Here is a 72,089-nt window from a genome sequence, read left to right on the forward strand (position 1 = left end):
AAAGCATGTACCTCTAGTTTACTGGGTGCTCTGTTTGCTGTTGGGACCTCCTTAAAGTTGCCTTCCTTTGCTCCCTGTCCAGGGTCATTGTTGCTTGTGTGCTCCAAGATGCTGAAGTTGTGGCATGTTAGCTGGCTGGGGATCTTCACTCCACAGTTCTTCTTGTTCTCTGCTCTGTGTCAGGTTGTTCCATTAGGTGCTTAATCTAGTTCTTTATCCTTTAATTTGATACTTAGGGTTCCAGGATTAATGTTTGTATCCATTTTACCTTGCTTTCCAGGTCTTTGCTGCAGAGGGACAGCGTGGTTCTTCTGTCTATAGTGTCATGTTCTTATGATCATTGGAAAACTTATTCTTATTTGCATTTTATAGTGGTGAAACTTTGGTTCAAAGAAGTTAATTTGTGTAAAAGCGTATACTCGTCCTCTGGCAGAACTCAGGCCTGTTAAATGCAGGTTATCTCCATCCATGGAGTACCTGGGTGGTACAAATGGCTGTTTGACTAGTAGCCAAAAGATCAGCAGTTTGAACCCACTTAGAGATGACTCTGAAGACAGCCTTGATGATCTGCTTCTAAAAACCGTATCAAACAATACTACTATGCATACGTGGGGTTGCCATGAGTCAAAATTGACTCAGTGACAACTAACACCAGCAACAACAATGTCTCCATCCAGTCTACAGACTCAATCTCCCCTCTCTACTACCTCCTGAACATGGCACAGTACCTCCCACGGTGGTGGAGAAATCTGCAAAATGTAAGGATGCAGTGAAATTTGTGTTCTATATGATGCCAGTGTGGATGATGCGGGAGCCTGCAGGAGCCAGTGCTGACCATTTCTGTGTCATTCTTTGGTATAGGAATGGGCTGAACCCTGTGCTGTGAGTACTTCAGATGCTACAGTTGACCACAGACCCTCATGCTGGCCAGCTGGAGCCACAATCAAGAAGAGGGGAGTATAGAATATCACTGACCTCAGAGACAGCTTCTTCTGCTGCAACTTCTATGGCTTAGTCCCTTTGGCCCCTTCCCAGGATCTTCCCCAAGAGTGAGAAGGAACTTGAGCTATTAGCCTGTGTTTGTTCCTTGATTCACCAAGTGCTTGATGTTGATTCCCTGACCGTTCTCCCTGTTTGGTAAAGTTGTTTTCTCCTTGCCCACTGTGCTTTGGAGCAATCAGACTGGAATAGCAGCAAAATTCTTCCTGCCAAAAGATGTTCCTTGTATCTCTGTATCTGGATCCTTCTTGAGGATTAGGTAGCAACAAGGGAAGGTGGTGTCTGAGGTCACTGAAGACTCTAGAGGTCAGGGAATTCTGAATATCACATTCATCTGTGTGCATCTGCATATGTGAGAGTGTTTTATGTTATCTGTAAAATAGTTCGTGTATATTGTTGTGTGTTCTTGCCCATACATTTTTAAATATTATGTATATGTGAATTGCATACACATTGGTTTCACCCAAAATGGAAATAATTCGGTGGCGAATGGAAGTATTTGCTCAGTATTGAATATATGCCTGTGAGTACACGCATATCTGACTACACATGTGTGAGAATGGGTATATTTTTTTCTTTTTCTTTTTGGTGTATTTGTGTGTTCTGTGTATCAAACATGATTGTGACTTTTGGTTTTGTAAACACAGAGTGTGTGCTGTGAAGCTGACTCAGACCATGAATGCCTTCACCTAAAATGGCTGTCAATGAAGGGGGCCCAATAGTTACACAATTTCTATGTGTGTGTGTTTGTATTGTTTGTGTATGTTTTTGAGTAATATTTGACTAGTGTTTGTGAGTTGTGCACCACATGCTGACATCTTCCTCTCAGATGAGGACTAAGTGGGCTGACATCATGACTTAACACCATTTGCTTATAAGGGAAAGGAGAGTGGTTGTCACGCACCCCTCTATGTTGAAAAGGACATTATAAATTTTTTTGGAGACCAGACTGTATCATAAATCAACTCCATTACTTTTGTAACTTTATTTCTCTGTTTCCACATCTGTAAAATGAAGGAGATAATTCTTGCCTTCTCTATCTCACTGGTGCTCAATGAATTTTGATTTATTAAGTGGCACTCATGGAACTTTTGGCTATTGAATCTTCACCGAAGCCCTGGAATGATTATACGTAAATTCCTGGGTATTCTGCTAATTGTGAGTGCATTCAGTATAGTGGATACTTATAAAAAAAAAATATATTCATTATTCCTACCATAATAGACCTTGCTCCATTTGTCAGGGGTCCAATGTGGGGTTCCGCCAGTTACTGAGTATATCTATTCCAATTATGCATTCTGGAACTGGGGAAATCACTACAGGATGGGTTTGGGGACCCACTGAACATACTGTGAGAAGAACATAAGCTAAGACTCCATTAATAACCTGACCTCCCTATGCCCCCACTCTGACTGGTGGGCCACAGTGATGTTTTGAGTTTGCTTGAATTAGTGTCAATTCAGAGACAGTATCCCATAATCCCTGAAAAGTCTGTTTATTTCCTTTTCCCCAGTGAACAGTCATTCTAGTCAATGGCCGTAGATCCCTTTGGCTGGGAGAAAGATTAACACTATGTTTTTGGCAGTATCAGAGTCCTTCCTCAAGGGGACCCAGCCTCCCTTTCATTCAAGGGGTTGTGGGTCTGTAAACTAGCTCAAGCCTGGGACTTGATTAGTGGCCATGACTCTCCATTCTGATGATTCAAGTTAGACTGCTGTTCACTTGACCTAGAATTCTTCCCCGTGTACAGATTCAAGTAAATATCTGGCAGATTTCCTATCTACTTTACTCCTAGTGATGCCATGACTAAGTAGCCAGCGAGTCAGACTATTCTAATTATTGCTTTGACTTCACTGCCCATTATGGTAAACACACCCACTTTGTCTGTCAATTGAGTGCCACCACTTGGCCCCTACCACCATGGGGTCCAATCAGCCTCATTGTAGTTAGGTCTCTTAATTCAGTTAGGGCAGTTCACACTGTCAAATCTGACTTACATAAAATAGCAATCACAGCAGTCTCCAAGGATGCTGGAGCTCCCTTCACAAATTTGTTCTTCACCACTGTGGTAAGAGGTATGTCCTCTGGGCAGTCCGTGTGTAGATCTGTGGGTCTAACCTGATAAATCCACTATAACATGCCAATTTCCCTGACCCTTTGGATACCTTCTTTTATGGTATACCAAGGTAGGTCTGGTACTTCAACTTGACTTAGTGTAGGCTACTGCATAATCCATGCTTCAGCAACCTAACCAAATAAACTATTAAACCCTTTTCTAACCTCTCGAGCTGAAACACTAAATGAAGAATCTGTGCTTAGTGGGCCCATATCAATAAATTCAGACTGACCCATCTTTATGTTCCTTGCACCATTATCCTACACCCTTAATAGCCATTCCCACACATACTCCCAAGGGTTCTGTTCATACATATTGGAAATGTCAAGTAGTTATTTTGGAGTGTAGTGTACCTCCTCCTGGGCCACACTTTGTACTTCAACTTTTGCCACTCAGTGGGACTTAAGTCTAGTTATGTCTCCAAGCCAAAATGTGTGATGGGGATATGTTTTGAGAACATTAAGCGTTATCTTGTAAGGTATCTGCCTCAGGTGATGCCCCAGGCAATGACTTAGACAAAGGCTCTTTAGATGCAGCTGGATTAATCTCATCAGGTGGGGGTGGAGGAGCTAGTGATTTTACTGGGGAGGGTGGTTTAGCAGACAAAGATGGACTAATCTCTTCAGATGGGGGTGAGAGAGCTGGTTCTGTTGGCAGGAGTAATTCAGTAGAATTTAGGGGTTCAGTGTCCCCAGCTTCCTGATTATCTGCCCATATGTCCCCATTCCAAGTTTCAGGATCCCATTTTTCCCCAATTAGTGCCTTCACTTTAACTTCTGACACAACTCAAGTTTAGCAATTCATTTGTTGTCTTAGTCATCTAGTGCTGTTATAACAGAAATACCAAAAATGAATGGCTTTAACAAAGAGAAATTTATTTTCTCACAGTAAAGTAAGCTCAAAGTCCAAATTCAGGGCATCAGCTCCAGGGGAAGCCTTTCTCTCCGAAGATTCATTGTCCTCAAACTTCCCCTGGTCTAGGAGCTTCTTAGGCACAGGGACCCCAGGTCCAAAGGACATGCTCTACTCCCTGTGCTGCTTTCTTGGTGGCTTGAGGTTCCCCTGTCTTTCTGCTCACTTCTTTCTTTTATATCTCTAGAGATTGCCTCAAGACACTATCCAATCTTCTAGATTGAGTCCTGCCTCATTAACACAACTGCCACTCATCCTCCCTCATTAACATCATAAAGGCAGGATTTACAACATACAGGAAAATCCCACAATACCAGGAATCATGGCCCAGTCAAATTGACACACACATATTTTGGGGGACATAATTCAATCCATGACAGTTGGCATTGTAATTCAACTACTCTTATGATAAAACTCTGAGTTTGGTTTCTGGCAATATCAGTTCTGTTACTAGAAGAAATAGGACCTTCTTTCAGGGCACAAGTGGAAACTTTGAGGTTGTTTATGTGGTACTTGAGCTTTGACTCTGAAGTCTTGCACTCACCTCTTTCTTTTACCGGTTTGTCTGGGAACCAACAAACCAGCTTCCTTATACTTCTCATTATGACAAAATTTTAGAAAGGTATTAAACATGCTATCACCTGAGACTCGTCTTTCACCAATACCTGATCTATTGGTGTTGATATTTTGCATATTTCTATTGCCACCTCATGCCATGTATTAGCAATGCCCTGTTTCCTACTGGAAGCAGTGTCATCAACATCTTTAACACTAACCAGACTTGAGAACAAATTTAGAAAACTTATCCTTACAATTTTGTTTCTTTAGAACCACTGTTGGTAGCAAATGTCTTAGGCTGAGTTCTCCAGTAAAGTGTATAAATGTAGAGGCTAGAATGTCCCAAGACCATGGGTCAGGCTAGAGCTTCGCCTGATTCATGTAGCCACAGGGACTGGCAAACTCAAGATTTACAGGTCAGACAGCAGGGCTCTTGCTCACCCACTGTGAAGGCTGACAGATCCCAAGATTGGCAAGAAAGACAGCATGTAAACTGCTAGCTCAAGTCCCAAGAATCAGAGGTCAGAAAAACTACAGCCAGCTGAATTCAGAGTGAACAAAAGCCAGTGAGCCTTGCCAGAGTCCACTTATATTGGAGGTAGGCCACACCCCTAAGGAAATTCTCTTTTTAACTGATTGGCTACTCATAGCAGATCCTATCATGGAGCAGATCACATTATATCAAATCTCATTATGGAAGTGATCACATCATCATATGACTGTCAAACTACATCATAACTGCCAAGCCACTGAGAATCATAGTCCAGTCAGGTTGACACACAACCTTACTCATCACAGATAGCAACAAGGCAGATCTCCCTAGGGATCAGTTAGGAGCATGACAGCCCCTACCCAACCTGGTTATGATAGGCTGCAGGGGTGCTGAAAAATGCTATAGAAGGAGTCTTGCAGCTGGGTCTTCTCCCATAGGAAGCACTCTGCCTGTCTCCTTGTGCCTTTGTATTTCATGCCTCCAAAACCAACAGCACAGAATTCCCTGGGGGTCAATTCAGGTCAGTATTCCCCCACTTCTATTGGGCACTGAGGACTGCTGACTGAGGCTGCTGTGTGGTAGGAAACAGGTATGTTAGTGGAGGTGGCACTCACAGCCGACAATATATGGGGGGGGTAGGGTGGGGGCTCTGATAGCAACAAGGCAGAATTTTGTGGGGCTCCGATTGGAGCATGACACTCCCTATCACACCCATTGACTGTTGGTTGCCAGGCTGCTGCAAATTGCTACAGAAGGCCCCTGCTGTACTGTCTGCTTGCATAGGCAGCACTCTACCTGCCTCCCTGCACACTCCATAGCTCAGGCCCCCAAAACCAACAGAACAGATCTCCCTGGGGGTCATTTTGGGTCTGTCTGTTTCCTCTTCTGATCAGTTCTGAGGACTACTGACTGAGGCTGCCCTGTGCTAGGAAACAGATGTAATTAGTGATAAGAATAAAAAATGGATGGGGGAGGAATGGTATAGGTACAGAATTTCTTGTATGTTACTGAAGCTAAGTTGGTACAACACACTAGAATGTGATAAACACAAGTTGTTAAATGTAATATTCATTGTGGCCAGTAAGAAAATATCTAAAAAACACACAAAAGGAAAGGAGAAAACTACAAGTCAATATCCCTTATGAATATAGATGCAAAAATTCTACAATAAAATCAACAAAACACAAAGCAAGCATTAGTAAAGGACAAAGAAAAAGAATGCTTAAGAAACACTAAAAACAAATAACAAAATGGCAGAAGTAGGTCACTTCTTACTGATAATTATGGTGAATGTAAATGGACTAAATACCCCAACCAAAAGTAAAAGAGTGGCAGAATGGATAACAAAATAAGATTCAACTGTGTGCTGTTTAGAAGACACACCTTAGACCCAAGGACAAGTAGGTTGAAAGTGAAAGGATGGAAAAAAGTATTCCATTCAACAATAACCAAGAGAGCTGGAGTGTCTAACAGACAAAATCTGTTAGAAAAGAGAAAGATGAACATTATACAGTGATAAAAGAGTCAATTCATCAAGAAGACTTAATATTCATAAATATATATGCATCCAACATCAGAGCACCTAAATATATAAAGTGAACACTCATAGATTTGAAGAGAGAACTAGATAGTATTAAAATAATAGTTGGAGACTTCAATACACCACTTTCAATATTGATTTCTAGCTTCACTCCATTGCAATGAGGCTTCAATATGTCACTTTAAATATTGGACAGAGCATCTAGAAATAAGACCAACAAGGAAACAGAGGATCTGAATGCCACTATAAACCAAACAGACTTAACAGACATATAGAACACTTCACCCAAGAACAAAATATACATTCTACTCCACTGCACATGTATCATCCCAGGATAGATCACATGTTAGGTCATGAAGTAAGTTTTGATAAATTTAAGAAGACTGAAAGAGAAATCAATTAAAAAAAAAGCCCAAACCTGGAAAATGCAGAAACGCAGAAAAATTAAGCAACACACTATTCTTAGAAGCACACAGCCTATACCCAAATTGTCTCCAGAGGAATAGAAATCTCAACATACCCATAGCAAGTGACGAGATAGAATCAGTAATCAAAAACCTCCAACAACAACAAGTCCTGAACCAGATGGCTTAACTGAGGAATTCTACCAAACATTTAGAGAAGAATTTAAGCAAATCCTACTTAAACTCTTCGAAAAGACAGGAAAAGAAGGAATACCCCTTACTTCATTCTATGAATCAAACATAATCCTGATACCAAAACAAAACAAAGAAAGTGCAAGAAAAGAAAACTACAGGCCAAGATCCCTTATAAATCCTCAACAAAATAGTAGTGAGCAAAATCTAACACCGTAATAGTCATACACCATGGCCAAGTGGAATTTATTCTAGTAATGCAGGGATGGTCCAACATTAAAAATCAATCCATCTTATGCCCCATGTCAATAGAACAAAGGAAAAGAACTACATGATCATCTCTATGGATGCAGAAAAGGCATTTGATAAAATCCAATACCCTTTCTTGATGAAAACCTTCAAGAATATTGGAATAGAAGGGAAGTTCCTCAATATAATTCAGGGCATATAAGAAAAGCCAAAAGCCAACATTATACTTGATGGGAAAAGATTGAGAGGTTTTCCCTTGAAATTAGAAACAAGACAAGGATGCCCACCTTCACTGCTTCTATTCAATATTGTATTGGAAGTCCTAGCCAGAGCAATAAGACAAGAAAAGAAATAAAAGTTATCCAGATTGGAAAAGAAGAAGTAAAATTATCTCTATTCATGGATGACATGATCCTATATATAGAAAATTTCAAAGAGTTCACAAGAAAACTTCTAGAGATAATAGAGAAATTTAGCAAAGTTGCAGGGTACAAGGTCAACAAACAAAAATCAGTTGTGTTTCTTTGCACTAACAATGAGAAATATGAAAGGGCAATTAGTAAAACAATTTTATTTCAATACTATCTAGGAAAATAAAATATCCAGGAATAAATTTAATCAGGGATGCGAAAGACTTACACAATGAAAATTATAAATCACTGCTGAAAGAGATTATTGAAGACTTAAATAAATGGGAAGATGTTCTGTGTTCATGGATTGTAAGATTTAATGTTGTTAAGATGTCCATACTACTCAAAATGATCTCTAGATTCAATACAATCCTGTTCAAAATTTCACTAGCCGCCTTTACAGAAATGGAAAAACCAACCCTCAACTTTATATGGAATGGCAAGAGGTCCTGAAAAACTAAAGTAATATTGAAAGAGAACAAAGTAGGAGAACTCACATTTTCTCATTTTAAAATATAACTAGTATTTTAAAGCATACCAGTAATCTAAACAGCCTGGTACTGGTGTAACAATAAATGCATAGACCAATGGAATAGAATTGAGAGTCCAGAAATAAACCTAAACAACTACAGCCAGTTAATTTTTTACAAGGGTGCTAAGTCCATTCCAAGGGAAAAGGAGAGTCTCTTCAATATATGGTGTCACGAAAATTGTATTTCCACATGCAGAAGATGAAACGGGACATATGCCAAACCCCATACACATAAACAAATTCAAAATGGATTAAAGACCTATATGTGCAAACTAAAACCATAAAATTCTTAGAAGAAAATGCAAGGGTGACACAGTTAGGTCTAGCTTTTAAAAATGTGCTATCTAATATGATAACAAAAGCACAAGCAGCAAAAGACAAAACAAATTAACCTCATAAAAGCAAAAAAAATTTTTTTTATCAAAAGATTCTACCAAAAAAATGAAAAGACAAGCTGCCTTCTGGGAGAATATCTTCAGAAAGCATGTATCCAACACGAATCTAATACCCAAAACATATATAAAACCTCAACAATTTAACAATAGAAAGACAAGTAATCCACCATAAGACGAGCAAAGGACTTGAATAGATATTTCACCAAAGAAGATATATGAAGAAACGTCCATCATCATTAGCCATCAGAAAGATGCAAATCAAAACCACAGTGAGACACCATTTCACTCCCACTATCATGGTTATGCAAAGGCATTCAACTGTGTGGACCGTAAAAAATTACAGATAACATTTTGAAGAATGGGAATTCGCAAACACCTAATTGTGCTTACGTGGAACCTGTACATAGACAAAGAGGCAGTCATTCGGACAAGATGATGGGATACTGCATGGTTTAAAAGCAGGAAAAGTGTGCATTGGGGTTGTATACATTCACCTTGCTTATTCAATCTGAGCAAATGCATGCTGGGCAAATAATTGAAGAAGCTGCATTATATGAAGAAGAATGCAGAATCAGGATTGGAGGAAAGCCCATTAACAACTTACAATATGCAGATGACACAACGTTGCTTGCTGAAAGTAAAGAAAACTTAAAGTACTCACTGAGGAAGACCAAAGACTATAGCCTTCAGTATGGATTACACCTCGACATGAAGAAAACAAAAATCCACACAACTGGACCAATAAGCAACCAATAAGCAATCATGATAAATGGAGGAAATATTGAAGTTGTCAAGGATTTCATTTTACTTGGATCCACAATCAACACCATGGAAGCAGCAATCGAGAAATCAAACAATGTACTGCATTGGGCAAATCTGCTGCAAAAGACCTCTTTAAAGTGTTAAAAAAAAAAAACAAAGACGTTATTTTGAGGACTAAGGTGCACCTGACCCAAGCAATTCCACTCCTAGGTATGTAATCAAAGGACTTGAAGGCAGAGACTCAATCCAACACTGTATTTTTATGCAAATAACACACACTATTATATGCTTTAACATAGCACAATTTCAAAAATATCTTGGGGGGGAGGGTGCGATTGGCAAAAAATTTTAGAATGTGCACATTATTTGCATAAAACTACGGTACTTGTACACCAATGTTCATTACATATCTATTCACAATATCAAAAGTAGAAACAATCTAAATGCCCATCAAGAGAGGATGTATAAACAAAATGTGCTACATACATACAATAGGATACCACTCAGTCAGTAAGAGAAATGAAGTCTTGATACATTCTACAATATAGATGGAGACAGAAGACATTATGCTGAGTGAAATAAGTCAACCACAGAAGGACAAATGTTGTATGGCCTTAATTATATAAAAAGACAACAAAAGGCAAATATATCAAGACCAAAGTTTATTAGTAGTTGCCATGGGTGGGAGGGAGGGAAAGGGTGGCTTATTGCTTATGGAGTACTGAGTTTTGGTTTATGATGATAAGAAAATTGCATTGATTAAAGATAGGTCCACACAGCTGATTAATGTAATTGCTGTCAATAAGTTGTATACCTGTAAAAAGTTGAATTGGCAGAAGATGTGTGACAGATATATTTGCAACAATGACAAAAGACAAAAAAGGAGTAGCTTATGAGGCTGGTTTTGTACAACCGAACACCTCATGGAATTTGGTTCCATGGTTTGGAGATTTAGGGTCATGGTTTCATGGGACATTACAGTTGATTGGTCTAATAATGTGTTCAGTGCTACCGTTCTACCTCCTATTTTGTTGTCTAATGCCTTGAGTCTTAAAAACTTGCAAGCAGCTATTCATAGTACAACAATTGATCTGTATTCACGTGAACAATAAAGGAAGTAGGAGAGTCAGGAATAGAAGGAAGAAGTGGAATATGTGCCTGATTGCCTCCATGAAAAACTGCCCCTTTGCCATGAGACCAGAATAACTGGATGTTGCCCAGCTACCATTACTGGCTATTTTGATCAAAGATTCTATACAATAACCCTGATCAAAATGAGGAAATGCAGAATAGAATTTCATATTATCATGGAATCCATACTTTCTAGAGCCATAAAGGTTGGATGAGCCCCTGAAACTATTGCCCTGAGATGATCTTTAAACCTTAAACCAAAAATATCCCCTGAAGTCTTCTTAAAACTAAACAGTAAAAATAAATAAATAAATAAATAAATAATTCATCTTAATTAGTAAAGAATGTCTGCCTCAAGCATTGTGGTCTTTTAACATCTATCTATATGGGATCAAACTGATAACAGCAACTGAAAGATTAGATAGGAAACTTAGGGGATAGTCAGTTTATGTTAACGGGGAGGAACAACTCAGAAAAGGAGGCTGAGAAAGGTTGCACAACTTGAAGAATGTAATCAATGTCACTGAGCTGTACATGCAGAAACTGTTAAATTGCTGTGTATAGTCTCAACAACAGCAACAAAACTAAAATAAATTATTAAAAAGGAATATATAAATATCTTCTACAACATAATAATAAGACACAACTCAGTAAGATAAAGAACAAAAGACTTAAACAGACATTTTGCAAAAGAAGATAGTCAAAAAGTACATGAATAAGCACTCAACAGCTTTAGTCAACATAGAAAAGCAAAATAAAACCAAAATTAGATACTACTACACACCCCATGTAATGACAAAAACGAAAGAGATTGACAATACCAATTGTTGGTACAAAGTAAGAGTTATTGAAATAATCTGCGGTTCAGACACAGAAACTTGGGTTAACACATTCAACCTCCAGCTTTGTTTATTATGGCTTTTTTAATCACATTTTCCCCAATGTAAACTGAGAAGGCAAAAAGCTTTGTGGGGCGGGGCCAAGATGGGGGAGTAGTCAGATACTTCTGGTGGTCCCTGTTACAACAAAGACCTGAAAAAACAAATGAAATGATTATATATATGACAAGCTAGGAGCCCTGAACATCAAAGGCAAAGTAAGGAAATCAGACTGGGTGGTAGGGGGAGGGAGAGATGGTTCAGAAGCAGGAAGGAGTTGCCAGACCTGACTCCGTGGGAACCAGTGCCTCTCAGGCACAATCCCCTGGAGCAAACACAGAGGGGCTGGTGGTAGTATTCCAGACATGGTTTCCTCAGGGACAGACAGTGACCCACCCCACACAGTCTGCTCACACCTCCAGAACCAGAGATAAATACTCGCATTTGTTTTACCACACCCCCCAGACCCCAAGCTGGCTTCAGTGGCTGTCAATTTCCCTGGACCTGAGATAGGTTCTGCTGCATGCTCTGAGCCATTCTCCTGGCCACGGAGAAGGAATAAGGAAAGAACTGGGGGAAAAGATAATCTACCGGCTCCACTAAACTGGGGAGCTCAGGACAGAAGTGGCTCCTGTCCAGGCACAAATGGTCTGCAGATTTTGGATAACTTTCACTCCTGCACTGACCTGTGTGGACCCATTTCAGGAGATTAGGCCCACGTTACTGCAATGGTGTACGTACTTGAGATCTGACTTCAACTGTTTCAGCTGTGTGATGGAGAGTTGGTTTTTTTACATTTGACACCACTTTGCCTATTAAACAGGGTCCTCACTTACCCATATCAGGGGCATGAGGACTCCTGGCTCCAACCACATCACCTAGCCACCCGTGACAGGTGTCCAAGGCTAAGTGGTGCCTCCCAATCCTTACAACCAAAAGTGTTGGGTGCCCAAGGTCCAGCTGCAGAACCCACCCATCTATGTGCTCTAGGGAACAAGGATGCACTTTCCTCTCAGACAATCAGGGGATGGTTGTCAGCATCCTGCCTAGTTCAGAGTGTGACCCCCTGGTGCAACTGGATACCCGTGTCTACGCTAATCACCCCTGCCCCCTAAGACTGTAGGACAGAGCCCGTACCACACACTTGATGACCAACTACCTGGACACGTGAGCTGAATCCATACAAGAAAATTGAATGGACTCTTAGGTTCATATACCTGGTAACAGCTCTAGCCATCTGGTCACAGGGCGTTAGAGCTTCAAAGGCACAGATTATCAAGCTAGCTCACTCAAGCAGCCTATTTGGACATATCAAAACAAAACAAAGCAAGAAGCTAGGATACAGTAAGCAAACATAAAATAAACTAATACAATAACTTATAGATGGCTCAGAGACAGCACTCAATATCAAATCACATAAAGAAGCAGGCCCTGATCACTTCGACAGCTCTCAAAACAAAGAATCAAGGAATCTTCCAGATGAAGATGTCCTCCTGGAAATACCAGATGTGGAATACAAAAGATTAATATACAGTAATTTTCAAGACATCAGGAAGGAGATCAGGCAAAATGCAAACAAGCCAAGGAAGACACAGATAAAATAGCTGAAGAAATTGAAAAATATTCAAGAATATAATGAAAAATTTAATAGGCTGCAAAAACCCATAGAGGCAGCAATCAGAAACTCAGAAGATTAACAATGAAATTACAGAATTAGACCACTCAGTAAAAAGTCAGAGGAGCAGAAATGAGGAAATGGAAGGCGGAATTAGTGAGACTGAAGATAAATCACTTGGCACCAACGTATTCAAAGAAAAATCAAATAAAAGAATTAAAAAAAAAAAAAGAAGAAACCCTAAGAATCTTGTGGGACTCTATCAAGATAAATGGCCTATGAGTGACTGGAGTACCAAAACAGGGAGGGATAACAGAAAATATAGAGAGCATTTTTATAGATTTGTTGGCAGAAAATGTCCCTGATATCATGAAAGATGAGAAGCTATCTATTCAAGATGCTCATCAAAACCCACATAAGGTAGATCTCAAAAGAAAGTCACAAAGACATAATCAAACTTGCCAAAGCCAAAGATAAAGAGAGAATTTTAAGAATGGATAGGCATAAACAAAAAGTCACCTACAAAGGACAGTCAATAAGAATAAGCTCAGATTACTTGGCAGAAACCATGCACACAGGAAGGCAATGGGATGATGTATAAAGCACTGAAGGAAAAAAAAAAATGACCAGCCAAAAGTCATATATCCAGCCAAACTCTCTCTCAAATATGAAGGTGAAATTAGGACATTTCCAGATAAACAGAACTTTAGGGAATTTGTAAAAACCAAACCAAAACTACAAGAAACACTAAAAGGAGCTCTCTGGTTAGAAAATCAATAATATCAGATATCAACTCAAGACTAGAACACAGGACAGAGCATCCAGATGTCAACCCAGATAGGGAAATCACAAAAATTGATCAAGATTAAAAAAAGTGCTCAAAACAGAGGAACAAGGATGTCAGTATGTAAAAGATGACATTAAAATAACAAAGAGGGACTAAAAAATGTAGTCATAGATCTTTCATATGGTGAGGAAGTCAAGGCAATCTAAAGAAATAAAAATTTGGTTTAAACTTAGAAAAATAGGGGTAAATATTAAGGTAACCCCAAAGGAGACTAACAATCCTACACATCAAAATAAAATACAAGAAAAACAGAAAGACTCAGCAAAAACAAAATTAACAATGAATAAGAGGAAAAGACAATATATAAAGATAAACTAGCCAGCACAAAAAAAATTAAGTGGAAAAAAGAAACTGCCAACAATACACACAAACAAAAATAAAAATGACAGCACAAAACTCTACATATCCATAATTATGCTGAAAGTAAATGGACTAAACACACCAATAAAGAGACAAACAGTGGCAGAATGGATAAAAAAACACGATCTGTCAGTAATCTACCTACAGGAGACACACCTTAGACTTAAAGACACAAACAAACTAAAACTCAAAGGACGGAAAAATATATATCAAACAAACAACAATCAAAAAAGAGCAGGAGTGGAAATAACACTCTCTGAAAAAATAGACTTTAAAGTTAAATCCATCACAAAGGATAAGGAAGGACACTATGTAATGATTAAAGTGCCAATACACCAGGAGGATATAACCAAAATAAATACTTGGACACTCAATGACAGGACTTCAAGATACATAAAACAAACTCTAACATCATTGAAAAGTGAGACATACAGCTTCGCAATAATAGTAGAAGACTTCAACACACCACTTGCGGTGAAGGACAGAACATCCAGGAAGAAGCTCAATAAAGGCTTGGCAGATCTAAATGCCACAATCAACCAACTTGACCTCGCAGACATATATATAGAGAACATTCTACCCAACAGCACCCAAGTACCCTTTCTTTTCCAAAGCACATGGAACATTCTCTACAACAGACCACATACTAGGTCATAAAGCAAGGCTTAACAGAAACCAAAACATCAAAATATTACAAAGCATCTTCTCAGACCTTCAAGCCATAGGAGTAGAAATCAATAACAGAAAAAGAAGGGAAAAGAAACCAAACACTTGGAAACTGAACAGTACCTTGCTCAGAAACAACTGGATTATAGAAGAAATTATGGATGAAATAAAGAAATTCATAGAATCCAGTGAGAAGGAAAACACTTCCTATCAGAATCTTTGGGACACAGCAAAAGCAGTGCTCGGAGGTCGGTTTATAGCAATAAATAAAAAGAAAAAAAGCAATAAATACACACATCCAAAAAGAAGAAAAGGCCAAATCAAAGAATTATCCCTACAACTTGAACAAATAGAAAGAGAGCAACAAAAGAAACCATCAGGCACCAGAAGAAAGCAAATAGTAAAAATTAGACCAGAATTAAATGAAATAGAAAAATAATTGAAAGAGTTAACAAGACCAAAAGCTAGTTTTTCAAAAAAATTACCAAAATTGATAAACCATCAGCCAAAGTGACAAAAGAAAAACAGGAGAGGAAGCAAATAACCCAAATAAGAAATGAGATGGGCAATATCACAACAGACCCAAATGAAATTAAAAGAATCATATCAGATTACTATGAAAAATTATACTCAAACAAATTTGAAAACCTAGAAGAAATGGATGAATTTCTAGAAATACACTACCTACATAAACTAACACAAACAGAGGTAGAACAACCAAATAAACCTATAACATCAGATTGAAAATGTAATTTAAAAAATCCCAACGATGACAACAAAAAACCCTGTTCCTGATGACTTCACTGGGCAATTCTTCCAAACTTTGAGGAAGAATCAACGCCAGTACTACTAAAGGTATTTCAGAGCATAGAAAAGGATGGAATACTCAGAAACTCATTCTATGAAGCCAGCATATCCCTGATACGAAAACCAGGTAAAGATACCACACAGAAAAGGAAATTACAGACCTATATCCCTCATGAACTTAGATGCAAAGAGCCTCAACAAAATTCTAGCCAATAGAATTCAACAACATATCAAAAAAATAATTTACCATGACCAAGTGAGATTCATACTAGGTATGCAGGGATGGTTCAACATTAGAAAAACAATTAAGGTAATTCATCATGTAGATAAAACAAAAGAGAAGAGCCAGGTGATCTTAGCAATTGATGCAGGAAAGACATTTAACCAAGTCTTACACACATTCATGATAAAAACTCTCAGCAAAATAGGAATAGAAGGAAAAGCCTTCAACATAGTCAAGGGCTTTTATACAAAGCCAACAGCCAACATCAGCCTAAATGGAGAGAGTCCGAAAGCATTCCCCTTGAGACAGGGAACTAGAGAAAGATGCCCTTCTTTATCACCACTCTTATTCAACACTGTGCTATAGATCCTAGCCAGACCAATGAGACTAGAAATGAAATAAAAGGGATCCAGGTTGGTAAGGAGGAAGTAAAAGTATCTCTATTTGCACATGACATGATCTTATACACAGAAAACCCTATAGAATCTTCAAGAGAACTACTGAAACTAACAGAAGAGTTCAGCAGAGTATCAGGATACAAGATAAATGTACAAATATCCATTGAATTCCTCTACACCAACAAAGAGAACATCAAAAAGGAAATCACCAAATCAATACCATTTAAAGTAGCCCCCAAGAAGATAAAATACTTGGAATAAATCTAGCCAGAGATGTAAAAGACCTATAGAAAGAAAAATACAAGACACTACTGCAAGAAACCAAAAGAGACCTACATATATGGAAAAACATACCTTGCTCATGGATAAGAAGACTAAACATTTAAAAATGTCTATTCTACCAAAAGTGATCTATAGATGCAATGCAATCTCGATCCAAAAACCAGAGACATTTTTTAATGAGATGGAGAAAAAAATCACCAACTTCATATGGATAAGAGGCCCCAGATAAGTAAAGCATTACTGAAAAAGAAGAACAAAGTGGGAGGCCTCACTCTACCTGATTTTAGAACCTATTATACCACTACAGTAGTCAAAACAGCCTGGTACTGGTACAACAACAGATACATTGACCAATGGAACAGAATTGAGAATCCAGATATAAATCCATCCACATATAAGGAGCTGATATTTGACAAAGGCACAAATCTGTTAAATAGAGAAAAGAGAGTCTCTTCAACAAATGGTGCTGGCATAACTGGATATCCATCTGCAAAAAAATAGAATAAGACCCATACCTCACACCATGCATGAAAACTAACTCAAAATGGATCAAAGACCTCAATATAAAACCTAAAGCAATAAAGGCCACAAAAGAAAAAATAGGAACAATGTTAGGAGCCCTAATACATGGCATAAATAGTATACAAAACATTACTAATAATGCACAAACACCAGAAGAGAAATTAGATACTTGGGAGTTTCTAAAAATCGAACACCTATGCTCATCCAAAGACTTCACCAAAAAAGTAAAAAGACTACCTACAGATTGGGAAAAAGTTTTTAGCTGTGACATTCCCGATAAGCACCTGATCTCTAAAATCTACATGATACTGCAAAAACTCAACAACAAAAAGACAAATAACTCAATTAAAAAATGGTCAAAGTATATGAACAGGAGCTTCACTGAAGAAGACATTCAGGCGGCTAACAGATACACTAGAAAATTCTCAGGATCATTAGCCATTAGAGAAATGCAAATCAAAACTACAGTGAGATACCATCTCACTCCAACAAGGCTGGCATTAATCCAAAAAATACAAAATAATAAATGTTGGAGAGGTTGTGGAGAGACTGGAACACTTATACACTGTTGGTGGGAATGTAAAGCGGTACAACCACTTTGGAAATCGATTTGGCGCTTCCTTAAAAAGCTAGAAATAGAACTACCACATGATCCAGCAGTCCCACTCCTTGGAATATATCCTAGAGAAATAAGAGCCTTTACACGAACAGATATATGCACACCCATGTTCATTGCAGCACTGTTTATGATAGCAAAAAGACGGAGGCAACCAAGGTGCCCCCCAAGGGAAAAATGGATAAATGAATTATGGTATATTCACACAATGGAATACTACGCATCAATAAAGAACAATGATGAATCCGTGAAACATCTCATAACATGGAGGAATCTGGAAGGCATTATCCTGAGTGAAATTAGTCAGTTGCAAAAGGACAAATATCGCATGAGACCGCTATTACAAGAACTCAAGAAATAGTTTAAACACAGAAAAAAACATTCTTTGATGGTTACAAGGGTGGGGAGGGAGGGAGGGAGAGGTGTATTCACTAATTAGATAGTAGATAGGAACTATTTTAGGTGAAGGGAAACACAATATGCAATACAAGAAAGGTCAGCACAACAGGACTAAACAAAAAGCAAAGAAGTTTCCTGAATAAACCAAATGCTTTGAAGGCCAGAGTAGCAGGGGTGGGGGTCTGGGGACCATGGTTTCAGGAGGCATCTAGATCAATTGGGATAATAAAATCTATTAAGAAAACATTCTGCATCCCACCTTGGAGAGTGGAGTCTGGGGTCTTAAGCACCACAAGCGGCCCTCTAAGATGCATCAATTGGTCTCAACCCATCTGGAGCAAAGGAGAATGAAGAACACCAAAGATACAAGCTACTTATGAGCCCGAGACAGAAAGAGCCACATAAATCAGAGACTACATCAGCCTGAGAGCAGAACTAGATGTTGCCCAGCTACAACCCATGACTGCCCTGACAGGGAACACAACAGAGAATACCTGATGGAGCACGAGAGTAGTGGGACACATTCCTCAAATTCTTGTAAAAAGACCAGACTTAATGGTATGATTCAGACTAGAAGGACTCCGGAGGTCATGGTCCCCAGAACTGTTAGCCCAAGACTGGGAACATTCCCAAATCCAACTCTTCAGACAGGGATTGGACTGAAGTATAAAAGATAGAAAACGATACTGATGAGGACTGAGCTTCTTGGCTCAAGCAGACACATGAGACTATGTGGCCAGCTCCTATCTGGGGGGGAGATGAGAAGGCAGAGTGGGACAGAAGCTGGCTGAAGGGACACGGGGCATACAGGGTAGAGAGAAGGAGTGTGCTGTCTCATTAGGGGGGAGAGCAACTAGGAGTACATAGCAAGGTGTATATAAATTTTTGTATAGAGACTGATTTGATTTGTAAATTTCACTTAAAGCACACACACACATGCACACACACACACAACCCAAGCCAAACCAAAAAAAAAAAAAAAGCTTTGTAAGTCACCAATTCCTAGTAAATATTTTGTGGCTACTATCATCATTCCTCCAAAGGTGAACTCTCCTATTGTATGCTATCAACAAACAATTCTTCCCCCAAGGGAAAATGAAATAATTATTTGCTGTTTGTCTCTAATTTGGAGCTTGGAGTCTTTCCTCTGGGGCCCATTTCGTGGTTTATAAAGTTAGATCTCATGGTCATTGCTCAGGATCTATGAATAAGGGTGTCTGAATATATCTACCTTGTTTGGTTGTGAACGGATAACGATTCTCCCTATTGCAATGTATCTTTGAGACTCTTAGAGTCTCTACCTATTTTACTGGATTCTGGGTCTTCTTGAGAGAAATGAAGAACCATCCCGTGCCTTGTAGCTGAAGGTATCAGTGTTCATTATCTAAGAGTCCACGTTAGAGCAGGAGCAGAATTTAGATTCAACCATAGGATTATTTGTATTTGTGAGTGTTTATGTGTGGATGTGTTCAGTTTATGCTAGTGATTGCTACCATGATTCTTCTCCTCACACAAGAGTATGACAGCACCACGTAGAGTAATTTATCCGGAATAGATCATTTATTCAACTTTTAGAGGATATGTAAACACATCTCTCATTTATCTTTCATCCCCCCCTTGAGTTATGCAGGTTTTCTCCAAATTTTATCCCAAATCTCTTCAATTATCTTCATCCTCCCTGCCGTAATACAGGTGTACACAGCCATTAATTTGTGCCTGAATTACTGCAATAGCCTTCTATTAAGAGTTCCGCTAGCACTCTTGCCTTCTTATAGTCTTTTCCCCACCTAGTAGCCAGAAAGATATTTAAAATTTTTTAAGTAATCATTTGAGTAATCTGTTCATGGGTGCTCCACTGCTCTGAAAATAGAACTGAAACTTTATTATGGCAGAATAGACGTTACATAATCTGTCTGCTGGATAATTCTTCAACTTTATATCGTTCCCCTGCTTCCTATACTCCTGCATTTTCTGTGTTCCTCAAACACCTTAGCCCTTTCCTCTTTCAAGTACTTACACTCACCTAGATTGCCCATTTCTGGAATCTTTACATGACATGCTCTTTTTTATTATGCAGGACTTATTTTACAGAACCCATCACACTCGGCTTCCTTACCACCGTAGCTTTTTTTAGATTTAACAGTAGTTATTAAAATAATAAATACACATACCCTGCAATTTTCTAAAAATTACTGATATATTTGCCCATGTGCAAAATAACACAGAAGCCATGTAATTTATTGTAGTATTGCTAGAAATAACTAAACATTACAAACAACCTAAATGTCAATTAGATAGGCAATTAGCACTCTTATAATGATTGTGATTAACATAGTGATGTTCAGCCAAACTGAATGTATAATTCTTCTCAGGTAACAATGTCTTCTTAACAGCATTTTAAATTTAGTGGGCAGAAGAACACACGAATTTTACAGACCTTGTAGTCTTTTTTTTTTTTGTAGTCAGGTTGGGAAAATTTGCAGATAATGGAAGTTTTGTTTAATATCCAATGTGAATGATGACTCCTATAATGAAGCATCCAAAGTGAAAGACCTTGAGATTAATTAACAATATCTAGCTATTACAGGAGATCTATTTCATAGTAGACAGGGGCATCATGTTCCTTTTTCTAATTATTTCATCAATGCCTAAATGGACAGGAGTAAGACCAACTGACTGACCAACTGCTCTGAAGAAGAAAGAGAGAAAGATTATAATATTCACAGATTGCAGTAAGTGTTCTAAGTATAAGAAAAAAATCAGGTACGTGTCACCGGCATAAAACTAGGTTAAAAAGAAAAAAAAAACAAACCCATTGCCATGGAGTCGATTCTGACTCATAGTGACCCAATAGGACAGGGTAGAACTACCCCATACAGTTTCCAAGGAGTGCCTGGTGGATTCGAACTACGGAGCTTTTGGTTTCCGGTCATAGCACTTAACTCCTACGCCACTAAGTTAGGATCAGTTTAAAGGGGAGAAGGTGTTATTTGGTAAACTAGGCTAGGCAAACGATTATAAAGAGCTTCTTCTTGGAGTTACAAGCAGTGACTGGAAAAGCCAACATCTTTCCTGGTGTTGTAAAACTTGAACGAGAATGATCTTATTTGAATTGAGAATTTAAGTGAGTTCAGAATTTGAAAGGAAACTTGAACTTTATTTTTCCCTCCCCCAAACATTCCTTTAAAAAGGATTATAGTGGACCGAAAATGTTGAGGAGTAGGAAGGAATTCTGGTGAAGGAAGGGCTGATGGTTATATTTCAAGGCATGTCACTAGATCTTTTGTGATTGACCTATATTCCTGTCCTTACTGATCTTATCTTGAGTAGTTACAGATGATGTTTCTTACCAAGTATCCACCTCCTGATTTCTGGGAGCTCTAGAGTAACCCACTGAGTGTCTTATTCTGATCCAACTCGTGGAAATAAAACATTAGCCAAATATTGTGTGAGAAATAGGTAGGGTCAGGAGAGGGCAACAGGCCAACTAATTGGAGAGCCTGTACATCTTTCTAACCAGTGGTTACTGAGCTAGCCTTGCAACCTATTTTCCCTAGTCTCAGATTTGCCATGGAGCCCTGGACTCCTCAAGTGCGAACCTGTTCTGACGTGGTAAATCATCCTGATGCTTCATGATTTCTTTAAAAGAGGTTTTGTTGATTTTATAAGTGGACACATAATAACCCAAGGTGAGACCATTACTGACCCACACTAGTTGGGAAAAAAGCATGATATATTCAGGTTAAGATTCACTTACTAAATAGTTCAAAACCATATTCTCATTATGCAACAGTCATAATTATTTTTTTATTCTTTCACATCTCTATCTCTCTTTTCATCTACAGCAATAGAGACGAACAGGATGAAGGAGGATAATCAGAGCAGTGTGTCCGAATTCCTCCTCCTAGGGCTCCCCATCCAGCTGGAGCAGCAGGGCACATTCTTTGCCTTGTTCCTGGGCATATACCTCACCACAGTGCTGGGAAACCTGCTCATCATACTGCTTATCAGACTAGACTCTCACCTCCACACCCCCATGTACTTCTTTCTCAGCCACTTGGCTTTCACTGATGTCTCTTTCTCATCAGTCATAGCCCCAAAGATGCTGATGAACATGCAGACACGAAGTCAATCTATCTCATACCCTGGGTGCATTTCCCAGGTCTATTTTTTCTTACTCTTTGGAGATATTGACAGCTTACTTCTTACCTCCATGGCCTATGACAGGTACGTGGCCATTTGTCACCCCCTTCACTATACCACCATCATGAGTCAGGGCCTGTGTTTCATGCTAGTAATTTTGTCGTGGGCCCACTCCTTTGCCTATGCATTATTGCACACCCTGCTCCTGGCCCATCTCTCTTTCTGTGGAGACAATACTCTCCCTCACTTCTTCTGTGACCTCTCTGCCTTACTTAAGCTGTCCACCTCAGACACGTCAACTAATGAGCTGGTTATCCTCACTCTGGGGGTCGTGGTCATCACCAGCCCACTCATATGCATCCTGGTCTCTTATGGCCGCATTGTGTCCACCATCCTGAGAGTCCACTCAACCAAGGGGATCTGCAAAGCCTTGTCCACTTGTGGCTCCCACCTCTCTGTCGTGTCTCTGTATTATGGGGCAATTATTGGACTCTACTTTTTCCCCTCATCCAGTGACTCCAATGACAAGAATGTCATTGTGGCTGTATTGTACACTCTGGTCACTCCCATGCTAAATCCCTTTATCTACAGTCTGAGAAACCGGGACATGAAAGGAGCTCTGGGAAATATACTCAGTAGAAGAACGTTTTTGTCACAATAGACAATGTTTTCTCTATTAATTTGATACAAGTTTTATTCCCTGAGTAGCTTTTTCTTGGTGAATCTTGAAGGGGCACTCTTCCTTCATCTTCTCTGTTTCAGCTTGGACTTAGTTTCTTCTCTATTTAGTTTCTTTTTTTTTCTTTGGAGAGTTTATTAAAATATTTACCTGGACAACTATCCTTTCCTAAGACATTTTTTTCTATTTTCATGTGGTATGCCTTGTCCTATAAGCATTTTAAATTTTTATTAGTCCCAGCTTTCAATCTTTTTTTCTTTTTGATAATTATAGTCTTCATGTAGCAAAGCTTTTCCCTTCTCAAGGTAACAAAAGTATTTTTTTAGTAGTTTCATTATTTTATTTTTGTGTTTAATTCTTAATACATTCACAATTTATTTTTGTGAATGACATTAATTGGAGATGTAGTGTTACTTTTATCTTAATTTCACATTCATCACTCAAATTTTGATTTTTCATTGTGTTCATAGAGTAACAATAACATGATATGTCACTTTTTTCTCCCTTAGATTGGACAACAAATTGAAATGAGATGGTTCTCCACAAAAGGCCATGATAATGGTCCAGACAGGACTGGTACAGGCCCCAGGTGGTGAACACAATCTTGATTGGAGCCCTCTGTATCCTAGGATGTCCAACTGGGTGTGAGGAATGGCAGTTAAGGTGGAGATTGTAAAGTGAACTCTCCTGGTGGTGATGTGATTATGGCTGATCAGTCCATTCTGATAAGAGGGTTCAGCCTTTCAGGATATGGGACAGAGAATGGCTAGGCAGGTTACCAAAAAACCCAGAAAACCTGAAATGAATTCAGGTGGGACTTCAGTGTAGTTTAATGTATCTAATATCACATAAAAATTACTTCCCTGTGCCAAGTACATAAATATAATGTCCTAAATTTGGCCCTGGTGGCTCAGTGGTTAAGAGCTGTGGCTGCTAATCAAAAGGTGGGCAGTTAGAATCCACCTCTTGCTCCTTGGAAACCCTATGGGACAGTTCTACTCTGTTCTATAGGGTCGATATGAGTCAGAATCGACTCAACGGCAACAGGTTTGGTTTAATTTGTTTTTTTTTTAAGTCTAAAATATTTTGTGTTTAGTCCTTGAGAAACTGCATTGCTCAAGGCAAAGATAACTAACTTTATTGCTGTATCCCAGTTACTGAGACAGGCATTTGCATAACCATTATTTCATTTAATACTAGCAATTGGAATTAAGGAGGGAATTCAGATTAAGAGTGATTTAGTAATTAGTCCCATACGACAAAACTAACAATATTTAGTAGAGGTGGTACTCAAACTATTACTCAGAGCCTGAGCCCTTTAAATCACTTAAATATTTTTCAAATCTGAGAAGTAGTTTTACCCACTTTACTGGAAATTTTATTTTAAACTTTAAAAAATACTGAAATAGCATACAAAAAAAAGAACACATATAGTATATATAAGATAGATACATTTCAAATAAACTTTAAATATATATACATAGTACATTGCGTGTGTGTTTGTATAAACACACACACACATATAGAAAATAGTATCATGGATGATAAAGTAGAGGGTTAAAGAAAACAAGGGAAACCTTCAGTGAGATAGATTGACACCATAGCCAAAACAATGGACTCAAACATAGCAATGATTATGAAGATGATGCAGGACCAGGCAACATTTTTGTTACATGATACATAAGGTCCCACCTCGCAACAACAACAGGGTTAAATAATAGAAAACTAACAATATTGCTGAAGTTCCTTTTGTCTCCTCCCAAATTATCTTTCCCCCTACTCTTGAAGGTATCCTTTATCTTGAATATTTTCAATATTCTCTTACTTTTCTTTATAGTTTTAACACTTCCACATTGCTCTTTCAATTTTCATGCTCTAGAACTGTACATAGATGGAATAATATTATATTTTACTCTTCCAGGTCTTGCTTTCTTTGTCTAATACTGTCCTTATGAAATTTGTCCATATCGTAGAATATTCCAATGTGAGAATATAACACACTTATATGTTCTGTTTTATGTGGCCATTTTGTTTGTTTTCATAATTTTGCTATTATGAACAATGCTGCTATGAACATTCTTATATATGTATCTAGGGTATATATGCAAGAAACTCAGCAAAGTATATGCAGAAGAAGAATTAGGGTTGTAGGGTATGTTTATATTCAAAATTAAATATGCCTTCTAAACTCTTTTCTAAAATATTTATGCTAATTTAAACTTACATCAAAGTATGAAAGTTCCTGTTATTTTACCTTTTCACAAACACTTGGTATTGACAGACTTTTCAATTTTTGAGAGTCTGGTGAATAAAAAATTATATCTTATTGTTGTTTTACTTTCCATTTTCCTGAATATTAATAAGCTAGAGCCTACTTTTATTGAACATTTGTGGCTGACTGTCCACCAAAATTTCATGACTTCTTTCCCAAGTGTGAAGTTGTCACTGGGAGGCAGCTGCAAAATTTCCTACTAATCTAGGTATGGCTAGATGACACATTCTCTCCTGTGGAAGAGAATATGTTATTTCCTAACCGGAATTTTAAATAAGCACGTGGATCTTCTCTGCTATTGGGTGGAAGATTACTCTGCTGCCTTGTGAGATAATTGAGTCTGGTCTCTAAATCACCACACAGTGAAAAGCCATCTACCATCTGGGAGACTCACAATGCCCTATTACAGCAGTCATCATTAGCCTTATTACTACAAAATTCCTCTTATGTGAAATACATGGTTATTGTCTTTTTCCTTCATTTCTATTGGGTTGTTTCTCTTTTATTTATTGCATTATAAACATTCTTCATATGATCTAGAAATAAATCCTTTGTCACTTGTATATGTTGTTGCAAATGTCTTCTATCATTTTGAAGCTTTTTTTTTTTTTTGCATAACACCGGATGGGTTTGAACCACCAAACTTTAGGTTAGTAGCTGCATGCAAACCATTTGCACCACCCAGGAACCTCTCATAAAGGTAGGAGATTTATATCAAACTCTATAAATGATCTTTTCGAAGCCTATCCCAGTGAGCTTGAAGTGATTTGGGACTCACTGCACAGCTTTCTTAAAAAGGAACCCCTTCAGAGGCCCCCACTTGACTTCAGTTCTGAGCTCTTTTTTAGATTCATACCTAGATTGAGAAGCTCAGGAATTATGAAATTGATTATTAGGCATTTTCTATAAATATCTGCATTTTGTATCTTACAACTAACTGTGGTATCTGACATCTAAATAATTTTGGTTTCTCAGTTGAAACTTCCAGTTTACCATCCTGACACATGTTGATCCCTCATCTTGTTATCATCAGGACAAAACAGAACTTTTGTGAATGGATAATTCTTATTTGTTAAGGCTCAGGTAAAGTAATGTTATCTGGGAAGGCTTTCATATCCTCTACCACCAGCTTGTGCTAATTATCCCTTATCAGAACTGACACAGTGCTCTGTATAAACTGTTATTGTGCGTGTCTTACTGCATCACTCTGGAATCAGACAGCCAAGATTTAAATCTTCCTCACTGCTTTAAGCCTGAGTTTCCCCATCTAGCGTCATAGGTTTTTTTGTCAGAATTAAAGTATATGATTTCAATGCATATTAGGTTCTTAAACCAGTGCCTGAGACAACTAAGATTTTATTGTGTCACTGAATATTTGTATGTGTTTGGGGAGAAAGGAAGTGTAGGCTGTATTCCTGAAGACAAGAAAGGAGTGTGTTAATGATTGTGTAAGAAGAGTAAAGTTTAGTATGCTCTCCCTGTAAATTCTAGAAGAATTCAGAGTCCCTAGATGCACAGGTGCCTGGGTGAAGGAGGAATCAAATTATCACAAAAATGGAAAAATGCTTAGAAATCAAGGTCTGAAAGACTGAACACATATTATAACAAATTTAGAATTTGGGGAGGTAACCAGTCCTGACAGCTTTGTTTAATGATACCAAACCAAAAAACCAAACCCATTACCGTTGAATCGATTCTGACTTATGGTGATCCCATGTGTTACAGAGTAGAACTGCTTCATAGATAACTTCTTACCTGTTATCTATGTGGAAGAAGGCCACCAAATCTTCTGCGGACCCACCAGATGAATTCAAACCACTAACCTTTAGGGTAGCAGTCAATCACAAACTGCAGTGAAATAACATCCTCAAAGTAATATCCAATTCCATTATATGAAACAAGAGCAAATAAAGACCTATAAGGCCTACTCCATTTTATTGTTTCCTCTAAGAGATGCAAGAATAATGTCAGCAAAGCATTTCTGAGTGATAACAATGGAAGAAAGACAAGTGAGCTATATTTTTCAATAATATGTATTTACATATAACTGAGGAAATAAGACCATACGGATGCTCTAAACGAAAGGTAAATATCAGTTGGAAGAATATATTTTCTTACTAAAGAGTTTTCTCAAGGCTCCTTTCATTTCTTTATTTCTCAGGCTATAAATGAATGGGTTCAACATGGGAGTGATCACTGTGTACAACATAGAAGCAATTATGCTCTTGTCTGTGGTGTTGCCAGATGAGGGAAGGAAATATAGACCAAAAATTGCCCCATAATAGAGAGTCACCACTGAGAGATGGGATCCACAAGTAGACAAGGCTTTGCAGATACCATTGGTAGAAGGAACCTGAAGGATGGTGACTCCAATATGGCCATAAGAAACCAGGGTACATAAGAATGGAAGAATAATGGCTGTCAGTCCTGCAGTAAAGATTACCAATTGGTTGATAGAGGTGTCTGAGCAGGACAATTTAACCAGAGCAGCGAGGTCACAGAAGAAGTGGGGGATGGTGTCATCAGCACAGAAAGACAGCCGGGCAAGGAGAAGGGTATGCAAAAGAGCACAAGCACAAGCAGTGACCCAGGACCCAGCCACCAGCATCACACAAAGGCTTTGACTCATGATGGTGATATAGTGGAGAGGGTGACAGATAGCCACATACCTGTCATAGGCCACTGAAGTGATAAGGAAACTGTCCAAATCAGCAAGGAGTATGAAAAAATATGTCTGTGAAATGCACCCTTCATAAGAGATGGATAGGTGCCAGGTCTGCATGTTCATCAGCATCTTTGGGACAGTTACAGATGAAAAAGTGGTATCAGTGAGGGCCAAGTGGCTGAGGAAGAAGTACATGGGAGTGTGCAGGCGAGAGTCCCCTCTGATAAGCACGATGATGAGCAGGTTCCCCAGCACGGTGGTGAGGTATATGACCAGGAACAGGGCAAAGAACATGCCCTGCTGCTCCCGCCAGAAGGGGAAGCCCAGGAGGAGGAATTCAGACACGCTGCTCTGATTCTCCCTCCTCATACTGCTGTATTAGCTAGAGGGGACTGGGGGGAAAATTTGAAGGAAAAAGGTAGAATAACTTCAAATAAGAAATGATGACTGTGGCACAGCATAGTACAGATGTTCTTTTGACCTAGGGGATGTTTTCATTCATACTTTCTTACATTTGCCGCATATTTTGCTGCATCAATGTAGTAGAAGAAATGTAGGTTTATGATAAACAGTCTCTTTCTTTCTCAAGTTGGTCCTGGTCTCTAAATGATAATAATAACAGTCAGTATTTATTAAATGTCAACCTTACTTAATGTTCTAATAGTTTATATGTAATAACTAATTCAGTAGTCTTAAATATATGACCTAAATGTTTTTAGTTGCCATGGAGTCAATTCCAACTCGTAACTAAGTAGGTACTATATTTCTAGTTTTCAAATAGGATAACTGAAGCAAAGAAATCTCATGATCACAGAGGTAAGAAGAGGAGACGCTGGGATTTGGATCCAAGCATTTTGATTCCTGAGATTGTCCTCTGGAAGCAAAAACAAATGATGTGATATCAGAAATTTCATTGCCATTCATAATTTTGCATATAATTATCTTATTACTTCTGTATCCCCTCTTTGCCTATGCATTCTGTGATTATTTCTAATTTGTTCGTAGGTTATAGACTCAGAATCTACCATAGGCTACTTAATACATACACAATACAAACTTCTTGTTGAAATAAGAATTTCATGTCCAATTAAACCTGTCAGGGTAGGTTCATTAAGAAAACTACATCAGGCTTACATCAGAACAAGATTTAACCTTAATGTCAGTTTTTTTTGTGTGTGTGTGTGGACTCAATGTGATTTAGTTGTCACATGGCATCACATTTAAAGAAGTACAATCCGAAAGCCAAAAGTAATTCTAATCTTTTCAGTGTGTCTAAAATAGCCTATAAGATACATATTTTTAACATAAATCAATATCTATCAAAATAACTAGTTTTTTTTTTAAGAGAAGGTAGGGATTCACTACAACATATCAGACCTTATTATAAAGCTATAATGATTACAACAAATAATGTATTTTTACAGAGATAAACCAATAGCCAATGGAGAAAAACAAAGAGCCTAGAAGGACACGTTTTGAAATAGGCATTTGGCAATTGACAGAAGTGGCATTATAAATCAGTGAATAAAAGCATGGACTCTTCAGAGAATGGTGCTGGCTATCCAATGGGCAATTAGATATTCATAAAGGAAAAGTAACTTTATATCCGTATCTCATACCATATATGAAAAAACTCAGATGGATTAAAGCCAAACAGAAGAAGCAAAATTTTAGAATGATTAGACAAAAATTTTGTAGATTGTATGTAATTTTAAGGTAGAAACACATTTCTTAACCAAGACTCCCAAAGAATGCAACATAAGATTCTAATAAGTTGATGACATTAAAATAAAATGTCTGTACTACGACAACTACTTTCACCACAACAAAGCCATAAAGTCAAGAGACAAACCATGAAAGGGAGAATATGTGATGCTTAAAACCAGCAAAAGGTTAGTACTCAGAATACATCAGAATTTTGTACCAGTACTACTGAAACTATTGCAGAACACAGAAAAGGAAGCAATACTTCTGAATTCATTCTAAGAAGCCAGCATAATCCTGAACCAAAACCAGGCAAAGACACCACAAAAAAAGAAAATTAAAGACAAATATCTCTCAACAATATAGATGCAAAAATTATCAACAAAATTCTAGCAAATAGAATTCAGCATCATATATAAAAGAATAATATCCCTGGAACAAGTGAGATTCTTACCAGGTATAAAGGATGGCTCAACATTAGAAAATCAGTCAATGTAATCCACCATGTAAGTAAAACAAAAGAAAAGGATCACATGATCATCTCTATTGAGGCCAAAAAGGCATTTGATGAAGCCCAACACTCATTCTTGAATAAAAAAAAGAAACAATCTCAATAAAGTAGGTATAAGAGGGAAATTCCTCAACTTACTAAGGGCATCTATACAAAACTAATATCCAGCATCATTCTTAATGGAGAGGCTGAAAACATTCCCCATTAAAAACAGGAATAAGACAAGGATGCCCTTTATCACCGCTCCTATTTAACACTGTGCTAGAAGTCCTAGCTAGAGCAATGAGGCAAGAAAAGGAAATAAAGGCCATCTAAATTCGTAAAGAAGAAGTAAAACTGTCCCTATTTGCTGATGATATAATACTACACTTCGAGAACCCAAAAGACTCCACAAGGAAACTACTGGAACTAACAGAGAGATTCAGCAGAATAGCAGGATACAAGATAAACATACAAAAATCAGTTGGATTCCTAAATACCAATAAAGAGAACTATGAAAAGGAAATCATGAAAGCAATATCATTTATAATACCGAAAAAACCCAAAACAAAACAAAAAAACCTGTTCCTTTTGAGTCATTTCTGACTCATAGCAAGCCTATAGGACAGAGTAGAACCGTACCATAGGGTTTCCAAGGAGCAGATGGTGGATTTGCATAGCCAACATTTGGTTAGCAGCCATAATTCTTAACCACTGCACCACCAGGGTTCCACCATTTATAATAATCCCTAAAAAATTAAAATGCTTAGAATAAATCTAACCAGGGACGTAAAAGGCCTATACAAAGAAAACCACAAAACACTACTGCAAGAAACCTAAAGAGAACTACATAAATGGAAAAACGCACCATGCTTATGGGCTCAATATTGTGAAAATGTCAATTCTATCCAAAGCAATCTACAGATATAATGCAATTCCGATCCAAGTACCAACAGCATTCTTTAACGATATGGAAAAATTAACTTTATGTGAAAAGGAAGGAGGACCCTTTAGTAAAGTACTATTGAAAAAGAATAAAGTAGTAGGACTCACACTACCTGACTTCTGAACCTACTATACAGCTACAGTAGTCAAAACAGCCTGTACTGGTACAACGACAGATACATTGACCAATGGAACAGAATCGAGAACTCAGATGTAAATCCATCCACTTATGGTCCTCTGATCTTTGACAAAGGTACAAAATCCATTAAGCGGGGAGAAGACAGTCTTTTTAACAAATGGTGCTGGCAAAACTGGAAGTCCATCTGTAAAAAAATGAAACAGGATCCATACCTCACACCATACACAAAAACTAATTCAAAATGATCAAAGACATAAATATAAAAACCAAAACTATGAAGATCATCGAAGAAAAAATAGAGCCAAAAACCAATTCAAAACGGATCAAAGACTAAATATAAAGTCAAAAACTAAAGATCAGAGAAGAAAAAACAGAGTCAGTGCTAGAGGCCATAACACACAGTATAAATAGGATACAAACCATAACTAACAATACACAAACACCAGAAGATAAGTTAGATAACTGGGATCTTCTAAAAATTAAACACTTATGCTCATCAAACGACTTCACTAAAAGAGTAAAAAGAGAACCTACAGACAGGGAAAAAAATGTTGGCTACAATAAATCCAACAAATGTCTAATCTCTAAAATCTATGGGAAAATACAACACCTCTACAACAAAAAGAAAAATAATTCAATTTAAAAACTGGGCAAAGGATATGAACACACACTTCATCAAAGAAGACATTCAAGTAGCTAACAGACATATGAGGAAATGTGTGAGATCACTAGCCATTACAGAAATGCAACTCAAATCTGCAATGAGGTATCACACCAACCTTACTAGCATGAATCAAAAAAAGAAAAAAAAATGACAAGTGTTGGAGAGACTACGGAGAGATTGGAACTCTTATGCACTGTTGGTGGGAACACAGGATGGTAAAAACATGTTAGAAAATGATATGGTGCTTCCTTAAAAAGCTAAAAATAGAAATACCATAGAATTTAGCTATCCTACTTCTAGGAATATATCCTAGAGTCATCACATGAATAGACATATACACACCCATGTTCATTGCAGCATTGTTCACAATAGCAAAAAAGATGGAAACAACCTAGGTGCCCATCAACAGATGAATGGACAAATTATGGTACATACACACAATGGAACACTACACAATGATAAAGAACAATGATGAATCTTTGAAATATCTCACAACATGGATGAATCTTGAGGGTATTACGCTGAGTGAAATAAGTCAATCACAAAAGTGCAATACTGTATGAGACCACCATTATAAAAACTCATGAAAAGGTTTACATACAGAAAGAAACAATCTTTGTTGGTTACGAGGGAGGGGAGTGGCGGGAAGGGAAAAACACTAACTAGAAAATAGGTAAGTGCTAGCTTTGGTGAAGGGTAAGACAGTACACAATACTGGGGAAGTCAGCACAACTTGACCAATGCAAAATCATAGAAGATTCATAGACATATCCAAATTCCCTGAAGGACTGAAGTACTGGGCTGAGGGCACCTAGCTAAAGCGGCATAACATAGTTCATAAAGAAAATGTTCTACATTCTACTTTGGTGAGTACTGTCTTTGGTCTTAAAAGCTTGTGAGTGGCCATGTAAGATACTCCAATGATTCCACCCGGTCTGAAGTCAGGGAGAATGAAGAAAACCAAAGACACAAGGAAAAGATTAGCCTAAAAGACTAATGAACCATAATTACAACATCCTCTATCAGACTGATCAGTCCAGCAGAACTAGATGGTGCCTGGCCACCACCAAAGGCTGCTCTGACAGGGGTTACAATAGAGGGTCCCGGACAGAGCTGGACAAAAATGTAGAACAAAATTCTAACTCACAAAAAAAGACCAGATTTACTGGTCTGACAGGAACTAGAGAAACCCTGAGAGTATGGCCCCTGGACACCCTTTTAACTCATACTGAAGTCTTTCCTGCGGGTCACCTGTCAACCAAAGATTAGACAAGCCCATAAAACAAAATGAGACTAAATGGGCACACAAGCCCAGGGGTAAGGATGAGGAGGCAGGAGGGGACAGGAAAGCTGGTAATGGGGAACCCAAGATGGAGAAGGGGAGGGTGTTAACATTTTGGCAACCAACGTCACAAAACAATACATGATTAATTGTTTAACGAGAAACTAATTTTCTCTGTAAATCTTCCATTTAAAACACAATTAAAAAATAATACTTCAGAATTCCTATGAATCAATCAGGAAAAGACAAAAAGCTCAATCAAAATATGGAAAACAAAATAGGCAAGAAATTCACAGAAAATTAAGTCCAAATGACCAAGATATATATTGAGTGTTCACTTTCCAAGAAATAGGGAAAACACACATTAAAGCAACAACGAGATGTCATTTTATATCCATCACATTGGTAAAAGTTAAAAGATATATATGAGGACAATATGCATTGACCCCCCCCCATGTCTGTCTTTTTGTCATAGTGTGGGGCTTGTGTGTTGCTGTGATGCTGGAAGCTATACCAGTGGTATTCAAATACCAGCAGGGTCACCCATGGCAAGCAGGTTTCAGCTGACCTTCCAAGCTAAGACAGACGAGGAAGAAGGATCTGGAGTCTACTTCTGAAAAGAATTTTCCAGTGAAAACCTTATGAATAGCAGCGGAACATTGCCTGATATAGTGCTGGAAGACGAGCCCCTCAGGTTGTTAGGCACTAGACCCTCAACAAGGTGGATTGACATAGTGGCTGCAACAATGGGATCAAGCATAACAACAATAGTGAGGATGGTGCAGGACCCAGCAGTGCTTCGTTCTGTTGTGCATAGGGTCACCATGAGTCAGAATCAACTTGATGGCACCTAACAACAACAACAACAACAACATGCATAAACCAGCATGTGAAGAAAAGAAACTCTCATACATTGTTTTTAGGTATATAAATTGGTTCAGCTGCTTTGAATATGTCTTATAAAGTTGAAGATTCATGTTCTCTTTGAGTAGTAATTTTTCTGGGTATATGCCATGGAAAAAGGTGACGCTTCTTCACAAGGAAATAGACCATATTATTATTTGCAACTTTGTTTGTAATAGTGAAGAACTGAAAGAACTAATTGCCCAATAATCAGGAAATGGATTAATGGATGTTAGTTTGCTCATACAATTCTATCCAGCAGTAAAAACTAATGAACTCTACATTACATGTCTATACATGGATAAAAACCCAAAAAACCAAACCCATTGTTGTTGAGTTGATTCTAACTCATAGTGACCCTATAGGACAGAGTAGAACTGACCCATAGGGTTTCCAAGGAGAGGCTGGTGGATTCGAACTGCTGAACTTTTGGTTAGTAGCCAACCTCTTAACACTGTGCCACCAGGACTCCATACTCTAAAATTAGTTTAAAATGGATGCAAAATTATGTTTACAGTATGATATCATATCAATCAAAACACTGAAGAAAATTATATATTATTTATGGATACATACATATGTTTTTGTTTTACATATGTTGTAAAAGTATAAAAATGTTATAAAATGTATAAAAATTATCTTCATAATAGTGGTTAATCCCAGAAAGGAAAGACCGAAAAGGGGAGTGGAATGGAGAAGGGGAGTGGAATGGAGAAGGGGAGTGGAATGGAGCTTCGGCCCTATCTGTAACACTCTGCATTGCTTGTTTGAAAGATCAGAAACAAATGTGGCAACATGCCAATATTTGTTAAACCTGGGTCATATATTTTATTTAATTTCCAAGTACTAAAAATTAACAAGTTCCCTTAAATGAGAAAAGAAACTGTTCTCTAGAAAATGTTTGACTGAGAAGGACGGAGTAGAGAATGGAGAGTGAGTTGTGTTCCCCAGGCAGCTGGAACAGATTTTGAGGGAAAATCTGTCTGGGTAAATCCAATTAATAATAAAGTGTTGTCAGTTTGATTAATACACTATACATCCTCAATATTATTTACATCTTAAATGACTTCATGAAATAATTAATGCTAGGAGCCACTGTGCCTCACTCTATTTTCCCCTGCCAATTTTCAAGGTTCCCTTATCCCTATGCTTTTAAAAAAAAAAATTTTTTTCCCATGGCAATTAAGATTATTTTTGCCATTAAAGTGTAATGGAACTACTTTGTCCAAACTATACAGCCAGTGTATAAATTATTGATCCCAAGTGTGTATGGCACAGACCAAATATTCTGCTCTAGGTCAGTTGGTCAAATTTAAGGAGGTTATTTATTTATTTATTTATTTTCTCCTTTAGGTGAAAGTTTACAGAACAAATTAGTTTCTCATTCAAAACTTTATATACAAATTGTTTTGTGACATTGGTTGCAATCTCAGCACTCTCCCCATTTCCACCCCAGGTTTCCCATTTCCATTTGTCCAGTTTTCCTATCCCTTCCCACCTTCTCATCTTTGCTTTTGGGCAGGTGTTGCCTATTTGGTCTCGTACACTTGATTGATCTAAGAAGCACATTCCTCACGTGTGTTGTTGTTCATTTTACAGGCCTGTCAAATCTTTGCTGAAAGGTGGACTTCAGGAGTGGCTTCAGTTCTAAGTTAGAAGCGTGTCTGGGCTAAGGAGGTTATTGACATAAAAATGCTATAATGAAACACAGAATCCACGCTTTTGCAGTTTTCTTCCTTTTAAAGGGGTGAGCAAACATTGCTTCCGTTTCATTCTCACCTAGTCATACACTATGCAACAAGCGGAAAAGAAGCAGAAGCAAAAAAAAAAGTGTCTAGAGGTCTCACATTTACTCCATCAACTGGATTTGAAGGCAATCATATACGATGAGTCCTGGTTCTCCCACTGTCCACTTGAGTAAAAGGAATAATATAATTATGAACCAACTCAACCCAGAAAGTAAAAACTCATGTCAAATAATAACTTTTAATGGCTACATCAAATTAGCCGGTTGGTTCCATATAATATCCAGAAGCAGAATCAGAATATTTATGAATACTTTACCACTAGGTCTCCCAGAAGCTAATGAAAGACAGTTTGCTACTTAATGCTAGAGGCTGAAAAGTCTTTCTGCACAGATTCCAGAACCTTGGATGCAAACCCTGACCCTAGAATCTTCATGGATTAAGGAAAATGGGTGATGCACGCCTCTCTCCAAGTTTCCTGAACTTTTTCAGATTTTCTGGGTCAGCTTTTTGGGGCAGGGCATACAGAACTACACCTGTGTGGTATAACTTCCAGAAAAACATTGAACCTTCCAAATCCCTGCCTAAAACATCACTCTCACTGTGCTGCTGATGGCTGAAATTCTCTCAGAAAGAGAAAAGGGCCTTTAAATTCCCAACCAGAAATAAGGTTTAAAAGTAAATATTCTTGGGGGAGAGAGCCAACACTATCATTGAGATGGAAAGGCTGACAGAAGTTCATATTTGGAGGCCAGGTTTAGATGGCAGAACAAGAGCACTGCCTTCCTCAGTGAAAGTGAGGCAAGGGAAGAATTGGGGATCACAGGTAGTATAAACGCAGAGGCTACAGGCACTGAGAACAAATTTACTGTCTTTCTAATTTGGCTGAGATGACTGTTTTGGGGATGGGCCATAAAAATAGTTCCACTGTTAATAAAAAATGATTGAGTGCTTAATTTGTACCAGGTGCTTTCCAAATATTGTTCACTTCTTCCCACAACCTTTCAATGTAGCCTTTCTGATCCTCATTTTAGAGAGAACAATGAAGCTCAGGGACGAAATTTACCCAGTGTTATAAAGTTAGTAAATGGGGAACCTAGGATTTGATCCCAGGTCTACCTGGCTTCAAAGACCATATTCTTTTCACCATATTACAGCTTTCATTAAATATATCCTCAAGTAAGATTACACTTTTTGCCAGAGGGCACTCAAGAATATCAGGAAGTATCTCAGAAAGATTAAGGACAAATGAAAATCTATGGTTTCAAAATATGTGCCTAGAAGGTAATATCAATAATGATAACAATAAAATTATAATAACCATCATTCAGGAATCACCTGTTTATTATGTGAATAATATAAGCCAGCTGCTGTGATGTTACTTGATGTCACATCAGTCTAATACAACCATATAAAAGACGTGGTTCTTATTTAACCAGTTGGAAACTAGAGCTTAGAGAGTGTAAGGCTTTGCCTAAGATCATAAAAAAATTACTGTATGAAAATGATGGAGAGGCAATTCAGTTTCAGAATTGTCTGATTTCAAAGCCCTGCTACTTACCACCATTCTATATAGTATTGCCTCCAGCAGAACATGACATGATGGGAAGGAAACAATTGGACATGTGCTCCTTGTTGAAGAGAAGAAGATGAGATTCGCAATATCCCCTAAGCATTTGGATAAATGTGCTGCCTTCGGCCTTAAATGAGCAACCCTTACTCAGATGACTGGAAGTGAATGGAGGCACTGGAATATCAGCCACTGAATTTATAAAAACAGCTGCAAGTAAAGTGAATCCCTCAAGGCTCCAGGACAAAAGCAGGTCAGACCTGGCCAATGTATTTGATGAACTGCTGACTTACACAGCTTGGATGAAGGCCAGATAGTCAGCGAAGTTGTGAAAGAGATAAAATTTTCCTAGAGAGGAAAATACAAATCCCATGGTATTATAATTATTATGTCTAACTAAGGTATTTGAGACGACACAAAGAAATTATATAAACTGCCTGGCTAGTGCCCTCATCTGCAAAATTTATTGCAGACCATTACCACATGAGGTCTCACATGAGGGCACACACACACATACAAACACTGCTGAGTGAAATCTACAAGCACTGCCCTTAGCTAGGTCAGCGAGTGATAAATTCAAATATTTTCAGGTCCAAGATATGAACTACTTTTCTGTTTTCTCTCCAAGGTATTTAGACCTAGGATAGGAAGGAGTTATGAGCTCAATCTAAAGTGGAAACAAGGCACACTTTCTCTTTTTCATCAATTCCAAGGAAATGATAAGAGTATCCCTCTTTACCAGATAGGTTGGGGACCTAGGGAACCATGGCCACAAGTTTCTGGTGACAGACAAATTGGGAGTAATTACTCCATTTCCCTTAACATTCCCATCAGAGACAGGTCTTTGTTGGATACTCAAGAGAGTCAACTCCATTGAGAATGTAAATGAGGACTTTTATTGTTTGCAAAATCACTTATTCACAAAGAGTTTTCACATCCAAGAGCTCATTTAACCATCACAGTAATCCTGGATGTAGATAATATTTTTCCCACTTTATTGAGTATGAGAGTGTGGCTCGAAAGAAAATGGCCAAATGAGGATTCAAACCCAAACACACCAACTTCAGACATAAAGCCTTGTTCTGTTGTACCATGTTGCCTCCCTTATAGTTATGGGCTGTCTATCATATGGACTTCTTCCTTCCCACATTCAAACTTGGAGCTGGGAGGACAGTTGCTTTTTGACCTTGGGGAATAAAAGACACTTATTAAGGAGTAGTTGGGCATCTGTTTCTCAGAAATAAAGATTTTTTGCCTACAGAAAAAATGTATACAGGAATTTTTTTTGTTGGTTATGATACATAGTAATAGTTGGCACACAGTCATGGCTTAAGAAATATTTTTTGATCATAAGAATGAGTGTGAAAAGGCTTCAGAACCTACATTATTCAGGTTGGCAAAAACGGAAGAGACAGGATGAAGTGGATGAGACAGAATTTCATTTCTTTAAGATACTATTATGGCAAGAATTTTGTGAGGTACTGTGTGTAAAGAGTTGAAAAACACAGTTCCTTTCCCTCAAAGAGCTCCCAAATGCTCTTATGAAGGGAAGTGAAGATTTTTATGGGAGCACAGAGGAGGGATATCAGACCCAAATTAAAGGAGGCAAGCAAGACAATTTTGTAGGAAGAACAAGTAAGCAGAGACTTGAGACGACCAAAACAAGTAGAAGGTAGCCAGGTGATGTGGACCGTATACAGAGCATTTGGAATGAATAAAAAAGAGGTAAAGGAGAAAAACCCAGAGAGGGGAAAGAATGAAAAATTTGTAAAATATTATCAGGAAGTTTATAATGGCTAAAACATAAACTTCAAGGACGGAAAGGATTTGGGATGAAGCCAGGGAGATTAGCAGGAGCAGATCATGCAGAACCTTTGATCCACATTGAAGAATCTGCACTTTATCTAAGAGAGGTAGAGCCCTGGAAGGATTTCCGCAGGGGATTGACAGTGTCATATTAAAAACGACAACCGCAACTGAAATATGAGTAATGAGCCTGTGTTTGTGGCAGGGGAGGTGGTGTTGAGAGGGCAGAGATAGGGTGGTGTGATATATGAGCAGAAGCAAGGGAAATTAAGAAGAAAAGTTCAATAATTGGCAAACTTCAATAAGACAAAAGGTGCCTTTAAGAGGCACCACTACTCTGTCTTTATCTTAGGGGTGACTTGCTCTTCTCTTAACCACTATCCACCAGAGGCACTGAATGGCCTCACATAAGGCCCTGAGAATCAAGGCATGAAGCTTTAAATGGACCCATTCTAATGCCACAATCAATGGACTCTGAGTAAATTTTAGGAGTTTCTGGGAATGGTCTCCCTCCTAAAAATAACCTGCAACCAGTAAGCAAGTGCTTATTCCTACCAGTAAACAGTATATACCTATATCCCATGTTCTATGGTGCTACAGGCTTTCTACATATGTGCAAATGAAAAAGAAAGCAAGATCTTTGTCTGATTATCTCTGCATCCTCAAACCTTAGTATAGCCCAGGCCCATAGAAATTCATTTAATAAATTCTTACTGAATCATAGCAAAGATCCCAACCCTTTGTCTTCAAGTGGATTCTGACTCATGCTGACCCTATACAGGACAGAAAAGAACTGTCCCATAGGGTTTCCAAATTTGTAAAATGGAAGCAGACTGTCACCTCATTCTCTTGTGAAGTGGCTGGTGGGTTCAAACCACCAATGTTCCAGTTCAGTCGACCTTTCACAGAGGTTAAGCTGAGCACTTAACCTCTGCTCCACCAGGGCTCCTTTATAGTGAAGAGAGGAATTTTTTAAAAACAAATATTCAGTAATAGAACATTTCTATAAGATTAAGGAAGTTTAATTAGCTCATGCTCCTCCAGAACCCAACCTTGAGACAAGAATTGTTTATTTGAGGATTGAAGGAAATGGCAGTAGGAGAGTGGGAAAGTCAGGCAGGAAACGAAGGCTATCAGTGAAAGGTTAATATCAATAAAATAACCAGCTGGGGCACTGTAGCTAATCCCACTGGGAAAACTAGAATCCAGCACATCTCAGATTTTTTCCACCATAGGAATGAGTAAGCGGTTGTATATATGTACCAATTCCTGTCTGTATTTACCTGACTGGATTCTAGGGGTGGGATAGTGAAAGTGTCAATTCCTGGCACTTCAGGCCTGCTGCATGTGTGGGAAAACTGGACTTTGGTGGTCGTAGGAAGCCCTCACAGAAGGAAATGAAAATACCGGTAGTTGAAGTTCAGGCCAGACTACACTGATGTAGTAAGAAAAAGAATATGAGTGGCAAGTTGATAGCGACTGCTACATTTACTTCTTGTACCATTCAGATCCTCTCATGTCCTATTACTGATTCTTCAAGATGGTAACCAGTCTACTTTCTTAAAAAAATTTTTACAAGAGGATTCCTTATTTCTTTAAAGTAAACAAACCTAAATTTTAAGAAAGCAATAAAACCTCCAAAACAGGGTGATTATCCCTGCTTCTTCTCACTTTACATTTTGTAACTATCACCAGAAGCACAGTCACTTTCACTGGGTTCCCTGGTGGGTGAGACCCAATAAAATCCCTTTGAGTGGGATATGGTTTTACCTAAGTTCCTAGAGGATGGCCAGTCATTTAGATTTCTGTTTGGACCTTGTTGGAGACAGTATTTTTTTTTTTTTTTTAACCTCCCTGGAATTTATTCCATGCTAGAGTGTGATGAAACCTGGGAAAATGGAGACAGAGTATGCCTTGAGATCCTTTCTCTGTGGACTCATCCTCTAAGGTTCCAGCACAAACTTACTTCCCACAGGACATCTTTTCTAGAGGAATAAAGAAGGAAACTAGGAAATTAATCCAGGTTTAATGGGTGTCTTTAACTGGAAGTTACAAGTTCTGGTTCTTACTCCCTAGGGTTCTCTCTCTGCCTGGTTATACTATTCCATTCATAGGTCTGGAGCTGGTAAACAGAAGTAAGAGTCTGAGCTTGTAGCATTTCTTCTTGATATTCCCCAAATGTCTAAGACCTTGGAAGCCAGTCTTCATGTCCTCTAAAGAGAACTTCAAGACACACTTACCCACTAGAACACTGCATCCTAAATGCAGGCAAGGTCAGTATTGGGATGGAACGAGTACTTTTTCTCAGCAGTACCTGAGTTTATATATGCATGTAGAAGAGGAAGAATCTGGACACAGAGTTTGGCATAGGAGAGATGAGAGAGAAAATTTAAAGAAAACAGAGAAAGAGTGAGAGAGAGAGCAGAAAGATGTGACAGAAGAACAAAGATACAGCGGCAGAGAGTGAGGACTGAGAGGGAAGGAAGAAGAAAATAAAAGAAAGACAATGTGAAGGGATAGACAGGAAGAGAGAAAGAGGAAGAAATAGAGGTAAGTACCAAGAGATAAAGACAGAGATACAGGGAAGCAGAATCTGTTAGCAGGAATCTACTCTTGCCGTGGATCCTAACTTAGAAAACCAGATTCGAGCAGTGCAGAATTCAAGTATTCCAAAGCCTTTCAGATGTTTAATTTATCGGTTTCAGGAAGGCCCCCCACACTCCCACTCACTACAGAAAAATGCCCCAAATGCCAACATTAGACATTTTTTTCCCTTGATGATAAGTGTTTTTCCTCTCTGTTCAGTAGGACAACACTCTACCATAGTTCTGTATCGGTGGTAGGTTTCAAGAGTCCAGTTGCTGAATTAACGTATGTGCTTTCTAAGGACAAATTTCATCTATTTAGCTCCTAATATCTGAGTGTGTAGGAAGTGCTCAGACTTACTCCTACTTCTGAAGCCATATGACGACACTGGAAATTGAGAAGAAAGCTGGAGTGAAGATGAATCAATGAAGGGAGGAAGATGTAGGGGGCTGGGATTAGTGTAAAAAACAGTCAGTTTTTTACCTCTCGCTGAATATATCCCCTGATCCCCTTCTCATGAAAGTAGGACTTTATTACTCATAAAGGCCACTGCCAGTTTCCCTCTGGACTTTGGCTTGGAGTTCTGGTTGGCTGCGGATGGGCCGGCACTTGACTATCCCATAAGTCATCCTGCTCTTCCCCACATGGCCTTTAGCTTCTGGGTGTCAGAATATAAGTTACTTCTGTGAGAACAAGCTTCTCTCCTGAATTGCCTATTTAGTTTACTTCCATAGTAAAGAGGACCCATCTGTCTGGTGCCTGCCTGAATAATTACCCTCTTGGTAGAATGATGGACTTTTTTTCCTCAGCGTTTATATGTTTCCTATTTTGTTGCTTATGGTTTGCCATCCTGATGTTTGCCAGCGATTTCTAATCCCAATTCCACACCTTGTCCAAAATATCAAAACCCAGAGTCCAGCAAAGGAACTGATATGATTCATTTTCCCCTGAGTGTAAAATAATGTAAGTTCCTCTGCTCCTTCTCTGCATAGATTTGTATTTTGTCTTTAATTGTCAGAGAAGAGGGATAGACATTTATTGGTACTAGTCTATATATAAGAAAAGGTACTACGGACTCTACTTGTGTCACCTTATTTCTTCTTTATAATAATTGTAAAGGGTATAATTAAAGATCCTCAGCTTTTTGAAATTTACAAAGGTTAAGAAAATGGGGACAAAAATGTCATAATCAGACTACAATTGTGAGCAAAGACTATCTTCTGCCAAAACCTTTGGCTTTTTCCCTGTACTCTCGCACTGCCACTGAAGAGAGAGAGTTGGAAATGCCCCACTTTTTGGGTATCACTAGGAAAAGGAAGAAGTTTGAGCTAGCGCTTTTAAAACAGTGTGTTTATTGACCAATCTCAATACATACGTTAGACCAAAGATACCACTGAGGATTTAATAGGAGGTGTATACAGTTAGATAAAAAATCAGAAAATTTAAACCCTGCCATTAACTTGTCTTCTCCTGAATTTTGGATCTTTGCTAGAAGCCTTTTTGATGAGTAAAAATCCTCTCTAACACTCCGATTTTCTTATCCATAGAGAGGTAGATATTCAGGTTTTGTAGGAGAAAACCCATTGCCATCGAGTTGATTCCAACTCATAGTGACCCTATAGGACAGAGCAGAACTGCCCCACAGAGTTTCCAAAGAGTGCCTGGTGGATTCGAACTGCCAACCTTCTGGTTAGCAAGCATAGCACTTAACCACTACACCACCAGGGTTTCCTTTGTAGGATAAGAGGTGGTTTATAGCCTCTTTTATGATTAGTGATAAATGCTTCTAATGAAATAGTAGCCTAATTTCCCTACTTGTTACATATTTTTTACATAGGAATTAGCTTTGTAAGTTATTCCTTGTTTTGTTGTACGCAAAGTGGAAGTTGGAGAAGGACATGTGTATTTGGTACATAGTGGTACCCAGATAACTACTGTATTTGATTATATGTGAAATCTTTCCAATTCTGATGTATTAGTTTCCTATTGCTGCTGTAACAAATTACCACAAACTCAGTGGCTTAGAATACTACATCACATGGAAATGTGCCTTCCCACAGAAACCAGAATACATAAGGCAGTGAGGGTGAGAGCGATGAGACTGGAGGAAAACAAGGAGGAAACGTAGGAAAGGGACAGATTTTCCAGGACCATTAAACCATATTTGGTTTGTAAACTTTATTTTAAGATCAATGGGAACCTTTAGAGGGTTTTAAAGGATGGGAATTTATGATGGAATTTAAGCCTTAAAAAAGATTGTTTTGGCTGTAATAGGGAGAATCAACTGATGAAATTCAGAGTTTCTTAGGCATCTTGTACTGACCTGAAATATAAAAAATTATGCATATTGATGAGTGTTCTTTGAGAAATACAGTACTATTGTTTGAATCCTTTTATTTGAAAATTTTGCCTCACCTCTGAAATTTAACAATGGGTGTTGAAGTCAAATTTTCAGTGGTTGTTGTGCCATGGTTGATGATTAGGAATATTCTCCAAAGAGCCATCTTGGGGCAATAACTTGGATGAGACACCATCTTCCATGGTCTGTTCCTCAGTGCTGCAGACACAAGGGTTCTTTATTGTCAGTCCGTGAACCAAGAAATGCTGGCTCTTGTTAAAGTTTCCTCATGAACAATTTTACTAATTCCCTTATGTACTAGCATATAAGGAAAATATGAGAAACAGACTGTTTCTCACTTTCTGAAACTTAACATGTATCTTTTTAGTGTAATGAATAAAATGATAATTTCAGAGTGCCTAATATTCTTAACTATTCTTCAACCCCAGCAGAGAGATGAGCACTATGAGGTGGGAGAACCAAAGCAGCATGTCTGAGTTCCTCCTCCTGGGCCTCCCCATCCAGCTGGAGCAGCAGAACATGTTCTTCACCCTTTTCCTGGTGATGTACCTCACCACCATGCTGGGGAACATGCTCATCATCCTGCTCATCAGGGTGGACCCTTGCCTTCACACCCCCATGTACTTCTTCCTCAGCCACTTGGCCTTCACTGACTTCTCTCTTTCATCTGTCACTGTCCCAAAGATGCTGATGAACATGCATTCTGAGGATCTATTCATCTCCTATGCAGGGTGTATAACACAGATGTATTTTTTCATTTTTTTTATAGACCTGGACAATTTCCTCCTCACCTCAATGGCATATGATCGGTATGTAGCCATCTGTCACCCCCTCCACTATACCACCATCATGAGGGAGGGGCTGTGTACCCTACTAGTAGCTGTGTCTTGGATCCTTTCCTGTGCCAGTGCCCTGTCTCACACCATCCCCCTGGCCCATTTGTCCTTCTGTGATGACAACACTATCCCCCATTTCTTCTGTGACCTTGCTGCCCTACTAAAGCTGTCCTGCTCGGACATCTTCCTCAATGAGATGATCATTTTCACGGTGGGAGTGGCAGTCATTACTCTTCCATTAATATGCATCCTCATCTCTTATGGCCACATAGGGGCCACCATCCTGAAGGTTCCATCTACCAAGGGGATCTGCAAAGCCTTGTCCACTTGTGGCTCCCACCTTACTGTTGTGTCTCTGTATTATGGAACAATTATTGGACTGTATTTGTTCCCCTTATCCAACAACTCCAATGACAATAACATAATTACTTCTGTAATGTATATAGTGGTCACCCCCTTGTTAAACCCTTTCATTTATAGCCTAAGGAACAGGGACATGAAGGGGGCCCTGCAGAGACTCTTCAACAGGGTAATAGTCTCTTCTTAGTGACATTTGCTCTTCTTCTTTATAACAGACACATGTATTCACATATCCCCAGACGCTGGACCTCTAATCCCACTCAGCATGGAATAAGTGTTCGGTAAATAGATGATAACTTGAATTGAATTCTGTTACAGTCATATTCTCCATTCCTCACAACTCTTTAGTGTAAGCTGTGAATTCTGAGTTGACTTGATTGATTATTGCTCTTGCCTATTAGGCTCAGTAATTACATAGTTAATTTAACTTACATCTTTCACATTATTTCCTGGAAATTTGCTAGTTCTTATGAAACTTTGGAAGATGTTGGCTAACAGGGCTCCCACTGCATAGAAAGGCTGCAGAATTGGGAATTTGTCAGGTATCTCTTTTCCTTTTCTCATGTCTCATTCAGTGCTCTTCTCACAGTTTTTTAGTGGTGATGATGGTGGGTCAGGAGAAGAAAATTTAAAGTAACCTTTCTAGTTCCAGGGAACTTCTCATTGTTATGAGTTCAACTGCACCACTGAAGGACTCCAGGCCTCTTCCTGATTTTAGCAACACTTTTTTTTTTTTTTTGAATCATTCTACTAGGTTATAATGACCTTCGTTCAGCATTTTACCCTCCAGCCAATTGTCTATGAAGTTTTCCCACTGCATATTTAAGTTTCAGTCAGGACATAAGTTCAATCCAGGTAGAGATTGAGAAAGACAAAGAAAGCACCCATAGTCTGGAACTTTCTGTTGCCCCCATTGAATTTAGTCCCCTTCTTTGTAAGCTCCTTCATACTAGCTGTCTGACAATAATTTCTTCTCAAGTTAGTGAGCCAGGTTTGTAGTCTAACCCCAAGAAATAGATATTTTTCAACACCTGGTAAAGGACCTACTAGGCTTCTTTCTTTATACCTTTCTTTAGTTAAGGATAAATAGGATCACAAATGCTCCTGAGAGTCAGCACCATGTAGCGACAAGAGAAACTTATTAGAGAAAGACAGATATGAATTGCAAGCTGTATCTACTAGAGTGCTAGCTGCGTGACCATAGAAATTAACCTAACTTCTCTGATTCTCAATTTCTTCTGTATAGATGGAAATAATTATAAAATGCTTAAAATGTTGCCGATTTAGAATAAATGTAATAATCAATTTGGCTTACCACTGAAACTGATCAAGAATAACAAATATTAACTTTCTATACCTTCTTTAACAAAGATGAATTTTGGACAGGAACTTGCACAAACACTCCTGAGAGATGGTGACTCTGGGAAAAAAGAAGCACTCTGGGGCAGAATGGCATGTAAGTTATATTCCCAATTCCAAGGAAGTCAGCTGCCCTAGGATACAGCAACACACCTTCCCAGGCTTGAGATATAATCGAATGACTAAGGTGCAATGAATGAGTTTGTGGATGTGTGAAGAAAAGAAGATCAAAAGAACATTTTATTCCCTACTTGTTTCATATTCACTCAAACAGTGACCCTTGACCTGGAGCTGACGAAACAGCCTTCTAGCATCCCAAGGTTCTTTGTGGAAGGACAAATAGTGTTCATTCCTGCCTGATTAAGCTGCATGCATCAAATCACTCTGTCTGTAGGCCAAGTCCCAATCAGTTCTAGAGCCAAAACCTGAACAAGGCTGGAACCTTTCTTGCTGGTCTAGACAAAGCATGCCTTAGTAAGCCCAGGCATACCCATGAACTGGTGGTGCATACCCTGACCCCTTCTATGACAATTTCATCTGTAGGACACCTTGCCCACTTTCCCTTCCTACACTTCAGTTCATTTTTCTGGAGCCCTGAACATCTGCCTAGTCCTGTTAGTTCATCTTCAAAGGCATCAAAACTGCCATTCATATTTTTAGCTATGGTTTGAGTTTCCTGTTCTGGATGCATTTTTCTCATGAAATATCAAGCCCACTTGCCTGTGGGGAGATGCTTTATCATCATCTGTCCTGCTAATCCACCCACCCGTCCCCAGCTTGGTTTTTCTTGTATATGGATAGTCCAAAGCAAACCAGCATTCACCACGTTGTTTTGGATATGCATACAGAACTTCTGGAACTCCCATGAGAAGTATGCGGTTTATTTGGGGACATTTTCCCTTAACCACGGATAAGGGCTAAGTTTCATATCCTTCCCCATTGAAGCTTCTCATTGGGTTTAAAACATAATTTGCTACATTTTTAAAAAACCATGAATATGCAATGTGGCTACAAGTTTACAAATACTTCCAGGAGTTTGTAATTATTGACACTTTCGCTGACCAGTTTACATCCTTCTCAAAAGTTAACATTCTTTCAAAGTGTAACAATAGATAAACATTTCTGAGAGTACAGAAATCATAATATTCCAGAATTAGGTAACCCAGCCCTTACATCATAGCCTGGACTAATAAAAACTACGCCTACAATTTCAACTCTGATATATATAAGATTTAAAAGACCAAACAAAAATTATCTATTCTGTCACAGATGGGAAGTGGATGAAGGAAGAGGGGGTCTACTGAAGAATTAGATTCACTTAGTTTTTGGAGGAAAAAGAAAACACTGAGATTTGTTTGATTAAACCAAACCAAACTAAACCCAGTGCCATTGAGTCGATTCTGACTTATTACCTTTGAATTCAAGAAAGTTTTTTAAGCAGGAAGTTATAAATGAAATCAGGAAAGACCTCATATATAAAATTTAGTTTATTTTCCATTGAAGATAAAAGGTTAGATGTAATACCAGAAAAAATACTGAGACTTTCTTTATAGATTCTGTCATTCAATAGCCATTTGTTGTTGTTGTTGTTGTTAGGTGCCATCGAGTTGGTTCCAACTCATAGCGACCCTATGCACAACAGAACAAAACACTGCCCAGTCCTGTGCCACCCTTACAATCGTTGCTATGCTTGAGCTCATTGTTGCAGCCACTGTGTCAATCCACCTTGTTGAGGGTCTTCCTCTTTTCCGCTGACTCTGTACTCTGCCAAGCATGATGTCCTTCTCAGGAGACTGATCCCTCCTGACAACATGTCCAAAGTATGTAAGACGCAGTCTCGCCATCCTTGCTTCTAAGGAGCATTCTGGTTGTACTTCCTCTAAGACAGATTTGTTCGTTCTTTTGGCAGTCCATGGTATATTCAATATTCTTCACCAACACCACTATTCAAAGGCGTCAACTCTTCTTCGGTTTTCCTTATTCGTTGTCCAGCTTTCACATGCATATGATATGACTGAAAATACCATGGCTTGGGTCAGGCGCACCTTAGTCTTCAGGGTGACATCTTTGCTGTTCAACATTTTGAAGAGGGCCTTTGCAGCAGATTTGCCCAGTGCAATGCGTCTTTTGATTTCTTGACTGCTGCTTCCATGGCTGTTGATTGTGGATCCAAGTAAGATGAAATCCTTGACAACTTCAATCTTTTCTCTGTTTATCATGATGTTGCTCATTGGACCAGTTGTGAGGATTTTTGTTTTCTTTATGTTGAGGTGTAATCCATACTGAAGGCTGTGGTCTTTGATCTTCATCAGTAAGTGCCATTTAGCAAGAACCTAATGTATCCAGGCATTGTGCCCAGCCCTGGTAGTACAGAGCTAGGTAGAGACATGGCCTCCATGCTAAAGAAGCTCACAGTCTAGTAGTATAGAGTGACACATAAAATAATAAAAAGAATACAAAAAGTGATTTAATATTATAATATTAATGATAACTGTGCTTATTATGCATGGTTACTTTTTGTCTGGCACTGTATTAAAAGTTTTGCCTGTATTATCCCTTTTAATCCTCATAATAATTCTATGAAGCATACACTGTTATTATCTGTGACTTACAGTTGAGGAAACTGAGGTTTGGACACAATAACCTAAGTATAATAAATGGTAGTAGCACAAGATAGGATACAATCAATCCTGCATGGATATCAGTAAAAGCTTTACAGATGAGGTGATTATTCAGCTGTGTGTTGAAGAATGCTCATGATTATGATACATAATGGAAGAGATGGCATTCTAAGCAGAATGAAGCAGAGCATTGAAATAGTGTAGTCAATTCAGGGAAACATAAAAACTTTGGTATTGTTAAATCATAGGTAAGGGGAGCACCAGGAAATAAGTTTGGACAAGCAGACAAGAACTATGTTGTGAAGGGGCTAGGGTGCCCTGCTAAGAAGTTTAGAAGTTGCCTTGCAAATTATGGGGTTCCATTGCATGAGGGGTTGGTGGGGTAGGGCTTAAAACTAACAAGGTTATGTTTATGTTTTAGAAAGATTGCTCAGATGGCCAATATGCTGGATGGGCCGGTAAGGGAGTGAAGAGCCAGCAGACAAGGAGCTCAGTTAGAAAATGTTATTTCAAAAATTGAGGTGACAGCTGATTTGTGCCTGAATGAAGACTACGACACTGGGGATGGAGAAGAGAATACTTTCGAAGGTAGAAGAGACAGGCCTTGGCAAGTGATGGGAAGTTGGTGGTAGAATAAAGAAAAGGCTATTCTAGATTTTTGGCTCTATGAACTGATATTTAAGAACAGAATGGAAGGCGAGGCTCCTTGAAAACTTTTTAGTGTCTTCGTCCATCATCTAGTACTACTATAACAGAAATACCACAAGTGGATGGCTTTAACAAAGAGAAATTAATTTTCTTACAGTCTAGTAGGTTAGAAGTCCAAATTCAGGGCGTCAGCTCCAGAGGAAGGTTTTCTCTTTCTGTTGGCTCTGGAAGAAGGTCCTTGTCATCCATCTCCTCTTGGTCTGGGAGCATCTCAGTGCAGGAACCTCAGGTCCAAAGGACGCACTCTGCTCCTGACGCTGCTTTCTTGGTGGTATGAGGTCCTCCTGTCTCTCTGATTGCTTCTATCTTTTATATCACAAGAGATTACCCCAAGACACAATCTAATCCTGTAGGGTGAGTCCTGCCTCACTAACACAACTGCTGCCCATTCTCCCTCATTAATTTCATGAGGCAGGATTTACAACATAAAGGAAAATCACACAATATCGGGAATCATGGCCCAGCCCAACTGATGCACACATTTTTGTTGTTGTTGTGTTGTTAGGTGCCATCGAGTCAGTTCCGGCTCATAGTGACCCTATGCACAACAGAACGAAATGCTGCCCTGTCCTGAGCCATCCTTACAATTGTTGTTACGCTTGAGCTCATTGTTGCAGCCACTGTGTCAATCCATCTCGTTGAGGGTCTTCCTCTTTTCCACTGACCCTGTATTCTGCCAAGCATGATGTCCTTCTCCAAGGACTGATCCTTCCTGACAAGATGTCCAAAGTCTCGCCATCCTTGCCTCTAAGGAGCATTCCAGCTGTACTTCTTCTACGACAGATTTGTTCATTCTTTTGGCAGTCCATGGTATATTCAATATTCTTCACCAACACACATTTTTGGGGGGACATAATTCAATCTATGACAATTAGTTTTAGCAGTCTTAAGGAAGGGAACAACTTGCTGATTGCCTGCTTTTTAGAAGTTGGTTCCAAGTAAGAGGAACATGAATACCCTAAACAGGCGAGGGGCACCAGGAAACTTTCCTTTGCCTACCTCTAATCCCAATTAAAGGTACCTCCCACTCACATTCCATCACTTAAGTGTGAAGATTTATAAATGCTTGTGTTTCAGTGTGAGTTATTTTAATGCTGTCATCTCATAACCCTACTTGAAATGGGTGACCTTAAGGGAATGGAAGTTTGAGCTTAGGGATTGGGGATGGGGGGGCGGGGAGGGGGATAGGATGTATCAAGAGAGGGGTCAGTTTGGAATTATGAGAATGGTGGTAACTTTTTGGCTGTGTGGGATCTTAGATTGTTAGGGGGGTTGAACAATTATAGGCAACACTGACCCTTTACAGACTTTTCTATGTATACTTTTCAGTGACCTAACTTCTAACTGCTACAGAATAGTATTACCAAAAAAAAAAAAAAAAACTAAGCCCAGTGCTGTCGAGTCGATTCCAACTGATAGCGACCCTATAAGACACAGTAGAACTGCCCCATAGAGTTTCCAAGGAGCACCTGACAGATTCAAACTGCCAACCCTTTCGTTAGCAGCTGTAGCACTTAACCACTACGCCACCAGGGCTTCCAGAATAGCATTAGGGGAATCAACTGACACCCAGCCATATCTCCTGATTTGCTTGGGGCCTGTGGAAAAGAACACAAATACATCCCCCAATAGTTCATACACGTACTGAACTATTAATGGATTTAGATTCCCTGTAGGTCAGAATGCGAAAGAAACCAGAAGGCAATCATTGAGAAAGCACCTGGAGTAAGGAAGGTGGTGCTGATTGTGCCATCTGAACAGCAAGTTTAGGATAACAAAGGGCACATGGGCTGCAGAAATAGTGTGAGCCTGTATCTGATAATCTCATATCTCAGCCTTGTTCATGTCCAAAACTGTGTAATTAGAGGCCCTGGAACACTCAGTTCTCTCTCCTGAAAGAGCTTATCATGAGAAGTGGAGGGTATGTTCCTGCCAGTTCAAAGGCAGAAGAAAGCTAGAGGTCAGTGGTTCAGAGTATATCGTCAATGGCTGATAGTCTATAGAGCAAGAGACATTAACAGAATGGAAGAAGAGTTAGGTGGAAGCGACCAGAACTGAAGGACTCCAGGGCTGTAATCTGCAGCTCTTGTTATAGAAGAATGGCTTCCTTACCCCATTCAAGGGCTACTAGAAGAACTATTTAGAAAGGATATCTGGGGAGAATAAGAAACTTCATATTCCAGGTCACCAAACAAATGGAATACTCAATAAGATAGAGCATTTTGCTCTAAATAATTCAGATTTGCACTTACCAACTGCTGAAGCCTGGGCAGTTTGGTTCTTTGAAAGATGCTCAATAGTTAATCTCATGATCATCTCTTTTCTTGAAGAAGTGCAGGAATCATGACACATTTTAAAATATGCTGGGTCTCAGAAGCAAACTGGAATGGGGAAATGTAGGGAGCCAGTGGACACTTGGACATGTCACAGGGAAATAAGAAATCAAAATTTTCTGGCCTTTATTTTTTAAAACAATATTTCAAAGGGCATTGGAAGGAGAAGAAGCCCCATGTGCCAATAAGCACCTTTTTTTTTTTTTTTTTATCTCTGCAACTAATTTAAGCTGCTGATGGCCTTTTTTGAAATACTGTTTCTTGAATCCAAATAAGGAAAGGGAGTTTCAGGGTTCGCCCCTATTGTTGTTAGTTGCTGCTGAGTGGCTTCTGGGTTTGCCTCTACCAGCCCCATGAGGGACGATCTACATTGAACGTTCTGACCAGCAGGGTGCAGAAACAGCATGAGGAGCTCCAAATCCTTCCTGATGAATCTGGGAAGAGGGGCAACCAGCTCTGAAAGCTAAAGCTGAATTTCAACCTTCTGAGGGGGAACTCCTTACCTATTCTGCATCTCCTGGATTATATAACCTCACCTCCATCATTTCTTTTGCCTCCATTTAGTGCTATAAAGGAGACAGATGCCCCTCAATTTTTTTGTTTTAATATCAACAAAGCCAGAAGTTTATTCTTTCCTTTTTTTTTTTTTTTTAAATTGCCCTTTAGGTAGAATTTTACAGCTCAAGTTTATTTCTCATACAAAAATTTATACACGCATTAGTTGGCAATACCCACAATGTGACAGCACACTTCCCCTTTTCACCCAGGGTTCCCTGTGTCCACTCAACCAGTTCCTGTCCCTTTTGCCTTCTTCTCCTGCCTCCAGACAGGAGACGCCCATTTGGTTTCATGTGTCTGATTGAACTAAGAAACACACTACTCACGTGTACTATTTTTTGTTTTATAGTCTTGTCTAATCTTTGTATGAAGAGTGGGCTTCAGGAATGATATCAGTTCTGGGTTAACAGAGCATCCTGGGCCATAGTTTTGGGGTTTCAGCTAGTCTCTGTCAGACCATTAAGTCTGGTCTTTTTACATGAATTTGAATTCTGCTCCACACTTTTCTCCCGCACCATCCAGAACTCTCTGTTGGGTTCCCTGTCACTGCAGTCTTTGATGGTAGCCAGGCACCATCTAGTTCTTCTGGTCTCAGGCTGGTAGAGTCTCTTGTTTATGTGCTCCTTCAGTCTCTTGGGCTAATATTTTCCTTATGTCTTTGGTTTTCATCATTCTCCGTTGCTCCAAGTGGGATGGGACCAGTTGATACATCTTAGATGGCCGCTCACGAACTTTTAGGCTTTTATGCTCATCCAAACGTTACTACCAAGTGAGATGCAGAGCATTTTCTTAATAAACTTTCTTATGCCAATTGACCTAGATGTCCCCTGAAACTATGGTTCCAGGCCTCAGCCCCAGCTACTCTGTCCCTCAAAGTATTTGGGTGTGTCCAGGAAACTTCTTAGCTTTTGTTTTGGTCCAGGTGTGCTGACTTCCTCTGTGTGTTGTGTTGTCCTTCCTTTCACTGAAGATGATCCTTGCTCTCTAGCTAGTGAATTCTCTTCCCTCCTCCCTCCCTGCCCTCATAGCCATCAATGAATGATTTTTTCTGTGTTTAAACCTTTTCTTGAGTTCTTATATAATATTTCTTCTTTTGAGAATGACTAATTTCATGCAGCATAATGCCCTTCAAATTCATCCATGTTTTGAGATGTTCCTCTGGTCCGTCACAGTTTTTTATTATTTCATAGTATTCTATTGTGTGTATGTGTTACTGGAATTGAATAAGGTTCTTGCCTCTCACTGGTCAAGAATGAGCAGGTAAGGCACTTAGAGTTTTCCACATGAGCAAAGCTTTATTGAAGAGGCTTGCAAGCAGAGTGGAGGAGGGCCTAAAGCAATGCTTTCCCCCATCTCATGGAACAAAAGACTTCCCTGGGTTTTTAAAAGTTCTTGTGTGGGAAAAAAAGCTCATGTTTATTCATAGGCAAAGGCAAGGATGTGTTAACTACAGTGCATGCGCAGCAGCTTTCTAAGATGGCTCCTGTCCCAGAGGCCTCTGGGATTTGTAACAGGACTTACTATGGGGTGTCAAGCCTGCACAGTCTCTCTCTCCCCAAGTTTGATTCCTGGCTACTGCTGCTGCCCCTCACTGCCCCTGGTGGAAGGTCACACAGCCATCACAGGTGGATGTAGTGTGCACGTCCCTGAGGCTGGTTTTATCCAGCTGCTTCTCTAAGACAACTTTAAGGAAGTTTGCAGGCTATTTTCTGATACCCTGCCCCATTGTTTTGGAAAATGGCTTTGTTTCTGGGCCCTGGCCCATTTCCTGTACTTTGCAGATTTGGGGGCCCTCTGTTCCCTGTCTTATATGTACCATAATTTGTTTATCCATTGATCTGTTGATGGGCATCTAGGTAGTTTCCATCTTTTTGCTATTGTGAACAATGCTGCAATGAATATGAGCATGCATATATCTATTTGTGTGAGAGCTCTTATTTATCTGGTATATATTCCTAGATATGTTGCTGGATCCTATGGAACTGCCATTTCTAGCTTTTCAAGGAAGTGCCAAATTGTTTTTCAAAATGTTTGTACCATTTTACGTTCCCACTAGCAGTGCATGAGTGTTTCGATCTCTCCATAGCCTCTCAAACATTTATTATTTTGTGTTTTTTGGATTAATGTTAGCCTTGTTGGGGTGAGATGGTATCTCATTGTAGTTTTGATTTGCATTTCTCTAATGGCTAATGATCCTAAACATTTCCTCGTGGGTCTGTTAGCTGCCTGAATGTCTTCTTTGGTTAAGTGTATGTTCATATCCTTTGCCAATTTTTTAATTGGGTTGTCTTTCTGTTGTTGAGGTATTGCACTATCTTGTAGATTTTAGAGATTAGATCCTGACTGGATATGCTGTAGTCAAAATTTTTTTCCCAGTCTGTACATTCTCTTTTTACTCTTTTGGTGAAGTCTTTGGATCAGCGTATTTGATTTTTAGGACCTCCCAGTTATCTAGTTTCTCTTCTGGTGCTTGTGCATTGTTAGTTATGGTTTGCATACTATTTATGCCATGTATTAAGGCTTCTAGCATTGTCCCTATTTTTTCTTCAATGATCTTTATTTTATTAGATTTTATATTTAGGGACTTTGTTTTGTTCATTGCAACATTCCCTGCACTTATAACAGCTCCCAGCACATGATAGGTGTTCAGTAAATATTTGTTGCATGAATTAATCTCACGGAAGAAGAGTGACAACAGTAATAAAAATAATAATAGCTACCATTTTTTTTAATTAATTATTTTTTTTTTTACCATTTATTGAAAGCCTACATTGATTGCCTCTGTACTAGATGCATTTCATAGTTTATCTCATTTAATCTTGCTATTGTTCTGGCAATGCAGATATTCCTTGGAGGAAAAATTCAGAGATGCTGGTTTGATTATTCCCATCTATTACTGCAGAGAATCTAGAGGATAGAGAAGAAAGCTAGAATACTAGATTTCTTCTAAAATACTACTTATGATCTACTACTCCCAATCTCCCTTTAAATTCTTTATCATCTCCCAATTCTGAATTTAACTTCCATCTGACCCCTTTCCTTCCTTACTCTCTTTCTCTGTCGGGAGGGATCAGTCCCTGGAGAAGGACATCATGTTTGGCAGAGTATAGAGTCCGTGGAAAAGTGGAAGACCCTCAACAAGGTGGATTGACACAGTGGCTGCAACAATGAGCTCAAGCCTAACGATGATTGTAAGGATGGCTCAGGACAGGGCAGTGTTTTGTTCTGTTGTGCATAGAGTCACTATGAGTTGGAATCGACTCTATGGCACCTAAGAACAACACCTCTCTCAGAAATCTCATAATTGTTTCCTTTCTCTTTCCCTCCGGTCAATCTTTTATACAGAGGGCACTCTTCCAAGGAGGAGTTGGGCATGTTCAGCCCGTATCAGATTCATTGTTGCAGTATCATGTATACAGGAGTAGACTGAGGTGAGTTAAACTTACATTTTTTGGGGAGGTGAAGCATCCATAGAAAATTCTTCTTTTAAAAATCCCTCACACTATCTCATTTCAGTGACAGGCATATGAAACACTCATGGCCCTTTATTTCCTTATTTCTTCTGAAAAGGAATATAGAGTCCCAAGTTTTTGCCCTGTGTTTCAGTTTTTTCTCATCACTATCATCATCATCCTGGAGCTAACATTTACTGGCCACTTGTTATATGTCAGGCACTCTACTAAGTGCTTTACATAGATTGTCTCTTTAATCCTGAAACAACACTTGAAAGCAAAGGTTCCTATTTTTACCATGGTAGAGAGGGAAAAAAATTTTTTTTTTTTTTTTATAGAGGAGAAAATTGAGGATTAGTTTTGAGTAATTGGCACAAGGACTCATGACTAGTGAATTTTTGAGACAAAATTCAAACCCATACAGATACTTAGATCAATGGAACAGAACTGAGGATTCATCTACCTATAAGCAGCTGATATTTGACAAAGGCCCAAAGTCCAGTAAATGGAGAAAAGAGAGTCTGTTTAACAAATGGTGCCTGCATAACTGGATATCCATCTGCAAAAAATGAAACAAGACCCATACCTTGCACCATGCACAAAAACTAACTCAAAATGGATCAAAGACCTAAATAAAAATCTAAAACAATAAAGATCATGGGAGAAAAAATAGAGACAATGCTAGGAGCCCTAATACATGGCATAAACAGTACACGAAACATTACGAACAATGCACAAACACCAGAAGAAAAACTAGATAACTGGGAGCTCCTAAAAATCAAACACTTATGTTCATCCAAGATTTCACCAAAAGAATAAAAAAAGAACCTACAGACTGAGAGGAAACCCGGGTGGTGTAGTGGCTAAGTGCTATGGCTGCTAACCAAGAGGTCGGCAGTTCAAATTCATGAGGCACTCCTTGGAAACTCTATGGGGAAGTTTTACCCTGTCCTATAGGGTCACTATGAGTTGGAATCGACTTGATGGCAGTGGGTTTGGGCTACAGACTGGGAAAAAAAAATTGGCTACAACATACCCAATTAGCATCTAATCTCTAAAATCTACAAGATACTGCAAAACCTCAACAACAAAAAGACAGATAACCCAATTAAAAAATGGACAAAGGATATGAACAGGCACTTCACCAAAGAACTCATTCAGGCGGCTAACAGATACATGAGGAAATGCTTAGGATCATTAGCCATTACAGAAATGCAAATCAAAACTATAATGAGATCCTATCTCACCCAAACAAGGATAGCATTAATCTAAAAAACACAAAATAATAGATGTTGGCGAGGTTGTGGAGAGACTGGAACACTTATACACTGCTGGTGGGAATGTAAAATGGTACAACCACTTTGGAAATTGATTTAGTGCTTCTTTAAAAATCTAGAAATAGAAGCACCATACAATCCAGCAATCCCACTCCTTGCAATATATCCTAGAGAAATAAGAGCCCTCACACGAATAGATATATGCACACCCATGTTCATTGCAGCACTGATCACGATAGCAAAAAGATGGGAACAACCTGGGTGCCCATCAATGGATGAATGGATAAACAAAGTACTCACACAATGGAATAGTATGCAACAATGAAGAACAACGATTAATCCGGGAGACATCTCATAACATGCATGAATCTGGAAGGCATTATGCTGAGTGAAATTAGTCAGTCACAAAAGGACAAATATTATATGAGACTACTATTATAAGAACTCAAGAAAAGGTTTAAACACAGAAGAAAACATCCTTTGATGGTTACAAATGTAAGGAGGGAGGGAGACAGGTATTCACTAACTAGATAAAAGACAAGAATTATTTTAGGTGAAGGGAAGGACAACACACAATACAGAGGAAGTCAGCACGACTGGACTAAACTAAAGCTAAGAAGTTTCCTGAATACAACCAAACAACACTTTGAGGGACAGAGTAGCCAGGTTGGTGATCTGGGGGCCATGGTTTCAGGGAACATCTGGATCAATTGGCATAACAAAATTTATTAAGAAAATAGTCTGCATCTCACCTTGGTCAATGGCATCTGGCATCTTAAAAGCTAGCAAGTAGCCATCTAAGATGCATCAATTGGTCCCAACCCACCTGGAGCAAAGGAGAATAAGGAACACTAAGGACATAAGGAAAATATGAGCCTGAGAGACAGTAAGGGCCACATAAACCAGAGACTCCATCAGCTTAAGACAAGAGGAACTAGATGGTGCCTGGCTACCACCAATGACTGCCCTGAGAGGGAACACAACAGAGATTTCCTGATGGAGCGGGAGAAACGTGAGGTGCAGAACTCAATTCTAGTAAAAAGACCAGACTTGATGGTGTGACTGAGACTGGAGGGACCCCAGAAGACATGAGCCTTGGACTCTCTTTTAGCCCAAAACTAAAACCATTCCTGACACCTACTCTTCAGGCAAAAACTAGACTGGACTATAAGACTTAAAATGATATTGGCAAAGAATGTGCTTCTTAGCTCAAGTAACTACATGAGACTAAATGGGCAGCTCCTGCCTGGAGGTGAGATGAGAAGGCAGAAGAGGATAGGAACTGGTTGAATGGACACAGGAAATACAGGGTAGAGAGGGGAAGTATGCTGTCACTTTGTAGGGAGAGCAACTAGAGTCACATAACAATGTGTGTAAAAGTTTTTGTATGAGAAACTGACTTGAATTGTAAATCTTCACTTAAAGCACAATAAAAAACAAAACAAAAACAGATATTCCATCAGCCTGAGACCAGAAGAACTAGATGGTGCCCAGCTACCACCAATGACTGCCCTGTTAGGGAACAAAACAGAGAGTCCCTGATGGAGCATGAGAAAAAAGTGGTGCAGAACTCAAATTCTAGTAAAAAGACCAGACTTAATGGTCTGACTGAAACTGGAGGAACCCCAGAAGACATGGCCCCCGGACTCTGTTAACCCACAACTAGAATCATTCCCAAAGCCAGCTCTTCAGACAAAGATTAGACGGGACTACAAAGCTTAAAATGATGCTTATGAAAAGTGTGCTTCTTAGTTCAAGTAGATACATGAGACTAAATGTGCAGATCCTGTCCAGAGGTGAGATGTGAGGTGCGAAGGCAGAAAGGGATATGAGCTGGTTGAATGGATACAGGGAATTCACGTGGAAAGGAATGTGAGGTCACTTTATAGGGGTAGCAACTAGGGTATAAATTTTTGTGTGACAAACTAACTTAAGCTGTAAACTTTCACCTAAAGCATAGTAAAAAAAAAAAAAAATTCAAACCCATAGTATTGGACTCCAGAGACTGTACCACCAATTCATATACATAGAAGTTGATTTTCTATCATAACCCCCCAGTCCCCAGTGCATTTATATTTAATCCTCCAGTATTCTTAGTTAGGTATCCTTAGACTCACTTGCCCTTCCCATCCTGTATACTTATCTTCCATAGAAGAACAATGAAGTTTTTGAGCTCAATAAAATTTGTCTTAGGCTGCGTTCTCTAGAGAAGCAAAACCAGTGAAGCATATAGATAGATAGAGAGAAGGAGAGAGAGAGCTTTATCTCAAGGAAGAAGTTCACACCATTGTAGAGGCTGGGAAGTCCCAAGTCCATGGGTCAGATGCCAGGCTGAAGGCTTCTCCTGACTCACGTAGCTGCATGGGATGATGAAACAAGATTGTGCAGGTAAGATGGCAGGCTGCTGGCTCATAGACTGTGGAGGCAAACAAATCCCAAGATCAGCAGACAATACAGCAGGCTACTGGCCAAGTCCCAAGAACTGGACGTCAGATGATAATGAGAAGCATGCAGGATCCAGAGCGAGCAAAAGCTAGTGAGCTTTGCCAGAACGTCCATATATATTGAATGCAGGCCATAGCCGTAAGGAAACTCCCCTTTCAACTGATTGGCTGATCATATCAGATCACATCAAGGAAGTGATTACATTATACCATTTAATGGAGAATAACTACATCATTACATAACTGCCAAATTACATCATTACATAATTGTCAAACTACATCATTGCATACTGCCAAACTACATCATTCCATAACTGCCAAACCACTGAGAATCATGGCCCACCCAAGTTTATACACAACCATAAACATCGCAGAACCTAAAAGATCATCTGGTCCAGTCATCCCTAAACTAAACACTGGTCTGTGAACCAGGTTATCATAATCAAATGGGGTGCTTGTTAAAAATATAGAATCCATATCCATTTCAAATTTATCAACTAAAAATTCTCCAGGGCATAGTCTGAGTACCTGTATTTAAAAACTAAAACTTCCTCAGGTATTTTGGACCTCAATCTGGATTAAGAAAATTTCATTTACTTGAACCATTCTTTTTGATTTCACAGATAAGTAAGCTAAGGTTCAGAAAGTGAAGTGATTGAAAAAATTTACACCGTTCCTTGTAGGAAGATATGTTAGGAGAACCAGGGTGTCCAGGCTCTCAGAGTAGTTCCCTTTCTGTTAAGTCAGCTATCTTTCCATTTTTCTTTGTTATCAATATCTTATAGATCTAAATGTGTTCCCATTCTGGATCTTATTCAGAGCCCATATACAGAAAAACTTACTCCAACTTGATAGAAGATTTACTGAACATGGTTCAATACTTAAAACTTTAGCAAGACAAATATCTGAGAACTAATATATAAGTATCTGCCCATGAACTCTACGCTAACTCAGGAGCACATCTCAGAGCTACATAACTTCTTCTGAGAGGTCAAAGGCCACAGGCTAAGTTATTTTTATCCCTATTCCAACTCTCAGTAGGGAATATTATACCTTTCAAAGATTAGACTCCTATGACTGGGTACATTTTCATAAGCATGCCCTGAAGGTTAAGAAACTCTCTTAAGACCTGACTAATTACGTTTTGGTACAGATCCAGGCTGACAGACAACTCCATGCCTTCCTCAAGTCCAGACACTGCCTTTGTCAAGTAAGTCGATTCATATCCATTAAAGCTTTCAAAGGGACTGCAAGTTATTTTAGGGCAGAGCTGGGTCTCTCTCATTATCTCTGTTGACGTATACTGCATCAAATAAGCTATTCGTATACAGATTCCTCAGTCTGTGGCATGGACCAGTTACTATCAGAAAATTTCCCAAATCCTCAAAACAAAGTTCTCCACTGCAATCCCAGATTTTCACCTTCTGTCCCTTTTCCTCTGCTAAAGGGCCTTGCACTAGTATCTCTTGCTCTATCTATTGGTTCTTCTTTTCCACAAGAGAGTTTCTCATCCTTCATCCTATCTATGAGAAAAATTTTTAGGTTTCAGAAACACCAGTAAGTTGCTTCCAGAAAACTGGAGCAACCTCTTATTCCACCATCCCAGGATGTTGAGGTCCCTTTATTTGCCTCTATTATCTCTTGATCTCTTGTGTCTGCCAGCAGGTGAGAGTTGACTTGGACACGATGGGGAGAGTATTCCAAAGGCAGGCCCCACCAGTCTGCAACTGTTTTTCTCAAGTCTATTTTACTTGCTGCTACGAGTTGGAATCGACTCAATGACAATGGGTTTGTTTATCCTACTTGCTGAGAAGAAGGGAAATCAGATGTCCTTACTTTTACGTGGAAAGAGATCAGATTCTTCTTGACAATCTTTCTGACAAGGTTAACTGGGATCAGAGTTCAGAGCCAAGCATAATAAATACAGCCGGAAGCAAAAGTCGGATTACTAAACTGAGGTTTAAAACACAGACAGAGAGATCAGGATTCCAGGTAAGGAACCCAAGAGAGCAGCAAAGTATGCGAAGCCAAGGCCAGATCTGAAAGGGAGGCTGGAGTAATCATAGTTATGTTCATCAGCTGGAATAGAGAAAGTCAGATAAAAGAGTGTTTGTACTGAGTACTTAAGATGACTTGCATGTGGTACTCTGACCCCACCCAACCTACATCTTCGGGTGAATAGTCGTAGTCTCAAACCTGCACTGAGGCACTCAGGAACAGGTTGCAGCTTGCTTATCAGACTAATACTAGGAGGACGCTGAACAGGGCTCCACTTTGAACATTTAAAAAATACAAGGATCATGGGACAGAGTTCCCTAGAGTCCTGTTAGAGCCCACACTCATAATGGCCTAGTTTATATGTCACTGCTTTATGATGGATCATGCTTTCTAAATATGTATCAAAAGAAAAGAAAGCAAGATCTTTGTTGATTCATCTCTGCATCCTCAATCCTTAGAATAGTCTTGGCCCATAGAGATTCACTTAATTCATGTTGAAGATCTCAACCCATGGTCATCGAGTTGATTCTGACTCACGGTCACCCTACAGGACAGAGTCGAACTGCCCTCTAGGGTTTCTAAGGCCGTAAATCTTTTTGGAAGCAGACTGATAGATTTTCTCCTGCGGAGTGGCTTGTGGATTCAAACAGCCAAACTTTCAGTTCTGCCAACTGCTTAGCCACTCTGTCATCGGAGATCCTCTATAGGGAAGTTAGGAATATTGTTGTTTTTCTTTTTTAAACAAATGCTGATAATAGAAAATCACCATTATACTAAAACCAAAAACAAAACAAAACTCATTGCTGTCAAGTCATTTCCGACCTATAGTGACCCTATAGCATAAAGTAGAACTGCCTCATAGGGGTTTCCAAGGAGTGGCTGGTGGATTTGAACAGCTGACATTTTGGTTAGCAGCCAAGCTCTTAACCACTATGGCACCAGGGTTCCACTATTATATTAAGGAAGATTAATTAGCTCATATTCCTCCAGAAGCTAACCCCAAGACAGTAATTGAGTATAAATAGTTTATTTAGGGATTGAAGAAAACAGCAGTAGGAGAGTGGAAAAGTAAGGAAGGAAAAGAAGGCTATCAATGAAAGGTGTATGTCAACAAAATAACCATCTGGGTAACTGTAGCTAATCCCACTGCGAAAACTAGAATCCAACACATCTCAAAATTTTTCCACTATAGGAATGAGTGAGCTGGTGCATATAAGTATCAACTCCTGTCTGTATTTACTTAACTGAATCCTGGGGGTGGGATGGTGAAAGTGTCAATTCTCTAGCACTTCTGTCCTATTGCATGTGTGGGAAAACTGGGCTCCAGAAGTCATAGCCCTCAGACAAAGAAATGAAAATACTAGTAGTTGAAGTTCAGACCAGAGTACACCAATGTGGTAAGATCAAGAATTATGAGTGGGAGTTACAACAATTTGTCTCTATTCACCTGGTGGAACAGAGGAAGAAGGAGAGTCAGGAATAAGAAAAGGAAATAGAATGTGTAGCTAATGGCCTCCATGAACATCTGCCTTCTTTGCCATGAGGCCAGAAGAACTGGATGGCACCCCGATACCGTTACTGAACATTCTGATCAAAGATTCTATAGAAACGCCCTGATCAAAAGGGGGAAAATGTAGAACAGAATTTAAAATTCTCATGGACTTCATACTTTCTGGATTCATAGAGGCTGGATGAATCCCTGAAACTATTGCCCTAAAATAGTCTTTAAGCCTCTCACAAAAAATATTTTGAGTCTTCTTAAATCCTGACAATAGTTTAGCTTAACTAGTAAAGACTGCCTTGAGCATTGTGCTCTTTTAAGAACTATCTGATGGCAACAGGTTTAGTTTTGGTTTATATAGATTCAAAGTGACAATAGCTACTCTAAAGGTTAGATAGGAAGCTTAGGGGCAGTGGAATTTATGTTAATGGAGAAGAAACAACTAAAAAAAGGAGGATGAGGATAGTTGCACAACTCAAAGAATGTAATCAGTGTCACTGAATTATATATGTAGAAACTTGAATCGGTGTATGTTTTTGCTGTGTATATTCTCAACAACAACTAATAAAATACAGTAAATTATTTTTTAAAAAAAGAGTTATGAGTGGGAAAGTGATAGAGCCTGTTACATTTACTTCTTGTACCATGCAGATCCACTCATGTCCTGTTACTGATTCTTCAAGACGGTAGCTAGTCGAATTTCTTAAAAAATTTTTTTTACAATAAGAGCATTCAGGGCTTTTTTTAGGTAACAAAGCCTAAGTTTTTCAAGAAAGCAACAAAACCACCAAAAAAGGGTGATTATCCCTGCTTCTTCTCACTTTATATTTCATAATGATCACCAGAGAGAAGAATCACAGGTACTATCAATAGGTTACCTGGTGGGTAGGGCCCAATAAAATTCCTTTGAGTGGGATGTGGTTTTACCTAAATTTCTAGACACCAGCCAATCATCTAGATTTCTACTTGGACCTTGTTGAAGCCAATATATACATATATACTATATATACATACATACACACATATACATATGTGTGTATGTATGTATATGTATATATACACAAATGTATATTTATATATAAATTTGTTATTAGGTGCTGTTGAGTTGGTTCTGACTCATAGCGACCCTAAGTACAAGAGAATAAAACACTGCCTGGTCCTGCACCATCCTCACAATGGTTGTTAGACTTGAGCTCATTGTTGAAGTCACTGTGCCAGTCTATCTCTTTGAGGGTCTTCCTCTTTTTCTCTGACCCTCTACTTTACCAAGCATGATGTCCTTCTCCAGGAGCTGGTCCCACCCAATAACATGTCCAAAGTATGTGAGATGAAGTCACACCATTTTTGCCTCTAAGGAGCATTCTTGTTGTATTTCTTCGAAGACAGATTTGTTCATTCTTTTGGCAATCCATGGTATATTCAATATTCTTTGCCAACACAATATATATATATATACACATACACACACGCATACACACACACACACATATATATATAGTAACCTCCCTGGGATTTATCTCTTCCAGAGTGTGATGAAGCCTGGGAAAGTAGAGCCTAGGCCAGGAGGGAGACTGAGTATGCCGTGAGAGCCTTTCTTTGTGGACTCATCCTCTAAGGTTCCAGCACAAACTTATCTCCCACTGGAAACCTTTCCTAGAGGAATAAAGAGGGAAATTGGGCAATTAATCCAAGTTTAATAGGTGTCTTTAACTGGAAATTACAAATTCTGGTCCCCTTGCCCTATGGTTCTCTCCCTGGCTAGTTATACTATTCCATTCATAGATCTGAGCTGGTAAACAGAAGTGAGAGTCTGAGCTTGTAGCATTTCTTCTTGATACCCCTCAAATGTCTAGGACCTTGGAAGCCAGTCTTCATGTCCTCTAAAAAGGACCTCAGGACACATTTACCCACCAAACACTGCATCATAAATGCCAGCAAGGTCAGTACTGGGATGGGATGAGTACGTTTTCTCAGCAATACATGAGTTTATATATGTATATAGAAGAGAAAGAATCAGGAAGCAGGTTTTGGCACAGGAGAGAAGAGAGAAAATTTAAAGACAAAGAGAGAGAGAGAAAGAATAGAAAGATGGAGTGACAGAAAAACGCAGATACGGAGGCAAAGAGAGTGAGGACTGAGAGGGAAGGAAGGAGAAAGTAAAAGAAGCACAATGTGAAGGAATAGACAGGAAGAGAAAAAGAGGAAGAAATAGAGATAAGTGGACCAAGAGATAAAGACAGAGATACAAGGAAGCAGAGTCAGTCAACAGGAATCTACTCTTGCCATGGATTCTAACTTAGAAAACCAGATTTGAACAATGCAGAATTCAAGCATCCCAAAGCCTTCAGGTGCTTAAGCCAGGGGTTTCAGGAAGGCCTCCCACAATCCCACTGACTACAGAAATGCCCCAAATGCCAACATTAGGCATTTTTTCTCTTGATAATCAGCATTATTCCCCTCTGTTCAATAGGACAACACTCTACCACAGTTGCTGAATGAATGTACGTGCGTTCTAAGGGCAAATGTCTCTCCAAATGTCACCTATTTAGCTCCTAATATCTGAGTGTGTAGGAATTGCTCAGACTTACTCCTACCCCTTAAGCCATATGAAGCCATATGAGGACACTGGAAATTGAGAAGAAAGGTGGAGTGAAGATGAATCAATGAAGGGAAAAAGATGTAGGAAGCTGGGACCAGTGTAAAAAAAGGCACTTCTTTACATTTTGCTGAATATACTCCCGATCCCCTTCTCATGAAAGCAGGACTTTATTACTCATAAAGGCCACTGCCAGTTTCCCTCTGGACTTTGGCTTGGAGTTCTGGTTGGCTGCGGATGGGCCGGCACTTGACTACCCTGTAAGTCACCCAGCTCTTCCCCACATGGCCTTCAGCTCCTGGGTGTCAGAATATAAGCTACTTCTGTGAGAACAATCTTCTCTCCTGAATTGCCTGTTTAGTTTACTTCCATAGTAAAGAGGACCCATCTGTCTGACCCCTGCCTGAATGATTACTCTCTTGGTAGAATGATGGATTTTTTTTCCTCAGCGTTTATATGTTTCCTATTTTGTTGCTTATGGTTTGCCATCCTGATGTTTGCCAGCGATTTCTAATCCCAATTCCACACCTTGTCCAAGATATCAAAACCCAGAGTCCAGCAAAGGAACTGATATGATTCATTTTCTCCTGAGTGTAAAAGAATGTAAGTTCCTCTGCTCCTTCTCTGGATAGATTTGTATTTTGTCTTTAACTGTGGCAGGAGCAGAATCAGCATTTATTGGTACTAGTCTTTAGTCTATGCATAAGAAAAGGTACTAGGGCCTCTGCTTATGTCACCTCATTTCTTCTTTACAATAAATGTATTGGATATAATTATTCATCATTTAAACATCCTTGTCTTTCACAAGTTTATAAAGGTTAAGAAACCTGCTATGGGACAAAAATTCCATAATCAACCTATGATTGTGAGCTAAGTCTATCTTATGCCAAAACTTTTGTCTTTTTCCCTGTAGTCTCATACTGCCTCTGAAGAAAGTTGGGAATGCCTCACTCCTTGGGTATCACTAGGAAGGGAGAAGCTTGAGTACAGCTCTTTTAAAATACTGTACTTTTTGACGAGTTTCACTAGTTATGTTAGGCTGAGGATACATTTGAGGAATTGGTAGGAGGTGTTACACAGTTAGAATAAAAACCAGAGACTTTAAAACCTGCCATTGCTGAATTTTGGATCCTGACTAGAAGCTTTTTTGATGAGTAAAAATCCTCTCTAACACTCTGACTTATGTTACCCAGAGAGGTAGATCTTCAGATTTTGTAGAAAGGGTGGTCTATAGCCTGTTTTGTGATTAGTAACAAACGCTTCCAATGAAATAGTGATTTAATTTTCATACTTGTTACATAGGGATTAGCTCTTAAATTACTCTTTGTTTTGTTGTATGCAAAGTGGATGTTGGCGAAGTGTATTTGGTACATACTGGAACCCAGGTGGAAACCCTGGTGGCATAGAGGTTAGGTGCTACAGCTGCTAATCAAAACTCAACAGTAATGGGTATGGTATGGGTATGGTACCCAGGTAGCTATAGTGTTTGGATATACCTGAAATCTTTCCAAACCTGATGTATTAGTTTCCTATTGCTGTTGTGAGAAATGACCACAAACTCAGTGGCTAAAAACATTATATCAAATGGAAATGTGCCTTTCCAGAGAAGGCAGTGAGGGTGAGAAGTTTGAGAACGGGGGAAAAGGAGTTGGAAACCTATGAAAGGCACAGATTTTATAGGACCTTTAAGGCGTATTAGGTTTACTACACTATATCTTGAGGTTAATGGGAACAACTTGAGAGTTTTTAAAAGGAGAAGACACATTGAAATTTGTTGTTATTAGGTGCCATAGAATCAGTTTTGAATCCAAGCAACCCTACATGCAACTCAATGAAACACTGCCGGTCCTCACAATTTTTGCCAAGTTTGAACCCATTGTTGAAGCCACTGTGTCAATCCATCTCATTGAAGATCTTGCACTTTTTCTCTGACCCTCTACTTTATCCAGCATGATGTCTTCTCCAGGGACGTGTCCCTCCTGATAACGTGTCCGAAAGTACATGAGACAAAATCTCATCATCCTCACTTCTAAGGAGCATTCTGGCTGTACTTCTTCCAAAACAGATTCAATGTTCTTCACCAACACTGTAATTCAAAGATATCAATTCTTTTTCAGTCTTCCTTATTCACTCTCTAGCTTTCACAGGCATATGAGGTTACTGAAAATACTATGGCTTGAGTCACTTTAGGCCTCAGAGTGACATCTTTGCTTTTTAACACCTTAAAGACATCTTTTGTGGCCAATTTGCCCAATGCAATACATTGATTTTGTTCTTGACAGCTGCTTCTATGGGCTTTTATTGTGGATTCAAGTAAATGAAATCCTTGATAACTTCAACATTTTTGCCATTTATCGCGATGATGCTGCTTATTGGTCCAGTTGTGAGAATTTTGTTTTCTTTATGTTGAGGTGCAATCCATACTGAAGGGTGTAGTGTTTGATCTTCCTCAATGTTTCAAGTCCTCTTCACTTTCAGCAAGCAAGGTTGTGTCATCTGCAAATTGAAGTTTGTTATTGTCTTCCTCCAATCCTGATGCTGCATTTTTCTTCATAAAATCCAGTTTCTTGTGTTATTTGCTTAGCATAGAGATTGAATAAGCATGGTGAAAAGATACACCCCTGATGCACACCTTTCCTGATTTTAAACCATGTAGTAACCTCTTGTTCTGTTCGAATGATAACCTCTTGGTCTTTGTTGAAATTAAGTCTTTAAAAAAGATCTCTTTGGCTGTGGTAGGAAGAATGGATTGATACAATTCAGAGTTTCTTAGGGTCCCTCTCCTGATTTAAAACAGATAAATTTTATGCATATTGGCTAGTGTTTTTGGAGAAACACAGTACTACAATTTGCATCCTTTTATTTGAAAATTTTGCCTCACCTATGAGATTTAACAATAGGGGATGAAGTCAAGTCATTCAACTCTTGCTCTGCCGTGGTTGATGATTAGAAATACTCACTAAAGGGCCATCTTGGGGCAATATTGTGGATGAGACACCATTTTCCATGGTCTGGTCCTCAGTGATGCAGATGCAAGGGTTCTATTTTGTCAGTCAGTGAGCCCAGAAATGTTGGCTTTTATTAACATTTGCCTTATCAACAGTTTTACTAATTCCCTTATGTGCCAGCATATAAGGAATATATGAGAAAGAGACTAAGTTTTCCACATTCTGAAATACGACATGTATCTTTTTAATATAACTGCTAAAATGATTATTTCGGAGTCCTTAATATTCTCAACCATTCTTCAACCCCAGTAGAGAGAAGAGCATCATGAGGTGGGAGAATCAGAGCAGCACATCTGAATTCCTTCTTCTGGGGTTCCCCATCCAGCTGGAGCAGCAGGGCATGTTCTTCACCCTGTTCCTGGTGATGTACCTCACCACCGTGCTGGGGAACCTGCTCATCATCCTGCTTATCAGGGTGGACCCTCGCCTTCACACCCCCATGTACTTCTTCCTCAGCCACTTGGCCTTCACTGACATCTCTTTCTCATCTGTAACTGTCCCTAAGATGTTAATAAACATGCAGACTCGGAATCAATCCATCCCCTATTCAGGGTGCATAGCACAGATGTATTTTTTTATACTTTTTACAGATCTGGACAATTTCCTCCTCACCTCAATGGCATATGATCGGTACGTTGCCATCTGTCACCCCCTCCACTATACCACCATCATGAGGGACTGGCTGTGTACCCTACTTGTAGCTGTGTCCTGGATTCTGTCCTGTGCCAGTGCCCTGTCTCACACCATCCCCCTGGCCCATTTGTCCTTCTGTGCTGACAAAACCATCCCCCACTTCTTCTGTGACCTTGCTGCCCTGCTCAAGCTGTCCTGCTCAGACACCTTCCTCAATGAGATGATCATTTTCACAGCTGGAGTGGCAGTCATTGCCCTCCCACTAATGTGCATCCTTGCCTCTTATGGCCGCATAGGGGCCACCATCCTGAAGGCTCCATCTACCAAAGGGGTCTGCAAAGCCTTTTCCACCTGTGGCTCCCACCTTTCTGTTGTGTATCTGTATTATGGAACAATTATTGGACTGTATTTTTTCCCCTCATCCAGCAACTCCAATGACAATGACATAATTGCTTCTGTAATGTATACAGTGGTCACCCCTTGCTAAACCCTTTTATTTATAGCCTAAGAAACAGGGACATGAAGGGGGCCTTGCAGAGACTCTTCAACTGGATGAAAGTATCTTCTTAGTGACATTTGCTTTCTTCTTTATAACAGACACATGTATTCACACATCCCCAGATGATGGACCTCTAATCTCACTCAGCATGGAATAAGTGTTCAGTAAATAGTTGATGAACTGAATTCTGTTACAGTCATTCTCTCCATTCCTTACAAATCTTTAGTGTAAGCTGTGAATTCTGAGTTGACTTGATTGATTATTGCTCTTGCCTGTAAATTTTTTAGCTCTTGTGAAACTCTGGAAGATGTTGGTTAACAGGGCTCCCATGGCATAGGAAGACTGCAGAATTAAGACTTTTTAATGTATCTGTTTTCCTTTTCTCACATCTTGTTCAGTGCTCTTCTCACATTTTTTACTGGTGTTGATGGCCAGTCGGGAGAAGAAACTTCATAGTATCCTTCCTAGCTCCAGGAAACCACCCATTGTTATGAGTTCAGTTGCTTCACTCAAGGATTCGAAGCCTCTTCCTGACTTTTGGAACAATGACCACTAAGGCTATAGATGCCCATCATCAGATGAGTGGATAAACAAACTATGGTACATACACTCAATGGACTGCAAAGCAATGATAAATAAAAATGATGAATCTGCAAAGCATCTCATGACATGGATGAATCTGGAGGGCATCATGCTGAGTGAAATAAGTCAATCACAAAAGGACAAATACTCTGTGAGACCAGTACTATAAAAATACTTGGAAGGATTATACACAAAAAGAAACAATCTTTGATGGTTATGAGGGAGGGAAGAGGTGAGGATGGAAAAACACTATATAGACAATAGATAAGTGGTAACTTTGGTGAAGAGGAAGACAAAACACAATACTGTGGAAGCCAGCACAACATGTACAAGGCAAAGTTATAAAAACTCCATAGACTCACCCAAACACCCTGAGGGACTGAATCACTTGGCTGAGGACATTGGGAACCATGGTCTGGGGGAATATCTAGCTCAATTGACATAACAAAGTTTATAGAGCATATGTTCCACATTCTACTTTGGTTAGTATCATCTGGGATCTTAAAAGCCTGCGAGCCATCTAAGATACTCCACTGGTCTCACCCCTTCAGGAGTAAGGCAGAATGAAGAAAATTAAAGACACAAGAGAAAGATTAGTCCTAAGGACTAATGGACCACAACTACCATAGCCTTCACCAGACTGAATTTAGTACAAAAAGGATCTTGGACAGAGCTAGAGAGATGTAGAACAAAATTCTAATTCACAAAAGAAGACCAGATTTACTGGCCTGACAGAGACTGGAGAAACCCTGAGAGCATGGCCCCAGATACCCTTTCAGCTCAGCAAAGAAGTCAGTCCTGATGTTCACCCTTCAGCCAAAGATTAGAAAGACCCATAAAACAAAACAACAGTAAAGGGACACATCCACCCAGAAGCAAGGACTAGAACTCAGAAGAGGAAAGGAAAGCTGGTAATGGGGAGCCCAAGTTTGAGAAGGGAGAGTGTTGATGTGTAGAAGGGTTGATAACCAATGTCATAAAACAATCTGTGTGCTAACAGTTTAATAAGAAGCTAGTTTGTTCTGTAAACCTTCAACTAAAGTACAATTTTTTAATTAATTAAAGT

General features: G+C 39.1%; 3 protein-coding genes across 3 annotated transcripts; 2 read left to right on the forward strand and 1 right to left on the reverse strand.

Annotated features, from left to right (window-relative positions):
• The first annotated feature begins 22,168 nt into the window (after positions 1–22,168).
• On the forward strand, positions 22,169–45,641 carry LOC126082868 (olfactory receptor 1J4-like). The gene is made up of 2 exons (XM_049895953.1): positions 22,169–22,657; positions 44,694–45,641. Exons 1-2 carry the CDS (start codon positions 22,169–22,171, stop codon positions 45,639–45,641), a joined length of 1,437 nt encoding a protein of 478 aa, XP_049751910.1.
• LOC126082870 (olfactory receptor 1J1-like) lies at positions 27,493–28,434 on the reverse strand. Its single transcript, XM_049895955.1, has one exon. It carries the CDS (start codon positions 28,432–28,434, stop codon positions 27,493–27,495), a length of 942 nt encoding a protein of 313 aa, XP_049751912.1.
• A 23,933-nt stretch (positions 45,642–69,574) lies between the features above and the next one.
• Positions 69,575–70,429, forward strand: LOC126082874 (olfactory receptor 1J4-like). Its single transcript, XM_049895958.1, has one exon. It carries the CDS (start codon positions 69,575–69,577, stop codon positions 70,427–70,429), a length of 855 nt encoding a protein of 284 aa, XP_049751915.1.
• The last annotated feature ends 1,660 nt before the right edge of the window (positions 70,430–72,089 follow it).

The sequence above is a fragment of the Elephas maximus genome, chromosome 9, assembly GCF_024166365.1.
Source record: "Elephas maximus indicus isolate mEleMax1 chromosome 9, mEleMax1 primary haplotype, whole genome shotgun sequence".
Classification (NCBI taxonomy): Eukaryota; Metazoa; Chordata; class Mammalia; order Proboscidea; family Elephantidae; genus Elephas; species Elephas maximus.

Bases quoted from the DNA above. Each gene is read 5' to 3' on its own strand.
- LOC126082868 (XM_049895953.1), top strand. From the start codon at position 22,169: ATGAAGGAGGATAATCAGAGCAGTGTGTCCGAATTCCTCCTCCTAGGG. The intron at 22,658-44,693 runs GCCCATCTCTCT...CCCAGCAGAGAG, and splicing joins TATTGCACACCCTGCTCCTG to ATGAGCACTATGAGGTGGGA.
- LOC126082874 (XM_049895958.1), top strand. From the start codon at position 69,575: ATGAGGTGGGAGAATCAGAGCAGCACATCTGAATTCCTTCTTCTGGGG.
- LOC126082870 (XM_049895955.1), bottom strand. From the start codon at position 28,434: ATGAGGAGGGAGAATCAGAGCAGCGTGTCTGAATTCCTCCTCCTGGGC.